Source organism: Chelonoidis abingdonii, chromosome 2 (assembly GCF_003597395.2).
Source record: "Chelonoidis abingdonii isolate Lonesome George chromosome 2, CheloAbing_2.0, whole genome shotgun sequence".
In the NCBI taxonomy this organism is placed as follows: Eukaryota; Metazoa; Chordata; order Testudines; family Testudinidae; genus Chelonoidis; species Chelonoidis abingdonii.
The window spans coordinates 156,509,970-156,570,917 of NC_133770.1; the positions used below are offsets into that span (position 1 = coordinate 156,509,970).

Sequence of the window (60,948 nt, forward strand, 5' to 3'; positions counted from 1 at the left end):
GTTACTCAATTCGTGTTGACTTCAACCCTTTCCCAGTTCAATGTGATTAAACAGGTGATGTCCCTGCTCCCTGGCTTGTCTACATGGAGCAGTAATGTGGACTATGGAGGGTGCACTGACTGGTGTAAGGCCACTATTCCATGGAGTTGCTCCTGACTTACACTGGCATAACAGGCCAGGAGTTCTATTAGAAAGTTGTTTTTTGTGCTGTAGAAGTGGTTTCAGACAAGCTATCCTGACAACGGCAGGCATTTGTAGTTTAGCAACTCAAAAGCTATTCTGTGCAGTAAATTTCAATACAGTTCTGTGAATACTAAATAACAACAGAGAGGCAATGTTGTCAAGTGCATAGAGCACAAGACCTGGGTTCTAGCTGGTGATCTGCCAGTAAGTAACCTTTGGCGCTCTGTGCCTCAGTTTCCCCATCTATAAAATGGGCTTAGGGATACTGACCTACTTCATAAAGCACTTTGAGAGCCACAGATGAAAAATGCTATATAAGAACTAGGTGTTATTATGGCTAAGTGAAAGGCACCCTGTGTCTTTTCTTTGTCCAGTAAATGCAGTGCTTAAAGAATGTGATGGGGTGAGGGCCCTGGAAGCCACAGATCGCTGGCCAGGATCATGGGCAGCTGCAGAGCAAACTTTTCCTGTGCTGTATGTCACAGCAATAAACCCCCATCACTCCTGCTATGGAAAGAACACCTCTAAGGGTGTGAAAATACTTCAGTTTCCATAGGACATTCAACCCTTCGCTTCTCCGCTACGCCTGCCAACAGGGGTGTTAGATCTTGTGTTCTGGAAAACTGTCTACTAGGTACTTGACTGAAGTCCCCAACTAACACCATTAAAAACCGCCACACAGATTCTCGTCTTCCAGGCAAAGTTAACTATGAGGCAATGTAATGATAGAGCAAATTTAGGGTCCAATCCTGCCGTCATCACTCAGGCAAATAATCCTCAGCGCCCAAAAATGGGGACAGGTTTTCAGCAGACCTCAGCACACTGGGCATGTATATTGGGTGCTGAGAATTTTAGAAAATCTGACTGCAAAGGTGGCTGTTGGCATCTGGTCTTGGAAGTCAAGGGGATTTACTCACATGAGTAATGGCTGCAGGACAAGAGTGTCACCGAAAAGAATGATAGAATTAAATCTTAGTGTGTAGATATTGACTAGGGGCCTCAGGCAAAGCCCACTGAAGTCCGTGGAAGTCTTTCATATTGGATCAGAACCTGTGCCAATTATTATCACAGAGGTGAGAACAGAAGGGAAGCAAGGAAACATTGACTGGGGAAAGGAAGAATTAGCCACTTGTGCTCAAGAAGCAAAGGGCATACACTCTTATATCTGTGCTAATTTCTTTAATAAGAGACTAACACTCCTCCCCATTCCCCTCCTCCCCACTCCAGCTGTTTTACCCATAGTTAAATGCACTGGTTTGAAAATAGCTCTTTGGATGCAGCAACAGCAACTCAGCCAGCTGAAGAGATTAAAGGAACATTCCCCTGTTCCCAGTTCCTGTTATCGGAACATTGTGTTAAGAGGGTCTAAATATCACATCATGTTTTTACGCGTGATAAGGCAAATTTGCACAAGCCGCACCAGCGGCTGCAGATGATATTACTGTACGTAAGAGTGTGCTCCATCGCTTCTAATAGAGGGTCAGGAAGATATGCTGGGTGAGGACAAAATAGTGCCACCATTTCTGAGAGGGCTGTATATAAAAAGTGAACAGCTCTGCTTGTGATGGATGGGAGTACTCCAGTACTGAAAAATTCCCTGCAAAGCATTTCCTGTACACTAGGCCAATCCTGTACTCATGGGGTGAATTACTTGCAGAGTACGCTACCTACAATCTAAACTCTTTCAAGTTTAAACTATCTGAAGTGTAAACTATTCATGGTCCAAATTACCCATGCTGTGTAGACCGTCAGCAACATTGATTGTTAGTGTAGACTATCCCTAATGGAAGCGATCTGTGGTGTGACATCACAGCATAGTTCCTCAGGGTATAAAATAACTACAGTGTAAACTATGCACACTGTCATTACCCAGGGTTTAAGCAGTGTATATTATTCACACTGCAAATCACCTCTGCTGTAGCAGTTACTTACACACAATCCTATTGGGAGTGCTTGTGTGAGTAGCTAAGGGATTCACAGTCTGGCTCCTCATGCTTTTTATGACTCAGCTGTAAAAGGGGTGAAGGGCGTAATGCTACTTCCCTGCCTGTCAGGATAAATTCATTAACAATTGTGCACAGTTCAAATTTAAAAATTTTATTAAAGCTAATGTTTAAAAATCAAATCTACACAAGTTGAGAAGGAAGGTACTGTACATCTGGGGTCAGGTTGAGTTCTGAGAGATTATAAATATTTGTTACAAGGTTCACAAGATACATGCACAGTACATAACCAGCATAGATCCAGATTGAGGTGCAGGAGTTTTTAAAGCCAGTTAATAAGTGATCTCGAGTACGCCACACATAGAGTGTATTTAGAGTCCAAGTCAGTATTGATGTAGCGAATAGGTACATGGGTGGGATGCATTCCTTGGTTCTTCAGGGAAGGAAGTGGGTTATTTCCCTGACCAGCAGTCATGGAAGAACCTAGGTAGAATTCTATATTGGTACAGGCAGTACTGTTGTGTTACTGCAGAGGGCCACGTTGTATCAGCCTTTACTATCACTGAATAGTATCTTGAAAACAGACGACTACTCAGAGAGTAAGGAATTACTCACAGTAAGGATGGAGGAGATTTTCAAAGGCACAGATGGGGGATAGATCCCCAGCTCCCACTGGGTTTCAATGGCAGCTGGTCACTTAATCAAGGGCTAGTTTGTCAATTCTTTACTCAAGTTGCTGAGAAGTTATTTGCATGAGTAGCCCAATTTTTTTTTCTAACTTAAAATGAGCCCTCTTTGGAGCCACGGGTTTTAGTTATTAAGTAAATCTAGTGGTGAAAAACATGTTCACCGTCTTACTCTCCTCTCTTACGGACAAACCCTGGTTAATGTCTAGATAGCTTTCCCACATGTCCGTCTAACCTTTCTTGCACAAAAAAAGAAAAACTTTCTATTTTATGCAGCAGCCAAGCTAAAAAAAGAACCGTTACAATCATGCCAAAAATGCAACATTGATAAAACTTGCAGGGAAAAGGCAGCCTAAAATGTGACTGCTTTCAGATCCAAACAGAATCATGTGAGAAAGAGGATTTTATATCCTCACTCCGTGTGCCGAATAGGAACACCTCCTTGGATCCAAGGAGGCAAATATACAGGAGCTTTGAGAAATGGATTGTTTCCGTTAATCTGACAATGTCAGTAGAGAAAGCTGACTTATACTCCAAATCTTTGGCCTGGTAGATGTGATGTCCTTTTGTTCATTCATGCATAGTTAAAAGAGTACAGAGCTATTCAAGTATATGAGTGAAGTTATAATTGCTCCAAGCGTAGAAAATTCCTACGGAGTCTAACAGAGGATGAGAATCTATGTTTTTCAAAATATTCTATAGAACTGAAGAGAGAATTCTGTTCCTGCTATACAGTTCCCTAGGGTGAAAACATCTTTAAAAAGAGACAGATCTTTGGTAAACTCAATGGGCCTGGCTCTCCATGACTCTGAACCTTGCACAATCGGTTATACCTGTGCAACAGAAGGGCCAAATGGCAGCTTTGTACAGGTTTAAATAATAATAATACCTGGTTGTTATCCAACACTTTTCATCAATAGATCGCAAATCACTTTGCAAAGAAGGTCAGGATCATTATCCCCATTTTACAGATGGGGAAACTGAGGCACAGACAGATTTTTTTTTTTGCTTGTTTGTTTTGTTTTGTTTGTTTTTTTGGGGGGGTGACCTGTCCAGGCAAAGAATACATCCCCCCCTCCCCCTTCCCCAAACTAACTTCCACAGGAGAGAGAAAACATGTGGCTCTAAGCACAGAGGGAGCGACTAATACTCAGCACTCCTGGGGGGTGGGACGGGGAATGTCCAGCGGGGCAGAAAGCATGGCTGTGGCTTCCTCTCTTGAGCCCCACATATCCCGGCAGTGAATTTTCAAGAACGAGAGAATTCTGAGACCCTGCACCAGTTTTCTAGGGCCTGTTTCCTGTCTTATACCTGCAACAATCACCTGAGACTGTGCTACCCTCTCACCTGACAGGTCAGGGTGAAAGTATGTTGACAGCACAGTATGGCAAGCGTGCACTGCCTCGGTCTATGCCATAATTCTCCCATGGAGACCAAATTCTCTACTGGATCAGTCCACTAAAGTCACTGCAGTGACACGAGCAGAAGATCTGGCCCACTGCAACTTCACTGATAGTACCTGGCTTTTACCCATATTAGAGAAGCACCATTAAGCTGAGTTTAGCCATGGTTCCAACTGAAAGCACTGGGCCAATGACTGTGGACAATGTCAAAGGGTGTGAAATGCATCTGTTCCAGGGTGGGATCTGATTTTGGGATTACCAACAGCTGTCTTGTGTGGGCTGTAGGCACAGAGTTCAGATTCAGATCTGCCTTTGGTTCAGACCCTGATGTGAACCTTCCCCGGGTTCTGGTGTCCTCAGAGCCAGAGTGTGGGTTTGGGCCCGTGTCTAATACAAAGTGAAGCCAGATCCCTAATACAGAGTGAAGTCACATACACACACCACCACTAACGCTCATTTGATGGCATGCCTATATTACCCGCCAGAGCTGTTTGCTCCCCGCCCCTTCCTGGCCCCACGCACTAGGAGTTTCCAGCTTGCCCGACCTCCAGGTTAGAATGTGTGCATCTTTTAAATAGTATTGTTGCAAACACTGCAAATTTTAATGGTCAGAAAATCTTTGAGGAGGTTTTTCTGATCTTTGGAAACAGATGTGGTTGGACAGAGGTCCTTCTTCTGGCCTATCTGCAAAGGAAGTGGTGGAATTTGTAGTTTATACCAAATTAACTTGCACTTGTCCTGATCTCAGAGACCTTTGAGAACCAGCCAAGCTTTCTCACGTCACTAAGATCTGCTGTTGGTCTATTAAGGAATTAGCTGCCTCTTCATACGTTTGATCTCAGCAGAGAGGACCCTGTGACACTTCCAGCACAGATGTTAATATTTCCCATAGACCTATTTCATGTTTCCCATAGACCTATTTCTAGTTGTCCACCAAATGGTAACACAAGGTTCTGCCCAACTAACTAACGTGCTTTGACCCTAAACGAAGAAAAGCACCACTAAGAAAAAGTCATAATGAGATCCAATGGTTGGAAGCTGAAGCTAGATAAATTCAGACTAGAAATAAGATGCAAATTTTTAATTGCAAAGGTAATTAACCATTGGGACAACTTGCCTAGGGACATGGTTGGATTCTCCATCACTTGCAGTTTTTAAGTCAAAACTGGATGTCTTTTTAAAAACTATGCCATAACTCAGCCAGAAGTTAGGGGTCTGATGCAGGAATTACTGGGTGAGGTTCTTTGGCCTGTGTTATGCAGGAGGTGATCAAGATGGTCTCTTCTGGTCTTCAAATGTACAACAAAGAGTGAGTTCAGTCTCCAGGCCCCATTCAGCTCTTGGCCTCTCTGATTAGCGTTACCAGATAGCAACTGTGAAAAAAAGGGACGGGGATGGGGGGTAATAGGAGCTTATATGAGAAAAAGTCCCCAAAACTGGGACTGTCCCTTTAAAAATGGGACATCTGATCACCCTATCTCTGATGAAACTGCCAAAAATGGGGGAAGGGGCATGTGGGAGGAGGGGGGGATTAGTGTCAATTATGAGGCTGAATTTTGTGATGTGGACACCTGGCACTAGATGGCACTCACTTTTCAGAGGGTGATATATGCCACTGTTGCCTAATACTTTGGAAGAAGGAGGACAGCAGAAAGGGTCTTTTAGTGGTCATTTTTAATACATTATTTTAAAGGGGATCAAGTTTTTATAGCAAATGCTAGAACAAAGAACTGAACATTGGAGCTAGGAGGAGGAAGAAGAGCCAGAAAACACCTGGTAGGTGGTAATAACTTTCTGTCATTTCTACTGAGTGGTGAAGCAGCTGAGTCCAGAGTTTCAGGGGTCCCATTTACAGTGAGGCAAACTATGTTTTTCAGTATCAGCAGAACACTTCAAGTATTAAGAACTCAGAAAGCCATTCCCATTGTGTATCAACAACAGTGGACCTACTAACTTATGACCAACACTACCTATTTTTGTATGCCAGTCCCTGGCTCTTTTGAAATTAGCTAGCTACATGTGCACATATCTACAACTATGTACCTACCTTGGATACAGAACTCTTGTAATTGTGAGGCCTGGTCTAGGGAAAGCAAGTTAGCACCTTTTTGAACATGTGGGAGAAGTACATTTAAAATAGTTCTGGTTAACACAACTTCTCTCTAATGTAGACTGGGCCATTGTCTGGCATGGAGAAAATCTGCATGAGGAAGAGAGGCAGGGCTGCTGATCTGAAAATTTTCACCAGTAGCGAGTTCACTTTAAAACCTTGGTTTGATTGACTGGTTGATTGATTGAAGTGGAAACACTTATTGGAAATCAGACATGAGAGAAAAATGAATGTGTGTAAATTGGGCCCTGAAAAATTCTCAAACAGCGTAAAAATCAATGAGCACATATGGAAGTGTTTGGCCTAGGCATGTATAAGGTGACTACCTTGAGGACTACTATGGTCTTCTATGAGTGGGGATAATATTACAATGCTAGATGGAGACCTGTAGGTGGCAGCATGCGTGCACTCAAAGAATTGGCATCGCCGTGTGTACTATTTCTGTTGTACAGAGCACTCTGACAGGCCTTGCAGTCCTGTGCATGGGGCTTGGAATGCAGATCTTGGATGTGGTCAGAATCATTTCTCTTAGATGCTCTGGAGTAGAGCGTTAAACTCTCCTGGGTCCAGACTGGAAACCCAAAGCGAGTCCTACTGTGATTCTGATATAGGCACTTTGGAGATTTCTCCTCCCGGAGAGAGGAACAATGCAAACTCCAGCTGCTTTCTCTCATGCCTTCCCTTTAGCTGCTGTTCATGTTACGCAGCCAATCAGCATGTAAATCACACCCAGGTTCTGAAACCTGTACTTATAGTAATGCTAACACTAATAGTGCATTGCAAAAAGTAATTTTCCCTCTGTTGCTATTCACCCCTTCTTGTCAACTGCTGGAAACTGGCCACATCCACCCTAATTGAATTGGCCTTGTTAGCACTGACTAGGGTGGCCAGATAGAAAGTGTGAAAAATCAGGACAGGGGGTAATAGGAACTTATATAAGAAAAATGTTCAAATATCAGGACTGTCCCTATAAAATTGGGACATCTGGTCACCCTAGCACTGCCCCCCGCACTTGGTAAGGCAACTCCCAGTTTTTCATGTGCTGTGTATTTATTCCTGCCTACTGTATTTTCCATTCCATGCATCTGATGAAGTGGGTTATACCCAGGAAAGCTTATGCCCAAATAAATTTGTTAGTCTCTAAGGTGCCACAAGGACTCCTCATTGTTTTTGCTGATACAGACTAACACAGCTACCCCTCTGAAACCTGTACTAAAAAAAGCATGACTATAACAGGGTTTAAAACAGGGTTTAAAAGAGAACTAGATAAATTCATGGAGGTTAAGTCCATTAATGGCTATTAGCCAGGATGGGTAAGGAATGGTGTCCCTAGCCTCTGTTTGTCGGAGGGTGGAGATGGATGGCAGGAGAGCGAGATCACTTATGGTCTTATGTAAATTGGTGCAAAGTGACAGTACCTTCTGACTTCCACTTCCTACCCAATTAAACACTGGGGAAGGAGTCTTGCCCCTGGGGTTATAAACACTCCTTAGCTGGCTGGAAAAGACTTTGCAAGCATGGGGGAGGCTGGGTGTGGGAGTGAGCGGGATTGCCACACACAACACTGGGATGGTTTTGAGTAGCTCAGTTCACATCACTTCCTTAGCATCTGTCTGCACCGTAATCAGAGGTGAGACTGCAGCATGTCTAGATGGAGCCAAGCTAGCTTTGATCTAGTTTGCTCGAGTAACAATAGTTTGCATGGGCTAGCCACTCAAGTACAAACCCGGGACCCTGGTGTGCTCGTACAGCCCCTCTGGCTGCAGCTTCACTGTTATAATTAATGGAGCTAAATCAGCTCGCTCAGCTCAGGTATGTGTATAGGTTCTGCAACCACACCTCTGATTGCAGTGTAAACATGGTTATGCTAAGAACTGCTTCAGGCCCTAGGTCTGGGAGTTTTGTGCTCTGTCCCTCAGGGTGGATGTTGCCTACAGCTTACGACTTAAAGTGCTGAGCGCAGGAGCTAGATCTAGGTCCTGCTCTGTTACAGACTTCCTGAGTGACCCTGGGCAAGTCACTTATCCTCCGTGCCTCAGTTTCCCATCTATACAATGAGGATAATAGCATTGCCCTGCCTCACAGAGGTGTTCTGAGGATACACACATTAGAGATTGTGAGGTGCTGAGATACTGCAGTACTATAGCTTGCTACGCACCTGCCCTGTTGTTTAGGTCATTGCTGAAATTAGCCCATGAAAGCTTCATCTAATTACTTTTGGTTCAGGCTCTGGCCTCCTGGAGGTGACTTTCAGACCAAGTAATTGTGTATTCTGGGAAAACTATTGTTTCTCATAACTAAGGTTGCAACAAGAATGCCATTGTAGGGAACAATCCTCCAACCCACAGGAGACAGAGAAAATAACTTAGTAGGTCTTTTTCCATGATTAATTTCTATTATGGGAGCAGGATGGAGGCGGGGACATTTACCTTGGTACGGAACCTCATTTAGCAATGCTTTTACTTTTATTATTTAAGGCCAAAGGTGTCAATAGTGCTTTAAAAATACTTAGAAAGACAAGATCCCCTCCCCTGAAAATCTGCAGTCTTGCTCTGGATCTTATAATCTATTTTTAAGTTGGTTAGTGTTCCAGCTACTAAACCACAGTTCAAATGATATCAATCTTGCTATCTTATTCTGGGTGTGGCTGACTTTACGTACATGCTACCTTGGCTAGAGAGTGTTGACTAACCTTTCTTTAGCTGGGAAATCACAAGAAATCACAAACACGAACACTGCCAAGTTATTTTTCAGGGCTGTCTGCTGTTTCTGTTTTCTCAGATGGAGTATCAGCTTTGTAGGCGCTAATCTCCACAGTTCTTAGAATACAAAGAAAGTGATGGAAGGTTTTGAAACAGCTTCTCCTGCGCAGTGGGGACAAACTATCTACATAGTTCTAAGATGAAGAATCTTGATAAATTTATGAAGGGGATTACAGGAAGGGATTGCCTGCAGTAGCAGGGGACTGGACTCAGTGACCCAAGAGGTTCTGTTCCCTCCTATATCCCAATGAAAGGCCATCCTATCATCTATTGGCCAGATCCTCAGCGTGTACCTCTGGATAGCACCGCAGAAGTCAATGAACTTTCGCTGATTTACACAAGGGGTTCTCAACCTTTTTTTTTCTGAGTCATCTCCCAGCCCCAACATGCTATAAAAACTCCATGGCCCAGCTGTGCCACAACTGTTTTTCTGCGTATAAAAGCCAGGGTCGGCATTAGGGGGTGGCAAAGAGGGCAGTTGCCTGGGGCCCCACACCACAGGGGGAACTGTGAAGCTAAGTTGTTCAGGCTTCAGCTTCAGTCCCAGTGGGACTCAGGGCCCTAGGCTGCAGTCCCGTGTAGCGGGACTTCGGCTTTCAACTCTGGGACCTAGCAAGTCTAACACCAGCCATGCTTGGCAGACCCCCTGAAACCTGCTCGCATCCCCCCAGGGGGCCCCGAACCTTGGTTGAGAACCACTGATTTACACTGCTGGAGAATCTGGCCCTGTTCATCTAAGTCAAAGCACTACTGTGATGGGATCCAAGCTAAGATCCTAAATTCCCAGGCTGATGGGGTAGAGGGCATTATAAGACACAACTCATGATTATCCCCTCTGCTGGATGAGCTGACTGGCTGTGGATTGTCTTGCATCTGACTCTCCTCCCTCAGAAAGCAGGTGACTGTTATATTTGCAGTAACAGCATTCAAGACTCCAGAGGCCCAATTAGAAAAAATAATGACTGCTTTTAATTGAGAAGCTTAATTCAACTGTGCTCAATTCAAACGACACAAGCAAGAACATTCTGGCTTATCCACAGCACCCTCTCACAGGCTACTGAGTGACAACACACTGGGCCAATAATCATTACATCATCGGAACAAGCTTTTTCTGGCAATGATACAGACTAATGCTATTTCCATCATGTAGGTTTGAGGAGCGCTGCAGATTTTGAAAGATTCCAGGAGCATTGGCGATGGGTGAACCAGATGAAGTCGGAGGTTTTTTGAAACCCAATGAACAACTTTTTTGGGAGGGTTCCCAAAAATAGTTCAACTTCCTCAAACCTTTCTGTTCCCTTTACTTGAAACTCAGATTTATCACAAGGCTGTTTCAGTTTAAAGAAATGCCAGCCTGATTTCTAGCTTAAAGAGCTTGGGCTGAGTATTAGGGACAGAAGAACCCTACTACAGCTAGGATGGCACAAGTGGGTACTTTAAATATAGAGAAGACATTTGTCATTTGCTTTAGCACTGTCTCCACTCCTCATTCCCTTTCACACTGTCTGCATTCGGTTGTTTTTTCTCTGCTTTTTTTTTTTTCTCATAGTCTTTCCCAAGCAGAACTTGAGCAAACTTTTGAGCCAATGAGGTCAGATGAACGGACCACCATTGACTATACAGTACATGGGGCACCCAGCTCACTGCAATGGAGCTACAACTTGCGACACCACACCTCATCCCTTTTCATGTCCATTAAGGCACTAGACCAGGGATCAGCAACCTTTGGCACGTGGCCCATCAGGGAAATCCGTTGGCGGGCCGGCACAGTTTTTGTTTACCTGCAGCGTCCTCAGGTTTGGCCGATTGCAGCTCCCACTGGCCACGGTTCGCCGTCCCACGCCAATGGGGGTTGCAGGAAGTGGTACAGGCAGAGGGATGTGCTGGCCACCACTTCCCCCAGCCCCCATTGGCCTGGAACGGTGAACCGCAGCCAGTGGGAGCTGAGATCAGCCGAACCTGCGGATGCTGCAGGTAAACAAACTGGCCTGGCCCTCCAGAGGATCTCCCTGATGGGCCACGTGCCAAAGGTTGCCGATCCCTGCACTAGTCTGAGGTACATTTTTGTACTGTGGGTAAGTTCTATGGAACATGTTATGCAAGAGGTCAGACTAGAGGACCACAGTGGTCCTTTCTGACTTTTTAATCTATAGGTCTATGTATGAATCATTCCCATGTCTGAATGTCCAGTGAAAGAACGGGTTTTCTTGCAGATGTATTGACTTGATTCCTAATCTGAAGCTTACAGCAGCGACAGAGCCCTATGAGCTCCTAGCCAGAGGAACTGGGCTGCCTGTGAAGGACCACTGGTGGAAAGCAGAAAAAGAAGCAGCCAAAGCAACAAGCAGCCGAGCTAATACCACAAGGCCTTAGGGCTGAATCGTTCAGTCCTTAAACTGAGTCTGTGAACGCATTGTCTGCAGAAAACAGCCCTGAAGTTCTAATTCTGATCTGAACTGCACAGTACTGTAAATCAGGAGTTGCACCAGTGTAAATGAAAGATGAACCCAGCCTTTACGCTGCATTTTCCACACCCTAGCCTGTCTCCATGGTAAAAAATTAAGTGAAACCATATATAAGTTCAGAACTGTTAAACTACAGAGAAGTCTCTCAGGGGAAATGGTGCAGGCCCCACTGCCTGTGCTAGTTAAGGTTGTGGATCACCCTTTGTATTAAAGTTCCAGTCATATATGTAAAAGGTTGTTATAGAGAGGAGGGTGATACATTGTTCTCCTTATCCACTGTGGACAGGACAAGAATTAATGGATTTAAATTGCAGCAAGGACAGTTTAGGTTGGACATTAGGAAAAGCTTCCTAACTGTGAAGGTAGTTACATACTGGAACAAATTACCTAGGGGGGTTGTGGAATATCCATCATTGGAGGTTTTTAAGAACAGGTTAGACCAACGTTTCCCAAACTTGGGACGCCGCTTGTTTAGGGAAAGCCAGTGGTGGGCTGGGCCGGTTTGTTTACCTGCCGCGTCTGCAGGTTCGGCCGATCGCGGCTCCCACTGACTGCGGTTTGCTGCTCCAGGCCAATGAGAGCTGCTGGAAGCAGCAGCCAGTACATCCTTGGGCCTGTGCCACTTCCAGCAGCTCCCATTGGCCTGGAGCAGCTAACCGCGGCCAGTGGGAGCCACGATCGGACGAAGCTGCGAACACGGCAGGTAAACAAAGCGGCCCGGCCCGCCAGGGCTTTCCCTAAACAACCGGTGTCCCAAGTTTGGGAAACACTGGGTTAGACAAACACCTGTCAGGGATGGTCTAGATCAGGAGCAGTCAATAGGTGGACTGCAAGCCAAATCCAGACTACCAGACATTTTTAAATGGATTCCGAAATCTATATATTTACTTATTATTATTATTATTATTTTCTCTGGAATCTGGACACGGACTATACCACGACCAAGAAATTTGCACCTTGACAAAAAATAATTGACTACTCCTGGTCTAGATAATACTTAGTCCTGCCTCAGTGCAGGGGACTGGACTAAGATCATATCAAGATCTCTTCCAGTCCTCAGTTTCTTTGATTCTGTGAGTTATAAATGGTTTGTGAAGAGTTAATAAATGACATGATAAGCAGGTTACATGTGTTATAGATGGTAATAAGCACATTATTAGCATGTTATGTTTATAAGCAATCTATTGGCCTATTGGAGTCCACAGCAACCTAAAATGATTGACTAACCATTTATTAAAACAGTTATGATTTATTAACCTGTTATAAACTATTAATAAATGGAACCTTAATATAAAGTGTGACAGGTAAAATATACTCTGGGGAACAATTCTGCACTGGACTTCTGAGGAGGAGGGGTGCATAAGGTGATTTGGTTGGTTTTATCCATCTTTCTGACAGCAATACTAAAATGTAGACTTCATTCTGAAAACTGTAATTTCACTCAGCCTCGGAGCAGAGGATGGAGAAAAGGGGTTTAACCGTAGAGTGCAGTACAATGTCCAATCTAACTCAAAGCAGTCACCTATACAATGATAAGGACACAGGCTCTTGTAAGTTCCTGGGTCCAGTTTTTCAAGGTTATTTTTTTCCCCTCTGAGAAACTTAAAAACCATCAATCCTTTCTCCCAGGACGAGTGTTATCACCCTTCAGGCCAGGGAACTGGTGTGTGACAGAGAGATTCCTTCAGGGCCACTGTGAATGGGCATCCTGTACAATCAGCACGTGGAACTCCCTGCCACATGGTATCATTCATGCCACGTACATGGATAACATGGACAGAGTAGGATTAAAAAAGCAAAAGAGAGTTTTGAAAAAGATATAAACCCTCCTACCTCAAGGCATAAACCAACCTCTCACTACTAGAGGTCAGGAAGGAACTTTCCCTAGAGGAAGATTAACCTGTAGGGCTCCTTACACCATCCTCTGAAGCAGCTGGTGCTACCCATTCACAGCAACAGAATTCTGGACAAGAGAGACCCCTGGTTCAATCCAGTCTGGTAATTCCTATCTGAAGGGGGAGGATAATCCACCATGCAGCTGTACTCCACGTATGTGCACATCCAAGCCCATTTTTTTATTTTCCTTTGTCCCTGGGATTACTCATGGATTTGACGAAGTCCTGGATCTCCTGCTCCAGCACCTTGTTCCTCTTCTCAACGTCTTCCCGTGAGCGCTCCACATTCTGAAGCTTCAATTCCAGCACCGCAAACTTCTTCTTCTCTTTCTCAATCTCTTCATTCAGTCGCACCACTTTGGCCCAGACTTCGTAGTTCTCCTTCTGGAGGCTGCAATGGGAAGGACAGGGGACAGCCCTGGAAGGTCATCATGTGGCTCCTGGTAGCTCATAGCTCCATGTCATTCAGCAATACAATACTCGGCAGTGCTACCCTGAATGATGCACAGCCTCGTTACCCAATCCCATAACACTTTGTCATGCCCAATGAATCCATAGCAACTAAAAAGCTCTGGGGATAATTATGAACCAAATTGTGTCTATTGGCTACAGACCTGTACTGGAGGTGGGACATAGCTCCAGTGACCTAGAAGGAGCTTTGACGCACTACAGAAGGATCTACCATAGTGGTTTTTGACCTTTTTTCATTTGTGGGCTCCTTTGGAAATTTTGAGTGGAGGTGTGGACCCCTTTGGAAATCTGTTGTCTATATATAGCTGACATTTGTTCAGTCAGTTTTCAGTCTAAGTCTTTTGCGGACCCTTTAGACATAGTGGTATCTGCAGATCACAGAGTGAGAACCATTGGCCTAGCATGTGCTCCCCTTCACTGGCAGCGGCAGGGATGAATGGAGCTGTGAGTTCAGGGTGTCTATGAGTCACTAGAAAGGGATGCAGTTATGTCTGGTCCTTACAAAGGGGACAAAAAGGATGAGAGGGGCAAAGATGCATGCACCCTTCTCTGCTCTTGCAAGCTCACAAAGGGGCCTGCGGCACTGGGGCCCTATAGATGGGACCCAACTGGAGCTGGTCTGGTATTTTTCAATTAAACTTTTTTTGCTGGAAAATGCCAGTTCGGCAAAAACTGAAACTTTTCATGGGAAAAGGCAAGTTTCAACAATTTCTTGACTCAAAACATTTTTGAAGCAAAGTTTAGAAGGTGTTGACACATCCCATTTCGGTCAAAATTAAAACAAAACCTTTTGAAATTATCAAAAAAAAACCTCATTTTGATTGGCCTGATCTAAAAAAAAAAAAAAAAAAATCAGATTATTGGTTCATGAAAATTTTCACAGTTTTGACTTTCATCCCAATTTCGGCTCTCAATTTGAGACAAGAAACATTTCCAAAAATCTCATAATTTTTTTGTGAAATGGGAAACGGATTCTCTCCTAGCTTTAGTCCAAACCAAAATTTCAGATAAGCCTCCCTTAAATCTGTAGAAATTTGGATCCAAATCCAAGTTTCATGGCTGGCCTCTAGCTCTATAATGGCCAAGTCTATAGTCATTAATATTGCCTAATATTAATATGGTAATAATATGATACTAAAGAAACATTAGCAATTACAGCTATATGATAGTGCAGTAACACTAGTAATTAGCAGTGTTAATTGAACGATATGATACTGTTGTAATGTAAGTAATCACTACTTCATTATACTATAGTAATACTAGTAATTACTCATATATAATATCGATACTATAATAGTATATTATAGTAACCTTAGAAATTACAGAATACTATAGTAATACCAGAAATTAATCCTATAACATTAATACTATCATATATTACAATAAAATCAGTAGTTACTACTATATGATGCTATAGTAATACTAGTAATTAACCCTTTATAATATAATACTATAAGAGTATGAGTTGAGGTTTTCATACTCTCCTGAATGCAGCACTGAAAATTATTTACCTTAGAGAGGAGAGGTGGGTGAGGTCATATTTTTTATTGGACCAACTTCCAAAAATCATAATAAAAGCTATTACCCCACCCAACTTGTCATTTTACTATCCTGGGACCAACATGTCGACAACAACACTGCAAACCATCATTTACCTTTTTATTTGCTCTTCATAGTCCTTTTTCTGCATTTCCATTTCTTTTTTCAGCCCCAGGATCACCTTTCGAAGGGACTCCTGGTTCTCCTGACCAGAGCCACAGTTCTCAGCACCGATGTTTGGACCCAATAGCTCCTTTGGCACAAGGCTAGGGCTTTGGTTTTCTAACAAATCTTTCTTGGAGCTGCTGCTTGCTGGGCTGAGAGGGCTAGTGCAAGTGCTCTCCCCACTCTCTGCCTGGCAAGTAGGGACATTGTCGTAGGTTGAAGTCCGGTGAAGGTCGAGCAGCTTAAAAAGATCCTGAGACAATGTTCTTTTGTGTTCCTTCGGGGAAGTCGGAGAGAACTGACTTCCTGAAGATGTCCAAAAGTCATTGCTGAATATGTCATTTTTATCGCTGCTGGCTTTCTCCCCCTGAGAGGAAGCAGTTAGGAAGGATTTCCTGTTAGGAAGGGTCTGAGTTCTTTTCCTGGACTGTATTTTCCACATTTCCAACATATCTTTGGATTGGTTTACATCATTATCTTCGAGGGATGCGCCCAGCCTGACCGCAGCTTCAGAGGAAGTGGGACTGCTGGTATCTAGGTCATCTCTCTGAAAACATAGCCAAGAACATTAGAGAGTAATTTCATTTTCATTCACACACCGTACAGATGCATAGTGTGGTGACAAAAATAAAGCCACACTTTATATTCAAGTTAATTTATAACTCGTTAAGAAATGATGAGTGGACATTGTGAGGAGGGCTGGTAAAAAAAATTTCCATCAAAGGATTTTCTCTGGAAAAATGGATTTTCCACTGAATTAAAATTTCTGTGGAAAGTATCTGCTTCCAAGGGACAATTCTGACTTATTGACAAAAAAAGAAAACTTTTTTTTTTAGTTTTTCAGCCAAAAACCAAAACATTTTCATCTGAAAATTTAACTTTTTATTTTTGCTGAAAACATTTGGTTTTCAGTTTTTCAGTGAGAAGTCTAAATTTTTCATCTAAAAGAAACCCATTTTCCAACCAAGTGTAGTTATAGTCATATTGCAGGGATGAGTAGTATTTGCTGTAAGCATATCAGGATGATGGGATTATAGATGGTTATTAGTAAACTCTTAACCTATTTGATCCTATAACAAACTGTAGCAACAGATTAACCATTTATTAAAATGTCCACTAATCATTTACTTACCATTATTAACTAGTTATCATTTGTATCTTAATATAAAGAGTAATCAAAATATCACATGTAGAAAAAATATCCTCACTTGCGTTATTAACAACACATATGTTTCATGAAATAATCCTGGTAGGACACTTGAGTTGCTTGAACTTTTTTAAGTTGTCAAAAATTCATATTTTGATTACAAAGAAAACCTGAAAAAAAATCAAGAATAACTCTTCCCCTACCCCCTTTTTTTAAAACACACAGCTCTATACTGGTAAAATATTTTGAATTTTTGAAACGTATAGAATATTTGTCATCAAAATGGGAAAAATGCAAAAAATTTCTTGATTTTTTTCTTTCCTCCCTCCTTTTTTTTGACCAGCACTAAGAAAATCTTTCCCATCCATAGAGGCAGTATTGCCTAGTGGAGAGAACACTGGACTGTGCCTCAGAAACCTGGATCTTTTCATGGTTCTGCCACTGTCCTACTGGGTGACCACTGGCAGGTCACTTCACCTCTCTGTGCCCCAATTTCCACAACCATGCAATGGCGATAATAATACTGACCTCCTCTGTGAAGCATTTTGAGATCCCATGGTTGAAGAAGTGGGTTTTTTACCCACGAAAGCTTATGCCCAAATAAATCTGTTAGTCTTTAAGGTGCCACCGGACTCCTCATTGCTTTCATGGTTTAAATGTGCTCTAAAAGAGCTGGGAATTATTATTATCTCACAGGCTCGAGTCTTACCATTTGGCCATGGGTTACAGTGTTTGCCTTGGATGCTGGTGGATCTTCTGCAGCATCCCAGCCCACGGAACTGCGCGGCACTTGGATCTTCTTGGAATCGTTCCTTTGGGCAGGTGGAGAAGGGGGCTCATCTTTTGACACAGGGAAGAGCTTGGCATGGTCACTTATCATCACAGTCATCACTCTCTGGATTTGGGGGGTGCCTGCAATAGAAAAGAGATACATTTTACAGCACCTAGGGAGAACTCATTCATACTATTATTTTAAATCAGTGACTCAACTCTAAATCCTTTCCTCCCTAGCATTCACTGCACATTATTAAAAAGAGAATGGAATTTGGGTTTTGTGTGAAATTCTTCCCTGTAGAAAGCGTGAGACTTAAGCTTCACTTTCAGTGGTCACCGTTTCTTAGCTCTATGGAGTGAGCAAATCTTATACACCCGAAGCATTTCTCTGTGAGTTCTGGTGCATTTCTCCCCATGGCCACAAAGTTCAGTGGAGAGGTCGAAATGTCTGGATCATCTTAAATGACTATTTTCCAGAGTTCCCTGTGTGGTTGCAAAGGTACGAAAGAATTCCACACCTTTCTGAGGCCCAGAACATTGCTTATCCACCCTTGTATGGATGGAATGCACAATACAAGGGCTAGGTGTTATTATTGTAGGGCCATTTGTTGCCTGATTGATCTACCGTTGTGCTGAGATACCAGGCAGAATGTTTTCTATCCAGGCAAGATGGTGTTTTGGCTTCTATACTGCATCTGATTTAGGAAGTTCATTGTTTTAATCCTTTGGATACAGTGATCACTTGAATACTGCAAGGGCTGCCTAAGTTAATGGTGTTACAGGATTCCATTGTACCTCTCATAATAACTGAAGGGTCCTCTATCTTTGGCCTGATGAGATTCACTCCAATCACTGTTGCCAGGTTATCCACACTCATCTTGTTGACGCTGGAGTTCAGCTGTATTTCATGTAGGAACCTGCCGGAATCCAAGGGGAAAAATTCCACGTTGGAAAACAAACAGTCTGAAGATAAATCTGCTTAAGGTGTTATAAAATCCTAATGATCCACCCAGCACTTGCTCCAGGCCCCCAGGGACAGAAACATAGATACAGGCCCCTTGTTATTTCAGAGCACACTGAGGCTTTGTCTTTTAGGCATCTCTACAGAAGCCAAATCTGTCAAGTGGTAAAAGAGTTGTGTCCCACAAAAAAGAAACAAAGATTGGTTTGATCCTTAATGATGTTGCCAAAAAAAAAATGAGACAGCAAGCAGGCTGGGGTGGGGCGAAACTCAGCAGTTTCACTATGCAAGAGTTCAGCTAAATATTGTCCTTGATGCTGATTCTTCTGGATTCAATGTGCTACACATGGGAGTGTACATACAAGGCCAAATTGAGCTCACCGCAGTCAGTGAATTCATAGGTTTTAAAGTGAGAAGGGGGCATTTCGATCACCTGTCTGTGGATCATCTATTCTGACTTCCTCTGTAACAGTGCCCAGAGAATTTCACCCACAAATTACCAGCATAAAGTTATGTCTTCATTCACCAGGGCTATATTTAACTCACATAGTTTCCCTCTCAGTTTTGGGCCAAGCAAAATTTGTGACAACCCCTGAATTTTTAACAGGTTTCTCATTAAAACTAATTGAAACCATGTATCAGGTAGTTTTTTATGAGAATCCATAAACTGGCTCATGCTTACTCAAAGCACAAAAAGGTTTGTGAATTTCTGCTCAAGCCAGAAAATCCAGACCCAGGTAAGAAACCACCCAAAGTTTGGGAGTGTCCAGATCTGAGATTTTGGTTCAGGCCTTTGCAATGTTTTGATTCAAATTCATGTTCAGATTTCAGACTCTCCCAGTGTCCTGGGGCATGTGGATCCAGGAGGTTGGTGAGAGCCCATCTTTTTGCCCCTGAGTTGAATTTCAAGTCTGTGAAAGAAAAAAAGAAAAGAAAAAAGAAAAGAAAAAACCTAAAGCAGGTGAGTTTTACATGGTTTGGGATTTACTGGTAGACAATTTTGTTCAAATCTCTTCAGCTCATCTGTTCAGTTACAGAGAAATTCAACCTTGTGCAGGGGGCTCACAAAAGAGGTTAGTCACCTGAAGTTTTAAAGGGCACCTGAGTGGAGCCTAAGGCAGTCTAGTGTTTGCTCTCTGCACAAATGTCACTTTCACCTTTAGAGACTAAGGCCAAGATCCACAGATCTGGGCCTAACTTCTCACGCACCATGATGGAAGTTGGGCTGTCTGTACATTATGAAAGAGTACATACCTGCAGATATAACTGAGGAGGTTGTAATTGACTCGAGGAAGCAGAGACAGCTGCTTCACTAGCTCCTGATGACCCTAAACACAATTTTAAAATTGCTTTATAAAGGCTCATAAACTTATCTGATTTCCAAACCATCTGTGAATTTTCCCAGTCTCTCCAATGACATCCAGGTGTGGTATCTCCTCTCAGTGCTTGCTCACCTTTGGAACTGAATCCACACACATTATCATAGTCCCGTTAGTGTGATGGACAATACTGATTAGTCTGATCCAGAATGGCAATTTCTGTGTTTCTATCTGAGTGACTGGAATGTTAAAAGAAACCCACAGGTTCTCAGCTTCTACATATACAGAACTCCCCTCAGACCCCCACAGGTAGCGACACACAATGGCTGGTTGGTTGGATATGAGAAAGCAAAGCTGAAGTCATCTGTTGGACATGTCACCCACAGTCCTTCTGCTCTGTTCCTGGAATAAGCTTCTTGTCGCAGGGCCAGCTGCTAAGGAAATTCTGACCCCACTCACTCATATTTCCCCAAACCATTGTTCCCATCAGTCCTTTGCTTCTCTCAACCCCTTCATTTGCCCCATCTCCTTTCTTGCTCACCCCAACAGCTCTCCTGCGGACCATCCTCTAGACTCAGAGTGATATGAGGCATGCAGGATGTTGCATTTCCTTTCTCTGATAATTGCTTACACTTTTCATTTACTGCAGCGACTCAGCTAAAACAGGAAATATGAGAGACGGGGCAGCTTTCAGGATTCACACACCCTGACAGCTAAACCTTAAGATAGGTAAGCCCATGCTGCCAGATTGGGGAGCTAAGTTTACTTATTTTAATGGCAGTTCAGACAGGAAGACATTCTGGATTTAAAACCCAGTTAGTCACATACAACTCCCTCTAGCGTGCAACTGAGCATACCCACAGACACTCTTCTGCTGGAAGTGACAACAAGGTGGGGCCTGCAGGGTGGCTGAGTCAAGGGGTGAAGGGAAGAAAGCAAATCGTCTCTTTCCCTAGGGCACCAATACTGGCCAGGATGCTAGTGTATCTTCTCAGCTACTTTTTTGAGACTGTAAAGCACCAAATTTGTCCCTCGTGTAACTCCATGACAGTCAGTGAACCCCAAACTTGGTAGAATTACACCAGAGGGGTAGTTATTAATTATATTTACTATAGTAATGCTCTAAGGGCCAACCAAAAATATGGCCCCATTATGCTAGGTGCTGCACAGAGTAGCAGACAGTCCCTGCCCCAAACTGTGTCCCTTCTTTTCTATCTAGTTCCATACCTATCCCTTTAGCTAATCTATATAGCACATCCAACTCCATTGTATTTAAGCACTGAATTGTAGATGCTTTTGATTCATAAAGCACTTCCATTTCCAACAAGTGTTTTTTAAGGGGGGATGGAATAAATGCATGGTCATTGGTACCTTCATTTCATCAGCATTCAGAAGCATTCCACACAGGAGGAAGTCCTCATACTGCAACCACGGTACAACCGGCTCTGGGAGTTCCCTCAGGTAGAGTTTGAACAAAGAGGCCACCGTATGTACATCTGTATAGCTGTAGAACAAATGGTGAGATTGGAATAAAAGGATCCACTCAAGTGAGATTCAGACGCTGTTGGCTAGGGAACCATATATCTGTTTTACTCATGTTGGTTGTGTGAATTGAGCATTCAGGAAAGGTGCCTATTTTGAGCAACAATAACCCCCCCTCAGGAGAGGAGAGAGGCCACAAAGGAACAGAGGACAACTAAAGAGTGGGGACAAATCACAATTGTAGGAGCAGGCCACCAGTGGGAGACACCAGGCAGAGAACCTCAGGCAGCACCCATTGCTTTGAGACTGGACTAAAGGAGACAGTGGAAGAAAAGTGAATGATTGGCAGATCTTTCTGCTCTACAATAGTGTTGGTGGTTTCCCAGCAGTCATAATCAGGGTAGTGTTTTCCTAGCCTACATTTGAATCATGGGTGTTTTTATGCATTTACTTAACAGGCAAATATTATCTAGCACTCACATATCTGGCAGGCCTCTTCCATTCAGAGTTGGCAAAGCTTGTCTGGGTTTTTAAGGTTAACGGAAATTACTGAACATGTTCTGCTAGGACAGATGTTTGCAGCTTTGCGTACCATATAGTTTATATTCTGTCAAAAAGAACACTGTCAAGATAGGTCTCTGTTTTGACCTACCTTGAAGTTGTTAAACTGTTATAATCTGCTAGCAGGAATCTACCAGGTCATTTATTTTTTAGGTTGTTGCATTTTTTCTATAAAGCCTACCACTCACTCACTAAGAAATGCTGTAAAAGCCACCTTTTTTGTAGACTCTACCAAAACAAAATATCATGAGCTTCATCTGCCTGCTCGGCATCAACACTTCGCTAACAAGCACCATGCCACAGTGCTGTGCTGGCAAAGATGACCATACAAAATATATAGAGAGAGAGAGAGAGGGAGATGGGGACTTGGAAAGGAGATTGAAGTTATCAAATTGTTGCTGTCGTTGACATATCAAAAGAGCAGTGACTGGTCTTCCCCAATCCGTCCCAGGGATTAAAGTAAGAGGAGGCAGAGGGGAGCACAGCTCTGCTAAAAACAGAGGAAAGTGGTGTATGAAGAATCTAGTCCTTTTGCTTTGATCAGTGATCTAGGTGGCCTTACTGTGACATCTACTCACCGCCAAGACCTGAGATTTTGACAACGCACATTTGCAGAGTCTAGATCGAAACTGAGAAATGGTAACACCTGTTTTCTCTTGAATCCTGACCCACATACAGGCCGAGGGATTTCTTTCCTATTGCTGCAGACAGCACAGTCCTATAAACATGGCACTGAATATGCATGTGTGCTATTGCACCCAGGCTGACAATATGCTTTATACTGAGCTTTCTGGATGTTCTTTTCAAATCTACTAGTGATGAAGGTCATCCTGCTCAAATAACATCTAGACCAGGGGTTTAAAGTAGATTCCATTCCTGGCACTGCCATGACTTACTGTGGGTGTGTCTACTCAGCAAGCAGCAGCCCCCAGCCATGCATCTCAGAGCCTGGGGCACCACACTTGGGCTTTCACTATGGTGTTAAAAATAACTGAGTACATGGTCAGGCTCTTAAGCCTAGAGAGCAGGGTGGGCGGCTTCAAGCCTTCAGAGCCTGAGTGCCAGCTCAAGCCACAAAGTCTACTATGGCTGGTTTTGAGTTAGCCCCACGAGCCTGAGTCTGTTGATCTGGACCCTGAGACATGCTTAACCACTCTGTATCTTGCCTCTGTACCTCCCTGATCCTGCCAACACTTAGGCCTTGTACCAGCAAACCCTCCGAGTGCAAACACAGCTTATGCCAGCTAAAGTGTGCTTTTGAGCTTATACCAGTTCCCCAAAGAAAATAAGCAAAAGGGCTTTTTTGCTGGTGTAACTGTGGCTACACTAGGGCTATTGCTGGCATAACTCTGTTGGTCAGGGGTGTGATATTTTTTAACTAGCATGGCCCTCTGCTTTACTATGAGTCAGTGAATGGCTCACAGCTTAAAAGTTAAGCATCTACATAAGTATTTGCAGGACTGGGGCTCTTCTCAGGACTGCTGTGAGTTGGTCTAGACACAGATTTTGTACTATAGAACTAGTAGTGTATGTTGTTGCTTTTTTTAACCATTAATGTTATACTGGTGAAATCCCTAGGGTGGATTCAGTTACACTAGTACAAAGGTGCCTTCTGCCAGTATTGCTAATTCCCTTGCCTATACAGGAGTAGTTATCCTGGTATAAGCACCTTTATACAGATATAACTTAGTCCATACTGTGCAGGTTATACCATTCTAATTACACCAGTATAGCTAAAGCAGTATGACTTCTGTGTGTAGACAAGCCCAAGACCTGTGCCACTCAAGTCAATCGGCATTTTCCCATTGGTTCAGTGAGAGCCAAATCATTCCTGATGTTTGTAAAGAGCTTAAAGATTCTTAATTTAAGTGCAAAGTATTATTGCCATCCAGTGATTCCTAGGAACTCACACACTGTTGGTCCCAAATCCTGTGATACAAAACCAACATTACAGGGCACTGAGAAAACAACAGCTAATCCAAGTTTTTCTTCTGTGTCCCATTGCAAAGCAAAAAGGCTTTACCTTCCTGCGAACCCAGCACAGGTTGTAACAAGAGGATTTGCCATGGACGTGCCAGGTTGTGATTCAGAATCGCAGAAAGCCAGAGCTGTTCAGCTCCAATAAGCTTCAAACAGGTTTCAAACACAACAGGCACAGCAACTTTCAGAGATCAGCTTGGCACAGGGATTATTCTAAGTGTAAGGGATGTGGTTCACCTAACTGCCTTTATGTGAACTTTCCTTTCTATATAAGGAACAATAACAAAAAGGAAGGGTGGTCTTGTGGTTAATGTGTTGAGCTAAGATGCTCAAAACAGTGGTTTACTTCCCAGTACTGCACCTGGAAGAAATTAATCAAAACTTTCCATAGTCTCTAATTTGGGGGCACTGCTCTCTTTTCAGGTGCTCAGTTTAAGATACCTCATGCTAGATTTTCAGAAGGCCTAAGCCCTTGCAACGCTGTTTGATGTCATCAGGAGCAGCCCCTTCAAAATCAGGTTCAAGGGGTCTCAAAGCTGAGCTTCCCCAAAATCAGCAGTCAGTTTTGAAAGGATTGGCCTATACCTTGCTCCTAGTGGGAATGTTGCCATTGATGTGAGCAGGACTCAAAGGAGGTGCCAATGCTGCAGAGGTCAGGTAAATAACCCCGGGTCTGGCCGGTGCCAGTAGATCAAATGGCACTAGCATGACTGTGGTGGAGACAGGTTCATCTATGCCCTGCACCTCCTTATTTCCAGTATTGTGAGTGGGCTGGTTGCTGACCAAGACCAGAATCCCTGAGCCAGGCTGATCTTCCAGTACCCTGCACTTCATGGGAGTGCTAACACCTGTGGCACATGTTCTGAATCAACAGCATTTTGCACTGCCATAGATAACTGCACCAGGCTCAGGGCCTGGAGAATCAGGCCCTTATTTATATGGCACCGAGCACCCCAATCCTTCATCAAAAGCAATCACAAAGGGTTTAAACCCCATCTCCAAGCAGGTGAGAAGGGTTAGAGATAACGAGAGAGGACAGCTCACTGAGGGGAAGGGATTCAATTAGGAACTAATGAGTCAAATCAGGAAACTTTATAAAGAGAAGCCCAGAAACCTTACTCCCCTCCTTTCTTTTTGCAAAACCTGTATTATAGAGTGCCGGGAGGGAAGGTAGCAGTTTATGCTATTACAAGAACTTCTACAATAGCACATACGTGGAGGGAGGGGAGCTGAGGTATAGAATGAAGCCCTTTATTGGTGATTGCATTAGTTGGCAGAATGTCCTGAATCTGAACTTTGTGTTAGCCTTGTGTTAGGAAACAGCATGGTTTGGAAGCTAGGGGGGAGGGATATAGAGTGGTATGAAAAGGATTTACCCCATTTTGGAAAAAAAATAAATCCTAGGACTGGAAGGGACCTCAAGAGGTGATTTAGTCTAGCCCCTCATACTGAGCCAGGACCAAATGTTACACCTTGTCATTCATTATTATTATCTGGATTGCTGTAGTGTAATGCCTCAGACCCTTTGTTATAGACCAGGACCACGTTGTCCTAGGTACTGTACCCACACAAAATGAAAGGACAGTCTGTGCCTCCAGGAGTTGACAGTCTGAATATAAGACAAGAGACAACAGATGGGGGAATACAAGGAAACAGTGAGACAATATAGATCAGCATGGCAGGCAGTGGTCTCTGCACATCAACAGCCTAGCTGTTAAGTTTTTTTTTTTATAGGCATCCAGGGCAAAGGAGAGTTTTAAGAAGGGATTTGAAGGCAGATAATGAGGTAGTTAAATGGATGTGTACAGGGAGTAACTCCCAGGCATGTGGGGCAGCATCAGAGAAAGCACCATGGTGCTTGTTAGAAAATTTAACAAGTTGCCAATGGACGGTAACATTCTGGGCAGATCAGAGGCAAGGGCTGACAGGTCAACCATGAACAAAAGATGCTACAAAGGGAAAGGGCTGACTCTGAAGGGCCTTGAAAGTGAGGACTAGCAGCCTATGTTCAATGCAATAGAAAAGGGAAAGCCAGAGTGGGATATACTTGTAAGTAGGAAAGAATCAGTGGGAAAAGCAACGGGGGTGGGGAAGAAAGGAATAGGATCCTTAAAGATTTAGAATGAATGAAAGAAGACCCACCCAAAATCATAGAATATCAGGGTTGGAAGAGACCTCAGGAAGTTATCTAGTCCAACCCCCTGCTCAAAGCAGGACCAACACCAATCTTCTCCACTGAGCCTGACAATCCCCAGTTCACTTCCACCTCACCCAAGCGTATCCCTTTAATGGCTGACTGCAAAGGCAGATGAGAGAAAATGGCATTAATGCTGAAGAAGTTGATAGCATATCATGTTCAACTCCCAGCACTGGCAGCTTCCCTGTATCCCTCACTTTGAGGATTTCTTTCCTATCTGTGTCTTGGCAGGTGGGAGAATGAATGGTTAAAATGGCTCCTCCTCATAAACATTCCATTCCTCAGCTCTGCATTTACCCAATTTGATTAATCCCAATTTGAAAAACTACAATCATAGAGATTAACACCAGAAGGGACCATCCTATCTAGTCTGACTTCCTGCATATCAGAGGCCACTACACACCATCCAGCCCCTGCCACAAAAAGCTCTACAACCAAAATTTGATCAAGCATTACATGATGGTCTCCTTTTGAAAGCAAAGTGTGATTGCTGATAGGTAACACTTCCTTGGAATCCTTCGATAACCTGCCCTTCCACATTTAAAAGGAAAGATGAGCATGCCTGAAAGTTCCTATCATCTTCAGCCTATTTGGGGACATTTGTGGAGTGAGTTTGTGGGTCTCAGCCAAACCCCTCATTAGTGGCCATTTGTCCGCATCATCCAAGTCGCCCATTACAGTCAGCGGTAACTGGTGGTTTCAGCAGATGGGCCAAGGCCTGAATGGGTCATGAGGACTAAACTACACCCTAGACATGGTTCCTCTGGGCAGGATTGGGGCACTTTGTCAAGGCAGAGTTTGTGGGAAAGATCTGCACTGTGGCTATTTGCTGACCATGTTCTGTAGGTAAAGAAGGGACCTGGATTTCGGTCAGTCCAGCGCCTTTCTCCACAGGGGCCCCGGTAACTTCCTGCGATTCTTTTCCTAAACAATGAGCACTGTTGTCTGCCCAGTGTGCCCAGTTATCCCTCAAACCCTGCTCTCGCAGCCCAGGCATTGACTTTCAGTTGACCCCCATCTTTTTTTGAACCCTCTTTTCTATGTGGGGGAATGATCTTTCATGCACAATGGGCAGGGTCTTGTCTACTTCTCCACAGCGATCAACCAGGCCAGTGACTTCCACAAGCCTGCAGTTAACAAAAGCAGTAGATAGACAGACTGAACCCCAAAGGGCTTAGCTGGATAGGATCAGGAAATATAAACATTACCGGTCAAAAGATGGCCTTTCCCCAGCATCAAATGCGTCCCTCAGCTGTTTCACCAGGTTGTCCTGGCCAGGCAGTCGGAAGATGCCCTCCTCATTCATGCCGTGCTCACGTATGAACGCTGCACACTTCTCCATCAAGAGGGGGACCAGGTGCTGCCCAAATTTCTGTTCATACGCCACAGTCTCAGCCAAGCGCTGGCCAAATACCACTAGATAGAAGAAGGGTATTGTTAATAAAGGATAGAGGTAGGCCCAGAGGCAGCGGTGGGATTTATCCCTGGTCCCTTGTAATACTGTCGTTGTATGGAGCTTCTTTCAAAGCTGAACAGAGGTTTGCTTGCTAGATGAAAATAAAGGGCCAGATCCTCAGCTCAAACACCACTGACTTTCATGGAGCTATGCTGATTTACATCAGCTGAGAATCTGGCCCACTGTGTCATCAAAACTTAGAAACTGCCAGACCAGACCAGAACTATGGTCCATCTAGCCTAGAATCAGAAGCCACTGCAAGAGGCTTCAGGCGATATACCAAAGGGTGCAATGGAGATGTCATCTTGATGCTTATGCTCTGTCTGCCTGCTTGTTGCAAGCTTCTACTGAAACTCCCTTAAAGGAAATCCCTGCCCTCAGATAAGCAGAAAAATTCAGCTCTGACCTTCCCCAAAGTTCAGGGTTTGAGACCATGGTTTCAATTCATTTATTCATGTTTCAGTGGTTGTCAAACTTTTGTACTGGTGACCCCTTTCACATAGCAAGTCTCTGAGTGCAACCCCGTCCTTATAAATTAAAACACTTTTTTATCTGTTTAACACCATTATAAATGCTGGAGGCAAAGCCGTGTTTGGGGTGGAGCCTGAGAGCTCATGAACCCCCCCTCCCCATGTAATAACCTTGTGACTCCCTCAGGGGTCCCGCCCCCCAGTTTGAGAATCCCTGGTTTATAAGATCCTTCAGCACTGCACAGCAACCAGCTGGTAATGTTAATATGCCATGGGATATGGAGATTGGGGTTGTCATAAACAGATAGTAAAGGGTTAACAAGTCCAGTAAACCTGGCTAACACCTGACCAGAGGACCAATCAGGAGACAAGATACTTTCAAATCTTAGTGGAGGGAAGTCTTTGTTTTGTGCTGCTTTTTTTGTTCTCTGTTCTCTCAGGGATCTAAGAGGGACCAGACAGGTATACAGACTCTCCAATCTTCTAGTCAATTTAGTAAGTACCAGTTAGATAGATGGTTTAGTCTTTTTTTGTTGTTTTCTTTATTTGCAAATGTGTATTTTGCTGGAAGGATTGTATCTCTGTTGCAACTTGTGTTTGTGCTGGGAGGAGGATTCTCCCTGGTATCTATGAGCTGAAAGATCCTGTAACATTTTCCATCTTGATTTTACAGAGACAATTTTTACTTTTTCTTTCTTTTATTAAAAGCTTTTCTTTTAAAAAAACCTGATTGATTTTTTTCCCCTTGTAAAGGCTCAAGGGAATTGAGTCTAAACTCACCAGGGAGTGGTGGGGGGAAAGGAGGCAGGGGAGGTGAATTTCCCTTTGTTTTAGATTCAGGGAGCTTGAATATCTCTATCTCTCTGCCATAGCCCAGGGAGGGAAAGCCTGGGAGAGGACACGGTGTGGGAAGGTTTATTTTCCTTGTTTAAGATTCAAGGAATTTGGATTTTGTTTCACCAGTGAGTTGGTGAAGCTTCTCCAGATGACCAGGGAGGGAAAGTCTAAGAGGGGTAACGGGGGGGGAATAGTCAGTTCCTCCTTGTTTTAAGATCCAGGGGTCTGGGTTTGGGGTCCCTGGAAGGTTGGGGGACCAGAGTGTACCATAGGCACGCAAGTCCTGGTGTGGCAGCGCTACAAGATCTAAGCTGGTAATTAAGCTTAGAGGAATTCATGCTGGTACCCCATCTTTTGGATGCTAAGGTTCAGAGTGGGGGTGCATACCATGACAGGGGTACCCTAGGCAGAAGTTTACTTTATCTTTGTCTTAAAATATCCAGTGGAGAACACTTTGTTACAAACATTCCTCCTGAGTGTTTGATGGCAGATACATCAGGAGAAAATCTAAGCGAAATCACTGAAGATTTTCTTCAGTGAACTAAATTAACCTGTGTTAAACTCTTTCCTGCAAAGAGTGTTAATACTTTACATCTTCAAAGTGCCAAACAAATGTTAAGGAATCCTCCCCACAAAACCCTTGGATTGAGTAGTATTGTCAATGCTTTATAAATGAGGAGCCTGAAATACAGCCAAGAAGGAGAAATAAAGAAAATGCTGGGGGGAGACTAAGTGAATATGAAAAATGTCAATAGGATAGCAAAAATGCGGAGGGCTGAGGATATGTCACTTCATTAGCCATGCCACTGACAAACACACAGAGTGAAAGTACCTGTGAATTAAGAGCCAGATTATATGGATTACTTTGGGGATCTGTCTCTTCAATCCCCCTGCCACTGTCACACATCATGGAGATGCCTATGAGTTAACTCCAGGTGAAGTCAACGGCTCAGCAGTTCTAAAAACTGGGCCCTTCTATGTTAAGCAAGCTGCTAACATCGAGTCAAATGTCAGAACCAGGCTAGAACTCAGAGATTCTTGGTTTCCAGTCCCCTGCTGGACCTCACTGACTCATTTCTTTGGAGACGAGAGATCACTAGTAAAACAGAGGTCTTAAAACTAAATTGGCAAAAGAAAAACAGCCTCGTAATGCAGCTCCAGCTGAGTTTGGGCTGGGAACCTTTCCCTAGCATAATCCCTAATGCGTCCTCTGCCAGTCAGCTATATTTTTAAAAAGGGGGTAGTACCTTTCCTCTGGAGCAAAGGCTTTTTCCTCCTGAACTCCCAGCAGAAAACCATCCCTAAGGCTGGAATGCAGCAGCCCTCATCCCAGCTCTTCATCCTCAAGGCTTTAGGCATGACGACAGCAGAGATGTCCCAGATGCAAGTGGCTCCAGAATATTAATGGCAAAGGGTCCTGCGGCCTCCTATTAGATTTTTCCCCGTAATGTGTTCACCTCCTGTTCCGAAGGCTGAAATAATCCCCGAGTATCTCTTGCAGATCAGCATTATGCTCATAAATACTCCCTTCTGGAACCACAAGACTTGTCAGCACCTGCCTTGTGGTGTTTTTTTTTTTTCATTGACATAAGACTCCCTTTTGCTTTTAAATAATGAACATAAACCTGTCATTGTACTCAGTAAAAGTATAAATGGCTCCTTTTTTTTAGTAACTCATTATCTGCTATCACCCTGGAGGATCATAAAAATCAACCCTCTACCAACATGGCTCTATACATCAGTCATTCCGTCTGACACACTGTTAACATGTCAGCCAGCTCAGAGATGCTCCTTGGATGTCAGGCTGGTAAAGGGGCTCAGAGGCCTTTTGAAAGGTTTCATTTCACTCGGCACAGCGTCTCCGCTTTTTAACGTGGACCAAATTAACGAACAGCTGCCTTATCTACATGAGTCACCGGGGGCATTTTTCAAGGGCGATGCACCCCAAGCCTAAGGCATGCAGATGTACAAAAAGGTCTATGTCCTATTCTCAAGCCTGCTGTTTGGGAATCCATTAACCTCCAAGTTAATTTATACCATGGTATGGGTCAACATCACTGAAAAGAGGCTTGGATCCTCATTTACAGTGAGGCCCCTTTACACTTGCTTTAAGGCTGCTTTACCCTGCCAGCGCAATTTCTGAGTGTAAATGAGCATCAGGCCTGGAGTCTTTATTTGCGATCATGTGACTTTTCGGGGGGCTCATCTTGGAAATCCCTTGCTCAAATGACCCTAGTTTTGAACCACTGATGGTACTGCAACTTTCCAAATGATCAGAGGGAGGTTTAGAGCACTTAGAAAAACTGGCTTTTAAACATTAACCTGAACTACAGCAGAGTGACCGGCTTGGCTAGAATAAAGATGCTTTAATCAATGCCAACCACTAACATCAGGTCTTCATCTGGGTATAGTTATTATTTGAATCACAGTAGCACTGAAAGGCCGCAACTGAGTTCAGGGCTCTGTTGTGCTAGGAGCTGTATAGTCACATAGTGAAAGGCAGTCCCTGCCCAAAGAGCTTAGGGCTTAAACAGACAAGATGGACAAAAAGAGGAATGGGGAAACAGAGGAGGAGAGAATTGTCCAGGTCAGTCAGAAACACAACCCATGTTGAATCCAGTGCTCTGTCCATTGGACCATGGCCCATGCTGTGTGTGTGTGTGTGTGTCTCTGTCTCTCTCTCTCTCCCCTCTATATTTTTATATAAAATACTCAGTTCACTCCTATATGAAATACGACTAATTCTGAAGATGAATCATTCTTGATTGCAAAGCCCGTCAATTTGAGCCCACCACAGAAGGTTCCTCTGTTGTAGGCTTTACCTACAACACTGGCAAATTTACAAAACGCTCCCCCTCCTCCCCCTTTGCACAGGCATAAATAGCTGCACAGAGTGCTGGGCTGTGAGGAACCACATGCTATAGCTCTCTCCTGCACCCAGCAGGGGGAGGGGAGATGACCAGGATGCCCATGTTACAAAGACACACTTTGTGACTCTGCTGAGAATGGGCCAGATGGCTATGGGACAAAGGGACGCAGTGTGGTCTAGAAGTTAGAGCAAGGGAATCCATATCTGGATTTCCTGAGTTCTATTCTTGGCTCTTCCACTGACTCACTGATAGCTCTGGCTAGAAGTTGTTCTAGGGCTGGATGCCTACTGATGGCAATGGGAGTCTCTTTCCAAGGGATCAGGTCCATAGCACCCCACTTACTTTTGGGCTGCTTTTTACTTAAAATGCAAGTTCTTTGGGGCAGGGACCACCTTTTTCCTCTGTTTGTACAGCGCCTGGTGCAATGGGGTCCTGATCCATGAGTAGGGATCCTCAGCACTTGCACAATACAAATAAATAATAATATATAAATAAATAACACATAACCCTTCCATGTTCCGATTACAACAACTTACCTACATGGCAGCTATGTTGAAAGGTTTAATTAGCATATGTAAAGTGCTTTGATTTCCTTGGGTGAAAGTTAAGAACATAAGAATATCCATACTGGGTCAGACCAAAGGTCCGTCTAGCCCAGTATCCCATCTTCTGACAGTGGCCAATCCCAGGTGCCCCAAAAGGAATGCACAGAACTAGTAATCATCAAGTGATTCATTCCCAGCTTCTGGCAAACAGAGACTAGGGACACCATCCCTGCCCATCCTGGCTAATAGCCATTGATGGATCTATCCTCCATGAAGTTGACTGTGTGAAAAAACACTTCCTTTTGTTCGTTTTAAACCTGCTGCCTATTAATTTTCATTTGGTGATCCCTAGTTCTTGTATTTATGAGACAGAGTAAATAACACTCGCTCATTTACTTTCTCCACACCAATCATGATTTTATAGACTCTATCATGTCCCCTCTTAGTCATCTCTTTTCCAAGCTGAAAAGACCCAGTCTTACTAATCTCTCCTCATATGACAGCCGTTCCATACCCCTAATCTATGCTATAGAAGCATAAGATGTTATTGAAAAGCCACCTCCGGGGCCATTTCAGCTCCCCTTTACCTCCTGATGGAGATCCCACCACTCTTCTGATCGACTTAACCCACTCATCCATCTCGGATTGGGAGTTGGCCATCAGTACATAGGAGTCTTGTCCTGTTCGATTCTGGTCTCCTGAGACCCCTGCAAAAATAATTACTCGTAAAGGGAGTTTGGAGTGGAACAAAGACATGTGCCCTTATTGATTTCTTAGCTAAGTGCTATGGACCCAAAAAACCCATTATTCCATTCATCTCGATCTGGCTATAAAATGAGGTGGTGTCTCAGGGAGACATGTTGTTTTCACTATCTCTCCATCTTTAAAGCTTTCCACCAAGGAAATAAACTAACAGAAAATGAACATCGCAGTGGAGTGAATAGTTATCCTGTTTTCTCTCAACGCTCTGCTCGGTGCATTTACCTGATACTTCTCCCAAAGTATTTTCCAGAGTGACTTACAAATTTGGGGCCTGATTCTCTTCCCCCCCACAACAATGTCTCTCCAGCGACTGTAGAGGAGATACTCCTGGTTTACCCTGGTATAAATAAGAGGACAATCAGGCCCCATATATACTTACACAAATCCTTTACCCACCAGTGAAATGCAGCCAACTCTGGAGTGGAATGTGGCAGTTCTTTATCAGTTTAAGACTGAGTGAAGAACACATGGCAAGTTGAAATTAGTCATTTTTATTTAGATCCAAATTGGGCACTTGTCAGGACACTGGAGTTCTACTCCCAGTGAGTAGAGCTGGCTGGAAAATGGAATTTCTGTCATTTCCTGACATTTCAAATTTTGTTTTTGTTATGAATCAGAAACAAATTGAAAATTATGAAATTTCTCACAAAATGGAAATTCTGAAAAATTTAAATTTGGAAGCATTTTGTTTTGATAATGTTGAACCATAATGTAATATAAAATATTAGACTGCTAGCAGCTGAAAGCCTATGCTATTGCATGGGTGTAGTTTGTAATATCAAATGGCTGAGAACTTAAAACTGGAGGGTAACAAACTGCGAATCCCAGTGATGGTTGAACTGTCAATATTCTGAACAGAAAGACCTCTTGACCATGTTTGTAGCAGTTTCCATTATTTCACACTGAGTCAGACATTCTAGGCTTCAGAGTAATGCACACAGAGTGACAATCCTGGAATCTTATTATACAGACAATTTAAAATTCAACAGGAAGTCAAATGAAATGAGAACATTGAAATAAAACTTTTTACCTTATGACATGTTTTGAGATTGAAATTAGATGAGAGAGCAAAACCATTCATTTTGACACTTTTTCCATGAAAATTTTTGCCACAATCGATTGTTTCCAGAAAACATCTAGATGTCAACAAAACTGCATTTTCTCACAGAAAACCATTCCATCAAAAAATTTTCAAGCAGCTCTCCCAGTGAGTCTCCCCCATGCTTGGTGGATCTACAGGTGGGGCACCATATTAAGCCATAAGCATGGGATACCTAGCCTTGTGAGACAAGGAGGAGACGGGAGATCTCTGTGTTGTGTCATCGTGCTCACCTGGGATGATTTCAAAGATAAACTTCCCTGCTTCCTCTGGGTTGCTGATTGCCTCCTTAACAGTGCTTCCCTGCAGAAACAGGCAGCCCTAGAAACAAAGACAGCAATAGCCTTGAATCAGCCATTTAAAAATAAAACTCTCCTCTTTGGATCGTGTTGGTAATGATGGATCGAACCATAGCAATTTCGGGCTGGAAGGGACCTCCAGAAGTCATCAGGTCCAGCTGCCTGCACCGTAGCAGGACTGAGTAAACCTAGACCATCCCTGACAGGTGTTTGTCAAACATGTTCTTAAAAAATCTCCAGTGATGGGGATTCCACAACCTCCCTCAGAAGCCTGTTCCAGAGCTTAACTACCCTCATAGTTAGAAAGTTTTCCCTAGTTTCTAACCTAAGCCTCCCTTTCTTCAGATGAAGCCCATTACTACTTGCCGTACCTGTGGTGGACATGGAAAAGAATTGATCACCACCCTCTTTGTAACAGCTCTAAACATATTTGAAGACTGTTAACAGGTCTTCTCCTCAGTCTTATTGCTCAAGACTGAACAGGCACCGTTGTTTTTTTTTAACTTTTCCTCATAGGTCACATTTAAACCTTCATCATTTTTGTTGCTGTTCTCTGGACTCTCCTCGATTTGTCCACATCTTCTTTAAAGCATGGTGCCTAGAAATGGACACATTACTCCAGCTGAGGTCTTGCCAGTGCCTAGGAGAGCGTGCCAATTACCTTCTGTGTCTTACATACAACACTCCTGTTAATATATCCCAGATTAACATTAGCCTTTTTTTTTTTTTTTTTTTGCAACTGCACCACATTGTTGACTCTCATTCAGTTTGTGATCCACTGTAATCCCTCAGATCCTTCTCAGCAGTACCACCATCTAGCCAGTTATTTAAGAAGAATATCCCTTTGGCTGGCCACAAGGTGAGAAGGTTCGAGGAACATCTCCTTTAGCCTGGATTCTCTCACTGTGGATTAGGGCAGCACCAATTTCAAACTGGCTGAGTAGATTACATTCCATTACAATAAAGGCCACAGCAGTTATCACCAAGATCATCAGGCTTATGACTCTTGCTTCCACGTCATCAGATCACATGTCCAACCTAAAAAGAGATGTGGACCCAGGCTGGCAGACATAACTGCATGAGTCAGCACAAGCAATGTCTCAGAATAGGGCAGCAGAGGGGAGTAAGAAGTGGTGCCATGGGTGGAAACAGAGAGGGCTTTAGCTAATTACGTGTTTATGTAGCCCACTTTGCTCAGGTCACATGTGCGGATTACACCCAGCATCTTGGCAGTGTTAAAAGAATGAACCAAGCCGTTATAGTAATACCAATAGTAATATTAATTAATAGTGAACTTCTACCGCTGCAGGCTGAGGTTCTCAACAGAAATATGGATGCATAGTTCCCTTTGAAATTAATGGGAGTAGTATCTCCACATCCCCTGGATAGCTCTGCCAGTCTCCATGTTCTAGCTAGAAGCAGTAGCAGACTCATATCCAGAGTTGACAGGAATTTTGTCATCATCAAAGGAATTTCAACAAAAAAATGACTTTATATTTTCCACAATTTTTTGGTTTTGATGTAATTTTCACTGACATTTCCTACCAAAAAAAGCAGAGTGTTTTTTTGTTTTGATTGGGGGGGGACCCATGGAAAAAAAATAAGTTTGGGGTAAAAATGCTTAGTTTTTAGTTGAGTGAAATATGGTTTTCAGAAACAAAAAAAAGTCAGTTAAAAAAACAAGAAAAATTGCAGGACATGTTTTTTCCAAAATGGAAAAGAGAAAAAAAATTTTTTTAATTTCCTCCACAAAATATAAAATATGTATATCTTTTTTACCAGCTCTACTTGTATGTGGATCAGCCATTATCATGGGGATGTGTAACATATTAAACCAGGGATTATGCTTATGTTTTGGAGACAGCAGCTGAGTTAAAGGCAGTCTGGATGTTAAAAGCTGACTGACAAAAACACCTTGTGTAGCCATTGGGATGGAAGACAGGGTACTATGCAGAGAGGCTGGTCCTCTCCATCGGGGAGGCCACTCTACATACATGGCCCATCATAGCATTTCATAAGACCTGCTTCAACACACTATACTAATGGCCAATTCATTAGAGTTTTGTTATTATGTTTAACATCAGTTTAGTTTATGCAAGTGTGTAAATAGACAATACTGTACATAGAAACAACCTATCTAAATACGCACAAAACGAGCTGAACTTTAAATTATAAATCATTATAGGTGACTATTCATATTTTAATAAGATTTACAATCTGTTTGGTCCACTTGAGATTGTGCTTAGGCCCTCCTGTGTAATAAGCTTGGGCACCACTGCTCTACATTATTAATCTTCCTTCCCTCAAGGACACCTGGAGCTATAGAAGGAGGCAGGGTCATGTACCTGCATTACTACCCTGGGAGTTTGTGATGTTCCATTTTTGTGTCATTCAAAGGGGATTTAAGCAGGTTCAGAGACCCAACTTGGAAGAGTCAGGCAGCTCCTTTAAAAGAAAGATCCTGCAGCTGTGGGTGAAATTCCATCTAAGTCACTGGAGCTGTTCCCCTATATACCAGCAGCAGTAGCAGATGAAACCTTTGAAGTCAAGGGACCTGAGCATAAATGGACCAGCAGGAAATCTCCCCACCCCCACATGCGGCCGTGCCAGTGAATCATGAGCTGTCCAACCATGGCCATGGCTTTGTAAAGTTTGTTTGAAATGTTAGCTGTTGTTAACATCTCTTGTGCGTTCAGCTATGTTGCAAATGATGTGGCAGGGAGGCATGGGAGTGAGGAGGTGGAAAGGGATGCAAGATAAGTGGCAGGGCGTGAACAAAGGCCTTCTGAGCTTCCCTCCTATTTTGTGACTATGGCAATAAACCCTTAGGGAGCTGGGGCCCACAGAAATCAGTATAAATCAGATCTACTAAAGAATATATTTCTGAAGTGCAAATACCCTGGCCTTGGAATGCACCAGATTACATGGTGTTATCACAAAGGATCCCCTTCCCAAAGGGCAGGACCGGCGCCAGGCTTTCTGGCATCCTAGGCCCCGGGCCATTTCGCTGCCCCGCGCGCGGGTCTCGCGGCTCCGGTGGAGCTGCCACAGGCATGCCTGCGGCAGGTCCATCAGAGCCGCGGGACCAGCGGACCGTCTGCAGAAATGCCTGCGGCAGGTCCACTGGAGCCCCGGGACCAGCGGACCATCCACAGGTACGACTGCGGCAGCTCCACCGGAGCCGCCAGCCAACCCCCCCGGCAAAATGCCGCCCCCCTCATAATGCTGGCGCCCAAGGCGACTGCCTAAGTCGCCTAAATGAAAACGCTGGCCCTGCCAAAGGGTCGTCCCTGCTCTGCAAAATTCAGACTACATTTGCCCTGAGTTTTTTGAAAGCTCTATTTCTTGCCCTTTCCTTCTTCACCTTATTCCCTCCAGCCCTCTTGGGTGACCAGGCTCACAGCTGTGGTGGTGGCCACCCCAGGGTGCCAGTAGCTCTGGAAACTTTGTAAATGGGCCCCATACGTTCCCTACAAAGCTTCACAATTCATTCTGCCTCACTGCACATCTACTTAGGTCCTGCCCCCACTCTCCATTTCATAGCCAGAGAGAACAGAGTTCTACATCAAGGCTTGGCCTGAACTTAAACCCTGGAGCAGAACAACCCCAAGGCAGGACCTGGAACCCAACATTAGAGAGGCTTTCTCTTCCCGGATCTCTAGTTGTCAGCTCAAATGCAACATGGCTAAAACTATTCTTAATCTTCCCCATCTCCTTTCTCAATCACTGTGAACAACACTGCCATCCTACCAGTTACTCAGGACCATAACCTGGGCATCAGCTTCAACTCCAACCTCTCTCTAGAACCACACTGGCAGGCTATGTCTAAATCTTGCCAATTCTTCCCACATCACGTCTCTAAGACACGGCCTTTCCTATCCATCCACCCCAATAAGACGCTCTTTCAAGCTCTCATCATGCCACATCTCCATCACTGCACCATCCTTCTCACTGGCCTTGACAAATGCAAACTTGCTTCTCTCCTAGGGTGACCAGACAGCAAGTGTGAAAAATGAGGACTTGGGGAGGTGAGGGAGTAGGAGGCTGTATAAGAAAAAGACCCAAAAATCAGGACTGTCCCTATAAAATTGGGATGTCTGGCCACCCTACTCTCTCCTATCCATTCAGAATACTGCTGCAAAGATCATTCTCCTAGTCTCTTGCACGGACAACATCAGCCTCCATTGCTTCCCTCTTCTTTATCACCTCAAACACAAGCTGCTTGTCTTCACTTCCAGGCCCTTCATGGCTCACCACCCACCATCACCCTTCCTATCATCTCTCGGTCACTATCAAAAATGTCGACTCCCACCTCGGATCAGCCCACCGTGCCAGCCTCTATCATCTACTTCTCACATTTTCAAACAAGAAGCTTCGTGCTTTCTCGCATCCTGCCCCTTGCACCTGGGATAAGCTTCCCTTAAACAGCTGCAAAATGAACTCGTTCGCCTCTTTCCGAACCCTCCTTAAAGCTCTCCTTTGCCACAAGGCCTAGAAAACACTTGACAGCGGTTAGCACACCGGCGTGCTGAGACCACTGCCTGTTACGCTGACCAATATTGTCTCATTGTTACCATTGGTCTGTCTGTATCCACCACTTATACATATCCAAACTCTTATATGTAGCTTGTAAGCGGCTTGGGGCAGGGACCCCTTCTGTGTTTGCACAGTGCCTAATACAATGGAGTCTTGGTCCCTGAGTGGGACTCCTCAGTGCAATGGAAAGACAAGTAATAATAAATAGTAATATCAGTACGGCAGGGAGCAGGATATTCAGGGGCTTACCTCTGTGCTACATCATCCCTGCCAAAAAACATCTCCCCTATGCCTCCCTTCAGGACCCTTCCTAGACCTAGGATACAAAGTGCTGCCTCACTGTACCTGGGGCTTGGCATCTTCCTCGTCCTTGTAGTAACACAGCTGCTGGCCCCTCAGTACAAAGTACCGCTGCTGCCAGTTCTTGACGATGGAGCGTTGCTTCTTCAGCCAGCCGATCTTCAGGGGCCGCTCCAGCAGGTTGGGGGAGGCTGCCCAGTTGCAGGCCGCCATGGGATCACCAGTCATCACGCTCCTGGAACGAGCTGGAGAGAGGAAGACAGACACATACTGACAGAGGGACATGGGATTCAAAGGAGCTCCCAGGTAGAGATTTTCAAGGCTGTCCCATTAGCGGAAAGTCCACCGTTGCATGGAAAGTGGGTCTCTTCAGACAGAGTTAAGTAAAACCTAAAATGAATTGCTTTGAGGCAATCAGAAGCAGCTATCTGTCCCCTCTGCCTGTGTAGAGCCAATGGGCTAGAGGCTTTTAAAGGAAGTGGCTGCAGTATCTGTCAAAATATGCTTCCTTTTTCCTGCGTGGGAGTTACTGTCTCACAAATGAGAGAAGATAATAATTAGCTTCTATATGGGACTGTTTCATTTAGACTCGTCAAAAAAAAAAAAAGAAAAAAAAAGACACAGCAGTGATGGGGGAACTTTCAAAATGTGTTTTAAAGCAGTGGTTCTCAACCAGAGGTACACATACCCCTGGAGATATGCAGAGGTCTTCCCGGGGATACATCAACTCATCTAGATATTTGCCTAGTTTTACAACAGGCTACATAAAGGCACAAGTGAAGTCAGTACAAACTAAAATTTCATACAGACAATGACTTGTTTCTATCGTTCTATATACCATACACTCAAATGTAAGTATAATATTTATATTCCAATTGATTTATTTTATAATTATATGATAAAAATGAGAAAGTCAGACTTTTTTTTTTCAGTATTAGTGTGGCTGTGACACTTTTGTACTTTTAGGTCTGATTGTGTAAGCAAGTAGTTTTTAAGTGAAGTGAAACTTGGAGGGTACGCAAGACAAATCAGACTCTGGAACGGTTGAGAGCCACCTTTTTTAAAACTATTTACACTGGGTGATACTTCCAAAGGTGCCATCTGCCTTTTGAACAGCTCACACAACACATAACATATCTGAAAGGCCAATGAGATTGCGAACTCTTCAGGGCCAGTGCTGTCTTTTATTGTGTGGTAGCAAGGTTCCTGGCACAAAGGGGCCCTGATCCTGATGGGTCTGTCTAAGAGGTACAGCAATGTTGAATACCGATCCGGGGAGAACATTTCCTAAAGAGGAAAAGTATCACTGCTCCTTTTATTTTCATCTGTGGGACAGTCATCTGGGCACATAAATAGCTGTGCATCGCACTCTGAGCATCACGGGTCAGATTGTATTGTCATTATGTGCATGGCCGATACTGTAAAAATACAGTGCAACTCTGTTTTACTGGTCCCTGCTTGTGGTAGCCATTTGACTTTCTGGGTGTGATTGTCCTCTCTCCTCATCAGCATAAATGGGGAATAAGTGCACTGATGTCAACAAAGTAAAGCTGCTGTGAGTGAGCTAGGACTCAGGCCCTCTGAATCATCAATCACATTTCAAAAGTCATTTCCTGTTGGCATGAATGTTCTTGCCCCTTATGCAATAGTAATCATAAAATCTACATCTCATCTAGTGCTTTTTAGAAAGGAGGTCAGTATTATGAGCCCTATTTTACAAATGGGGAAACTGAGACACAGTGGGGTGAAGTGACTTACTCCAGGTCACTGAGGAGCAAAACCGGGGATAGAACCTAGATCTACTGAAGCCCAGTCCAGTACACTGGCCAAGGCCACAGCAGGCTGTTCCAAGAGGTTAATGTCTGCAAACTTAAAGACCTTCATACCTCTTCAGAGCTGCTCAGTTGCTCTGTCCACCTATCTACTTATATGGCCCCCACTACCATCTAAGTGGTTCCCATTTACAAGTAAAAATAACAATGACTCTCTCTCTTCCTACCCAGCTTGATTTGTTTTCTGTTTGTCTGCTTGCTTCCATCTGTGCACATGGTGAGCAGGCACATCCCATGTCTATATGTGCAGACGTGTGTCTGTTGGGCGTGTGCGTTGTGCACATGCAAGTGTGTGTTGTGGGCTTGTGACCATGCACCTTTGGTGGAGAAATTATTGAGGGAAGTCTAAGCCAAAGAAATGAGTTGTGTGCAGACATCTGAAAGTGCTTCATGGTTACTTCTGTGGTCAGGGAGTGTTAGGGGCACTGGAACAGTTTGTACAGTGGGGCTGCTGAGAGCCATCTAACCAAACTGTAAATCCTGTATATGATGGAAACCACTTCAAGCCAGGAGGTGCTGCAGCACCCCACACATCTCTAAGTCTAGCACCTATAGGGAGCATTGCAGTTTAGGAGACTGCCAGTGAGGGTTGAATACAGCCCAACTCCTCCACTTTGCCATTAAAACACTTCCAGAAGAAGAGCCCACTCTGTCGTTGCAAGAGAGAAACCTGCCTCTTTCGACTCATCTAGTCATATGCACCTGGGCGGAGTGGCTACACAAAGCTGCTGGTTCAATTATGTTTCACACTTACTTTGCACAAGTGCAAAGAACTCCTCCAGGTGTGAGGCAGTAGAGAATCAGGGTTTTTGTTCCTGGGCGTATGTTGATATGGGAAGTTCCCCAATATATGGATCTGGATTTAGAGTAGGCTTTTCAGAAGGGACCTGAGTTAGTCTTTCAATGGGATTTGAATGCCAAGATCCTTTACAGTATATCTACGATGCAAAAATAAACCTGCGGTGCTGAGTCTTAGAGCCCGGGTCAATTGACTAGAGTTTGCAGGATGGGGCTAAAAATAGCAGTGTAGATGTTCAGGTGTGGGCTGGAGCCCAGGTTCTGAAACCCAGTTTGTGGAGAGGGTCTCAGAGCCCTGGCTCCAGCCTGAGCCCAAATGTCTACACCTTCGCTTTTAGCCCTGCAGTCCAAGCCCCGTGAGCCTGAGCCAACTGACCCAGGCTCTGAGATGCAGTGCCGTGGGTGGTACTTTGCAGTGTAGATGCACCCGGAGACTACAGCCCTAACAAGCATGATCAAAACGGGGGTTTCCTGATCAGAACCTCAGCAGTTAGAACTATTCAAAACACTATTGCTAACACATCTGTTATTCAAACCCCACGAGAGAGGCTCAGAACATGCTAACAAAACACCTGCTAATTTACAGGAGCATTCCTATTCCCTGATCACATCCCTTCATGCCACACAGGGGATGTTAACTACTCAGCAGGTTAGGATTTTTAGAGGATGATGCACAGCATGAGGGCTGGACAGAGTGAAAATCTGACTTCATTAAACTGAATGTTACTGTCTGGAGAGCGCAGCCCTACTAATGCAGAGGCCGTTCTGCAAATGTTTGTTTTGCAAAACCACAACCCGCTTCTAACGTGTTAAACCAGGACTGGGCAAACTTGAAACCATTCCATCTCTGTTGTACTACAAGCCACGGTCCCGCGCACAGCAATCAGACAGTGCGCTCTCTTGGTTGACAGCTCCATTCTGATGAAAAGTGTCATCCAGGAGACTACCATAACAAGTCAAATGAGCAGGATGAAAGGTGTTGTCTATGAAAAAGTATTCACTGCAGAGTTAGCCTGGGGTAGTTTAGCATGAGTGGAGGGTCCCTGCTACAAACATCTACCCGAGCCAGACCTGTGTGGCTGCATCCACAATGGTTCTGTGCTAGCCCATGTGCTGGGTCGGATTTCTAGCAAGACATCCTGTGGTTTTTGGTGGTGCATTGAAGTGGGCCACTCTATGAGCTCGTTTGCAGAGTATTGTCTCATCTGTCCTTCCTACAGCAATGCTCGTGGGGGTCTTACTGACAGCACACCACACCAGAAGGCAGGTATATCAGCTTCTGGCCAACTGCAGCACAGGAAATGGATTTCTTGGATGGCAAGTCTCTGTTCCAATGCTGTACAAGTGTAGCTGAAATGAAGCAGGGATAGGCTTGGCAGACTAAGCACCTGGGCTGGATCAGCCTGAGTTCTCATTGTAAAGTAAGGAGGTTGCCAGCCTGGGTTGAAGTAAAACCCAAGATGTAGCCTATAATCTCAGCCATGCCTGCTAGCCTGATGTTAAAGCACCCTCAAGCCCGAGTGAGATGTTCTGTGTAGATTGAAGGGGTTGGGGGAACACCCAGGCTAACTCTTGGGTCATCCTGTGTGCAGAGTGATACTGCATGAGAACGCTCCAGTCTCTCAGGCGGTAGAATGGAATTGAAGGGGACGGTCTTATGGTTAAGGCACTGGACTGGGACTCAGGAGATTCCTGGCTCTGCCACAGTTTCCCTATATGACATGGGGCAAGTCACTTTAACCTTGCTATTCCTCAGCTCCCCATCTATATAATGGGGATAATGATACTTGCTTTCTCTCACCCTTTGTTGGTCTTGTCCATTTGGAGTATAACTTAGGGACTGTCTCACACTACGTGTATAGACAGCACCTACCGCTCTGGAGTCCTGACCTCAGCTGGGGTCTCTAGACCCCACTGTACTGCAAATTTTAATAAACGCTATGCTCACTTTGCACAGGCACAAAGGACTACACAAGGCAGCAGGCACTGAAGAATCAGGCCCATCATTTTCATCATTATATCCCAAGCCCATGTGTGGTACTGTAGCTGTCATATCTCCAGTAATGGTGATTCCTCATACTTCCCTCAGCAGATTGGTCCATTCTCTAATAGTTAGGAAGCTCAGTGGTACCAGATAACAGAACAAGGAGCAATGGTCTCAAGTTGCAGTGGGGGAGGTCTAGGTTGGATATTAGGAAAAACTTTTTTACTAGGAGGGTGGTGAAGCACTGGAATGGGTTACCTAGGGAGGTGGAGGAATCTCCTTCCTTAGAGGTTTTTAAGGTCAGGCTTGACAAAGCCCTGGCTGGGATGATTTAGTTGGGGTTGGTCCTGCTTTGAGCAGGGGGTTGGACTAGATGACCTCCTGAGGTCCCTTCCAACCCTGATATTCTATGACTCCTCTTTAATATTAAACTGTAATTTTCCTTGTTGCAAAGTAAGCCTATTACTGGACCATGAGCATGGCCTCCTTGACTAATGACCTCTTTACAATCCTTCCCATTTCTCTAGATAGTCATTGTGTGCCTTATTTCAGAGGCAAAGGTAGCTAATCTACCATCTCCTAACAGGCATTGCCATGCTGGGATGGATCTAAATGAATGCATAGGTTTTTAGCCAGGAGTGCAAACCCCGTGTGTTCACACAATTTTCACAAGTGCAGTCTGACACCAGTACAGCTATACCAGTAACCTGGCAGGGACAAGGCCTTCAATTGCTCTTCCAGGTGCGATAACATCACTTGTCCAGATGTCCCGATTTTATAGGACAGTCCCGATTTTGGGGTCTCTTTCTTGTATAGGTTCCTATTACCCTTCCTACCTTCCTCCCGATTTTTCACATTTGCTGTCTGGTCACCCTACTTGGGTGTGAGCCGCTGAGATGTCCACTCTCATTGCAGAGCTTCCCACGCCACATGTTAATGCACTGAGAGCCTGGACTGCTGGCTTCTCTTCCCAGCCCTGCTTTTCACTGGGACAAGTTACTTAACCTCTGTGTACCTCACATTCCCCATTTGTAAAATGGGGATTTTAGATTTACCCTGCCATGCAAGGTGGTTGTGAGCAGTAGTTAACTAATGGAACACTCCACTGAAGGCCTGTCCACATGGGGGTAATGCGCTCCCTGAGGTCTGATTTCTGAAGTGCACTGACATGTTGCACACTGGGCCAGTGTAGTGGTGCAGGTGGCCCACAACAGCAGGGGATGGGGCAGAAGCAGCCAGGGAGGCTGTGGAAACCTGCAGCTAATTAGGGCCAGGCTTGTTAGGAGCCAAACAGGAGGCAGCTGCTGGGGCAGCCCAGATATAAGGCACTGCCCAATAGAGCAGAGGGGAGTCTCTCCCTGCCAAGCCAGGGAGGAGGACTGGCTCCCAGGGATAGTACCTGAGAGAGAGCAGTGCTGGACAGGCTCAGGGGAATGGAGGGTGAGCTCTGGCCTGTTACCTGCTAGGCTGCAGGTCCCTGCCAGAAAGAGCCAAGAAGGTGCAAGGACCAAGGGGAAGTGGCCCAGGAATGATAGGCAGACAAAGGGAGAGGAGGGCAGAGAGAGGCTGCTGCTAGAGGGTCCTTGGGTCGGAACCCAGAGTAGCGAGTGGGCCTGGATCCCCCACCTTGCACCGCATCTGGCTGTGGAGGCGCATGGCCAATACAGACTGCAACTTGCCCTGGAAATGAGGGGCTAGACTTTGGGTTGTGGTTGGCCCCTGTGGCTGGTGCAAGCCAAAAGACTGCCGTGACCCCCCCCACAAGGGGGGTGAGAAAAAAGTAGTGGGCACTGCTGGAGGGCAATGTCCTGAAGAGGGCACTGCCAAGCGGGGGAGCAATGCAAGTCCAAAACAGTGGAGTAGAGCAGACAGCGGGCAAGACACCAGCCGCAGAGGATGCTTCAGAGCTGGACTGAGCTCATTACTGGAGCAACCAGCAGGAGGCACCGCAGTGGTGAGTCCTAACAGTGTTATAGCCAGGTAGACTCTGCTGGTGTGCTTTAACATAGTGCTTTCTGAAAAGCACACTAAGGCACCTTTAGTGTGCACCAGCAGGATCTACACTGACCAATTAACGGCCAACACTGCACAACATTAGTGCACTTCAAAATGTGCACCCCCATACAGCACATTACTCCATCATGTAGACAAGTCTCTAGTTATGCTAGTCCAGCATTTAGGATTTAGTCCACTATTTGTTAAATGTTTGGAGAGCCTCAGGCGAAAAGTGCTATAAAACAGCAAAGCATCATTATCACTAGAGCAGTGAGAATGGCTGCCTGAATTTTCAGTTCACTGATGGAACCAAATAATCAGAAGGAAAAAAATTGTTTTGGATGGACCTAAGATGTTTCTAAGCCAAAAGTCATTTAGATTTGAAAAAGCCAAATTTTCATGTGGAAAATGTCAAAAATGAACCATTTCCATTTTTTTTCTGAGTTTCTTTTTTTTGTGTGTTTCTTTTTCTGATTGATGCAATTTGACACAAATTCCCAAAATGTGTCCGTTCAAAATGTTCCAGGTTATTCATGGATTTTACACTCTGCAGTTCAGTTCAGATTCAGCCCTGAATCTGCATTTTACAGTGGGGGGAAAAAGTTTGGTATGAAAATTTTTGTCCAGGTCTAATTATTACAGTAAAGCCTTCAATGATAGTCAGTAGGTAACTTCCTGGGCTGATATAAAGGATAGTCAGCGTTGCCAGGACAATGTTGTCTCACTGTTAAAGATCTGTCCCTAGTAGGCTACCAACTTTTGTTGACTCTGCGGGGATGGAGCTTGGTCCCATTTAGGCAGCTGAGTAAGGCCCAGATTTTCAAACATGCTCAGCAGTGCCCAGTATGTTAAGCGTTTTTGAATATCTGGCCCTTAGGCCCAGGTTGCTGTATTGCTATTGTTGGTGGTATTAACCGCTCTAGGTTCTCCCATACCCAACTATACTCACTGTAGGTTTTCAGAGTCACCTGACTCACCAAGGCCAGGCTGTTTGTACAAAGTTCAACACAGGGGCAGAGCTGCCTTTATTTTGGGCATGGAGGAAGCAGTCAGATGGACTTTATGCATGGCTCTTGCAAGCTAAACCCTGCCGCAGTCTGCAGCAGGGTGAGGTTAGACTGTAGGGGTAAGTCTACACCACAAGGGTCCCAGCTCATGTCCAGGCTCGTAGGGGCGGTGAGTTATATGGGCCCCTGGTGCCGGGCTCCAGCAATATTCAGAGCACAGAGGCCAGGTTCCCTCAATGTTCGGGGGCTGGGTCTCTTCCCCAGCCCCTCCTGCTGCCCCCATGTGCCTCCCACAGAGCATCCCCGCCTGCCATGCTCCCGCGGCCACTGCTGGCTACGAAAGGGAAGGGCACCAGCAGCAGGCTGAGGGAGGAGGCGCACATGTGATGGCAGCCCCCCTCGCCCCGTCACCCACCACAGGGGAGGTGAGGGGGCCCTAGGAGCACATTCAGTGACAGTGGTGCGGGGGTAGGGTGCTGAGGGAGTGAGGAGGGCCTGTCCCCTGAAGCTCGCTGCTGCTGGTGGGGAGATGGCTGGGGCAAGTCCTCCTCCTCTGGCCCCAGCCTTGGGGTAGCCTGCCTGCACTCCAAACTCCTCATTCCTAGCCCCACAGCAGAGCCTGCCCCCCCCAGCCAGATCCCTCCCCTCCCCCACATCCCAACCCTCTGCCCTAGCCCATAGTCCCTCTCACACCCAAAATCCCTCATCCCCAGGCACAGTCCTCACCCCCCTCATGGGGAGGGTGGAACTTGGACCCATTCTGGGCACCACCAAAAATTATACAAACCTGCTACTCCTGCAGACTTGTGTTAGCTGGAAGTGAGCTAGCATGCTAAAAATAGTAACATGGCCATTGCAACTCCAGCTGCAGCTCAGGGGGAGTCGTGTGGGTCTAAGACCCCAGCTCCACCCCGAGCCACAGCATCCACACTGCTATTGTTAGCATGCTGACTTGAACCCTGCCAGGGTGAATCTGGCTGCCCGGGCCCTACGCATCTTGCTTTTGTGTTTTTGTTTGGTTTCAGAATAGCAGCCATATTAGTCTGTATGTGCAAAAAGAACGAGGAGTACTTGGGGCACCTTAGAGACTAACAAATTTACTTGAGTATAAGCTTTGGTGGCCTACAGCCCACTTCATCTGAAGCAACACTGCATTGGATGCAAATAACACTGTCGCTAGAGCACTTCACTGAGGAATCTTCATTAATCCCCATGTTTAATTTGGTAAATCCCAAACTGAGGTTTCGTCCTTAGCCAGAACAGGCTCTTGCTGCCCTGTGGTGCGTTCCAGGTGACCAGGCACTCATTCCGTGAAAGCACTGAGACTTAGTCCTGAGGTGTACAGCAAGGAGCTTTATTGCACCTCATGGGTATCCCTCTTGCACTCCCCAAATCCTGTCCCAGCATCGATGGTCCTCAGTGTGAAATTTGGGCTGGATTCTCTGAGTGGAGTGGCAGGATAAGCCTATTCTTTGGTTGATTCAAAGCCCTGGTCAGGGACTCTTTGTGGGGAGGTTACACCCTGCAGTCAGGAAGATACAAATGCAAATTTTTCTGGAGGTCAGATTGAGGAATTTGGTTTAGCCCTTACAGAGAGAGAGGCCAGCTGTGATCTAAACTTCCCAAAGTATAGTGTGTATGGAGCCAGGTTTTGCTTTGGGTCCACCTGTAATGAAGACCCAGACAGAATGCCTCTTCTTCTGGTTGTGGGCAGCATAAGATTGAAGTGGCAATGGGTCAGATTATATACTCCCCAGAGGACCTGGAAGTCTCAGCGTAGGAAAATCTCTGTGCTTTTTACATTTCCTAGGAATATGGCACTAAAACCTATCCCATTCCAATGCCTTCCCCAGTGTTTACATACTTGCAAATAAGTTCAGGGCCTGGGGAACAGCTGTTTTCCTCCATCAACTCTATCATAAAGTCAGTGAGTAACTTGCCTTAGAACCATTCTCTCTGAAACAGGATAGATACTGTCAGCAGGCTGTCAAAGTGAAGGCCAGTGCTGTGTTCAGCTGTAAGACGCCACCCCCTCCAGGGAGGGATGTGTTAGCCACAGTGGAATATATATTCTAGTATGCATAGAAAGGAAGCTGCATCAGTCTGTTTTCTCAGCATATTTACAAGCCTCTCCAACTTTGCTAAGCTAACAAAGCCTAGGGAAATAGGCCATGCTTGGAGCTAGAGTTTTGCTTTGATCCCATCTCTAATCTACTATTCTTTGTTAAGGTTTTAAGGAGTAGTTTAGGTACCGTGATTACTGCTAGGCCAATGAAGATAAATATGATACTAGCGCATTTGGAGGAGAAAGTGGTTGGAATCCTGAAGTTAGGCCCTGGTTTTGTAGCTGCTCCCTTGCTGTAGCATGCACCAAGCTCCAAACTTGTTTGGCTTTTAGAGCTGCTGAAAATCCAGACTGGTTTCTGAATTTTGCAGTATAAGCCCCTATGCACTTCTGATGTCTGATGCAGAATGGAATGCGGTAGCTGAGGTAACCATGCGGAGCTGTAGTAAGGATAAATCAATCAAGACTCACACCATGGGAGACAGTGTTGTCTAGTGACTTGAGTACTGGACTGGGAGCACAGCAGAAGTGGGTTCTAATCCTGGAGCTACCACTGACTTGCTGTGATGTTGTGTCAATCATTTTCCTCTTGTCCATTTAGACTGTATGCCCTTTATGGTAGGGAGTGTCTCTCACTATGTGTATGTGCTGCCTCTAGCCTGCTGGGGTCTTTATCTTGGCTGGAGCTACTGTAGTATGCAAAAGCTTATGCCCAAATAAATGTGTTAGTCTCTAAGGTGCCACAAGGACTCCTCATTTTTGTGTGTGTTTTTGCTTGTTTTGTTTTTGGTCTCTTTTTTTTTTTTTTTTTTTTTTTTAACACATAAACCAAGGAAGCTTTAGGCCCTGTCTATGCTACAAATTCTCTGAACTGGTAGCCAGTCAGCAGCATTGACTGGCTGCAAACCGGCTTCACACCCACTTACAACATGCTGAGTACCTGGTTAGTAACTACTGTGCCTTGGTCTCTACACAGCACTAAGATGATGAAACCACACGGCTAATGTGGGTCCCAAATAACTGTTTACTGGCTCCCTATAAACATACAAGGCATACAGATACACACAGCCACTGCAGCTCTGTTAGGTTCTGGTGGCTTCTGTAATAGAAGACACTGAGATAAGGTAACCAGATAGAAAGTGTGAAAAATCTGGACAGGAGGTGGGTGGTAATTGGCACCTATATGAGAAAAAGCCCCAAATAACAGGACTGTCCCTATAAAATCAGGACATCTGGTCACCCTAGAGACAGGCCCCAAAGTAGAGGGCTCCCAAACTATTTAAAGAGATACCACCCAATTCCTCTACCCTATTGTAACTATAACAGGACATGTGTCCATACCAGTGGCCTGGGCTGTGACATAGTTGTTTGCCTGTGGGAGTGGATTGTCTGGTCCTGCTGCTGCCGCCCAAATAGCTGTGCTGTCAGGGAAAGCAGTGCTCTGTGTGCTACAGGCACGGCTCTCTGTGTTTACCCTGCAAGCCTTCTGTCCCCTGCTGAGGCACTGTGGACTAGGTTTCCTAGCTTGCAGTGATTACAAACAGTCTGGGTAGCAGGTGGGATAGAGTATGGGTTGCATGTGGCTGTGCTGTGGGGAAAGCAGCAAGGTGGACACAGCACTGCAGGCAGCTCAGAAGAATGTGTCTCAACCCGGCTGTGAAAACACTTCTGCACTTCTAAATGAGGCAGGGCCAATCATCCCTGACCCCAAAGCTCTGTCCAGGGCCTGACGCTGATGCTCAGTTGGACTGTCCCTGCTCTCAGGTCAAGGATTTAAGTTGTGTGTTCCTGTATTCTGGGGCAGTTTGGGGCCTGCGTTAGGGCTACTCTCACTTACACTCCAGTTCCCCTAGTGAGCTGTAGGAAGCAAAGAGTATCTGGAATGCAGCTTACTCCGACCACAGCCCAGCCTGATCACCCCACACCATCCGCCAACCCGTGACATGACCCCAACCCTGGGATCTGGGAGCACAGCTGGTGTCGGGAGCTCTCTGGCTGGGAGTATTTCTTGGGACTGTTTTCGCCCCCTTTAAGGCCCCTCTATGCCAGTAGGGGACTTAACATAATGGAGTCTTCTGTAATTCACTCTATAGGCAGAGGCATGCATAGGACTGACTCCCTTATCAGGTTTCAGGCCAGAAACCACAGCTCTGTGGGTTCCCGCTTTCACAAGCTCAGAGCCCAGCCTCCGTGTGCAGAAAGGCCCTCTCAGGTTTGCGAACAAAGCCTGTTTAAAGCTTTCACCTTCAACCTATTTCCTTTCCTGTGCTTTGAATTGCCAGTGCCCGGCTACCTTTGCCTCTGCTTCTCTGGATGGTCCCAGTGGGTGGGCTGGTAACGGTTCAGCTCAGCCCTCTTTTGGCCGCTGTTGCGGAACAGGAAGCTGATAACTGTGAGCTTGGCACATTTTGAGCAGCGTCCTTTTGTTAAATGCTTCTGATTTTGATTGTTTCCCTCTAAACACCCTGGCTGCACCTCCAGCTAGGAAACGATAGGCCGTGTCCACATGCACTGTGCCTGTTCAGTGCTGCCTCTTCACTCAGCCCTCCACCCTCTTACACACGCCTGGGAGATGTGCTGCAAGCCATGGTGACGCTCTTGGTCCTGACTGAGGATGAAGCCTATTGGCCCAGCAGAGTGATTGCAGGGTTAGTCTGCAGGTGACTGAGCTGCCTTGGTTCCAGTAAAAAGTAAAGGAAGCTCTGCACAAAGCGGGATGTTAAACCCACTGCCCTGATCCTATTCAATTTGGGGGTGTTGCCTCTTGGCTCACTGTGGTTTTACTGAGCCAGGCTTCTCCTTTGCATTCAGCACCAACTTCCTGGCCAGAGTTGCTGCTGCGCATTCATAAGCAACGGCTGCATGTCGTTCCCCCTAAATAACTTGCCTTCCGTGACAAACCCACAAGCTGGCCATACAGCTCCTTATTACATGTGCCCATTTAAAGTCCTGCTCTGTACAGAACAGAGAGGCTGCCACAATGCCTCCCGCCCTATGAAAGTGGAAACACAACTACAGAGCGCCCTCTGCTGGCTATTGAAGAAGCTGACAGGGAAGTGGCCAGGTTTTTGTACCGTTGCAAATTTGATATATGCTTGGTATCAATATGGTAGGGTTGCCAACAGCCCCTTATTACAAGGCATGTCCCTTATTTTTTCATCTCTGTACAACAAGTTGCAGAGTGCTGCAAAAAGCAGCAAGAAATACCCCTGGGGAATGTAGGTGAGTACCACTGATGATGATGATTTATTATTTATTGATAATTTTAAGAGGTAGGGAGACCAGACAGCAAATGTGAAAAATCAGGACAGGGGTGGGGGTAATCGAAGCCTGTATAAGAAAAAGACCCAAAAATTGGGACTGTCCTTATAAAATTGGGACATCTGGTCACCCTATTGGGAGGAGGGGTGTGGCGGGGCTGCTAAGAAAACAGTCCCTTATTTTTGAAATATAGTGTTGGCAACCCTAAAATATGGTGATTATGGGTGTGAGTTTTTACCACTACAGTGTAGATGCTGTTATGCCAGCATTCAGCTGCCGCGTAGTGGTAGTACAGATTGTTCCCCTTCCTGTACAAGATAAGCTATACTGTGTAAAGCTCATTTATACTGTTTTAAGTTGCACTACTGAACAACTTAAAAAGTAATGTTGCTGAGTCAGTAGGTGGCACTTTTCCACCCAAGTCAGGGCTACACCCATCCCCAGCATGGGTTTTAGGGGTTCCTTGGGAGGTGCATAAAATGAAAAGCTGCCATCCTTCCCATAAAAAGCACTCTAACACCATGGTTATTGCAGTTCAACTTTTCTGTGTAGACAAGACCTTAGAATGCAACAATGCCCAATCAGTTTTGGGCTGGTTTAGTAAGAATATCTATCATCTATCAATCAACAAAAGTTCCTGGTACTACTTCTGCTGAAAATATCCATTTTCCTTGACATTGAAAAAAATAAAAACCTGAAAACCCCAAATGTTTCAGATTTAGGATTTTCAACAAAAACTCAAGCCATTTCAATAAAAACAAACAAAGCTTTAATTAAAATGATGAGGAGTCTGGTGTTAGATACTTAGTCTTTAAGGTGCCACCAGACTCCTCATTGTTTTTGTGGATACTGACTAACATGGCTACCCCCTGATACTTGGTACCATGCAAAGCTTTAATTGAAATTCTTGGCAAAAACAATTTGGGGTTTTTTGTGTGTTTGGGGGGGGGGGGGTTTCAACCAGTTCTAGTTATAATTCTGTTCATTTGTTAATGCCTAGCCTAAAATAGCGTTGGGGTCAAAACCATCAGGAGACCTGAATTTCATACAGTTTGATAGAATAATAGGAATGTAGATATCATCTAAGCCATTCCCCTATACCGAGGCAGGACCAAGTGAACTCAAACCATCCCTGCAGGTGTTTGTCTAACCTATTCTTAAAAACTTCTATTGACGGGGATGCCACAACTTTCCTTGATAAGCTATTCCAGTGTTTAACTATCCTTGTGATTAGAAAGTTTTTCCTAATATCTAACCTAACTCTCCCATGCTGCAAAATAAGGTGATGACTCCTTTGGTGGAAATGGAGAACAACTGATCATTGTTCTCTTTTTATAATAACTTTTTATATATTTGTAACCCAATGCAAAGGGCTGAGTATAGGCTAAATGAAACCTGCTGGGGTTTCAGACTGTGGTTCCTGGAGTCTAGGTGTTTCCCTCCTAAGGCTTAGAAGAAAAAATCCATCTCTCTCTCCATTAGCTATAGAAAGTGACCACAATCACATACCTGCTTGAAGCTAAGAGATACGTGAGCTGAAATTAGGATGTAGGCAGGACCCATAGGGCAGTCGAGGGTAATGTGGGTAAGTGGAGTTTACCCACGTCTCATTGGGGAAATATGGAGTTCAGTTCTGGGTAGTTTAACCACTTCTTTTTGCTACCAGTACATCCCTGGGCAGGTAAATCACTGGGCAAGTCATCCATAATATTTTTTTTAAACCAGACAGTCCTGCTTTTCTTAGGTTTGTCCCCTATCCGGTATAAAGACAAAACTGGAACATGGTGTAATCCGGTATTGGACAACACCATTTTGAAACATGCCCCTGCTGCACCCGGCCGGTATGCCCTCACATGCATAGTCACAAGGTCACATGGACAGGGAGGTGGAGTCTCACAGGCAGAGGCAGCTGGGGCAGGGAGCTGCACTCTCCAAGAGGGTGTCGCCTGTGGGGTGTGACTTTGCACTCTGGTATCATAGGAGCTTCTCCCACATTTCTTGCCCCTCTGCTTTTGTTTTTTCGTGACTAATGCTTTATATTTTGGAGGTATGTAGCAACCAGATATAGAGCCAAATCCTGACCCCACTGAAGTCAACAGGCTTTTGTCCTGACTAAGGAAGTGCAGGATTTGAGCCCAGTCTCTGAGCTTTGCAAAGGCCCTGCTGTAAATATCGGGCCCCAGTTTCCACCAGAGAAGAAGCAATTTGGCTCCTGAAGGCGAGTACAGCCATCGGCTGAGATGGGAAGTGCAGGGTGCGGAGAGAATAACACTGGAGAACAGGAGTGGAGTGGCACTAGCAGCAGCTAAGTGCTGGAAGCCAGTTTCACAAGGCCTTCTGCACCCATCCCTCTCTCTGCTCGTATTGTGGGCAGAGTAACGTCTGCAAGTTATGAAGTCATTTCCTGTTGCTCCAAATGCACACAGCAAGTATGTTACACACCTCTCAAGCAAGGAGAGTAGGCCTGCACTCAGGGCCAGTGCAACCATTTAGGCGAACTAGGCGGTTGCCTAGGGCGCCAAGATTTGGGGGTGCCAAAAAGTGGCACCCCCCAAAAAATTTTTAAATGGTTGCAGCCGCTGCTGCTGGAGGGGCTGAGCTGCCGGTGGCAGCAGTTGCCTGCTGCCAGCAGCCCAAGGAGTCCCCCAGGTCAGGGCGCCGCCGGTCAGCGCGCCGCTGAGGTCAGGGAGCCACCGCAGCAGCCCGGCAGCCCAGGGTGCCCCCCCCCCGGGTCAGGGAGCCGCCTGCAACCTGGCAGCCCAGGGCGCCCCCTCCCGCCCCGGGTCAGCGAGCCGCCGCCGCAGCCCGGCAGCCAGGGCCCCCCCACCCCCGGGGTCAGCGAGCCGCCGTCGCGACCCGGCAGCCCAGGGCGCCGCCCCGCCCGGGAGTCAGCGAGCCACCACCGCAGCCGGCAGCCCAGGCGCCCGCCCCCCCACGGGGTCAGGGAGCCGCGGCTCACGGTGGACCTGCTGCAGGCATGCCTGCGGCAGCTCCGCCAGAGCCGCGAGACCCGCACGCGGGGCGGTGAAATGTCCCGGCGCCTAGGGCGCCAGAAACCCTAGCGCCAGTCCTGCCTGCACTGCAGCATTAACCCAGATGACTGGCCTCAGGTTAGCCTAGTCCAGCTGCACTGCAAAGCCCTGGCTGACTCATGGCATCTTTCCCGCTGTTGTGCTCCTCCATGAGTCTCGCTAAGGACTTTGGGAGCCGTCTCCCAGGGGTCTTTGGGCTGCAGTGAGCTGAGCCACATGGTGGTTCTTTCCCAGTGAATTGTGGGAGAACTTGTCTGTCCTTCTGGGCACTGGAGGGAAATTGTGGGAAGGCACTAGGAGACTGAGCACTTCGCTGGATTAGCCTGCGTCCTCATCACAAAGTGGTAGGTTCCAGCCCAAATGAATAAGGCCCCCAGGATCTAGGCTATACCCCCAGTCAGACCAGCTAGCGCTGCTAAACTCAGGTGAGTTTTTTTTGTGTGAAAGGAGGGGCTCAGAGGCTACATACAGGTAAGAGCCAGAGTTAACTGTACAGCGAAGACAGACCACCTAATGTGCAAGAGACCCAGGTGGGGCAGGATGGAGCAGCCTTCAGATTCAAGCCCAGCCCAGTAGAGACCAGATCATCCTTCAGCTCAGGGGAAATCAAGGGTCTGATGTAACAATTGTTGTGTGGAATTCACCCCTTTGCGGGGAGCCTGTACCACACTTGTGCACTTACCAAGTGGTCTTCTGCACACCCATTGCCCTTGACGTTTGACTGTTCAAAGCACCCTACGCAACATCTCCCCTCACTCCATCTCAGGAAACAAAAGTTTATCACTTGCCCCATTTTGTAGATGAGGAAACTGAGGCCCTGAAAGGCAAAGTGACTGAACCCAGGCTCACAAATGGAGTCAGTGTCAGAGCTGTGAATGGCCCTCAGGAGTAAGAGGCATCCGAGTCTTATGCTCCGACCACTAGATCATGTGGGCTAAACGCCATAGTGACTCAGCCAGAGCTGCTGTGTAATAATGAGCAGAGCAGGTAAACAGAAACATAAGGAGCGATCATAGAGAAACTAAACGGGGACTGTCAACATGCTAGATCAGCAGGGTCTCCAAAAACCTGTTCCATCATGCAAGGTCCTCAAACTGCTGCCTCTCTTTGGGACTGCCAGGTTAGGGCAAAACAGACTTGAAGCAGACTTTTATCCCTGGCAAATTCCGACAGCAATTCATTTCTTTTGCTCTGGGTTTGTACAGCACCTAGCGCAGTGGGTTCTAGGGCCACACCTGAGGAGCCAAGGTGCTGGGAGACAAACAATAGCTAATAACTCTCTCTTTCAGAAGACCCAGGCTCCACACCTTCGAACAGGAGCAGTGGGGGCAAGCAGCTAGTTTTAGCATGATAAGTTTGTGAGCTGAATTATAGGATGCAGGTGTCTACCATAGCAGGAAAGTGGACTCAGTGACTCAGAAGGTCCCTTCCAGTCCTATGTCCTATATTCTGAAGCCCCTAGTGTGGCTGGGGCACTCATTTTAGCCAGCAGAGCCATGTGAATTCATTCACAGCACTAGCTGCATCCCTGGTGACCCCCATAAAGAGCCACTGCCCCTTTTAAATGTCTCAGCCTTGTGCCAGCCCTGACCCATCATCTTCAGAGCCAATGACAGGTGAGTCCCTTAGCACAAACTCTCAATGGGACCGGAAAAAACTGGTTCCTTAATGGAGGTGGCCTTCTAATAAAGGTGGAGCCAAACTGTGCTTACCAGATGTCAGATTTGGGGAGGTCCCTTAAAACAGGAGATTACCTAATAAGGGTGGTGCATTGCATAGGCCTCTCTGTATGAAGGAACTCTTTGATCACTCATCAGAGGTGGCTGGTAACACAGGCAAGTGGGTCAACAAACCCAACGCACAGTCACTGTTTCCTCTGGGCATGGGACCCTTTTTCTTCTCTTACTTTCATTCTGACTCTGGTTTGTACAGGCAGCTGAGGGGATACAGTTCTGTATGCATCCTCAACCCACCTTCCACAATGCAGAGCATCCCCGAAGGAGACAATGCTATTTGGTCCCTGCCAGCCAGGTCTGTTTTCCAATAGATCTTTCAGATTTGTAATCAGTGAGAAGAACATCTAGTGTGTCACTCTAATTTCTTTTCAATTCTAGGTTTATAAAGGATGTCTACAATATCATGACATCAAACTCAATGATCAATCGGTCTTCCTGCAAATCAAGGAGAAATGATCTATCCAGCAATATAGGGAAGGGTCTGAACCAAACCCCTGAATCCAAACAACCCAGTCTTTAACCAGAAGAGATGGAATGTATCTAGCTACCTGTCTGTCTGGGTATTTATACTGTGTCCATCAGTGTGGTATCTGAGCAGCTGTTTCCAAATCAGAATCTGATACTGAGTTTGTAGCGACCTCTGTGCTTTAATAGGCCGAACTTATCTGAACATGTAACCCACACACCTTTTGGGTGTGGTGTTCCATCCCATCTAATGGCCCTGAGACCACTGAGAGAGAGAGAGAGTTTGCTCTACAGCCTTAGCTAACAGCCAGTTGGCTCTTTAGCTCATGCACTAAGCTCTAGAGGTCTCAGGTTCAATCCCGGCCACTGACAACTGGGGTCTGTCGGTGTTACAAGTGGGGGCTCGTCTGGACTTTCAACTGGGAAGTCTCTGAAGCTTGGGATGTGGTTCATCAGTTAGGAAAAGTATGTAACCCACACACCTAGAACAGAGTAAAACATACCTGCTAAATGGCCCACTTGCTAAAATGGTTGATTCCCTTCTCTTGGGATAACCAAGGATTCTGATATTGTTAACCCCATTTTACAGATGAGGAACCAAGCCACTGAGAAATACAGAGCTAGATTTTCAAAAGAGCTCAGAGACAGATTTTTGAGTGCTTAGGATTGAATGTGGATGCTGAGCCCATCTGAAAATTCTGGCCTAAGTGACTTGCCCAAGGTCACGCATCAATTGAGTCAGTGTCAGAGGTCAGGTTTCCTCATTCTCAGTCCTGTAATAACCAGATCACACTAGTGGGCCATCATCATTAGCCTTCATTTGGTCAGCAGTCTAGAAAACACCAGACTTCAGAGAATGAAAGCACAACACTGTTGCCAACCCCTCTGAATCCAAGCAAAGACGACTTTGAGAAACACGCTCAAAAGTCTCAGATCTCATGCTACCACGTTGCTTTGCCCTAAAGCCCTCCAGATCCCCAGCTGATGTAAAGTAGCATGAATTAACACCCACAGAGCTACACTGATATACTCCGGCTGAGGACTTGGCCCACTGGGGGCACAGAGGCTGAAGTCACTTCATCAGATCCATTGGCCAGACAGGTCCCTGATTCAGGCAGGAATTTAAGGGTGTAAAAAAATAACGTTACCTATTTTTGCAGCATCCAGTTTCAGGTTGAAATCCCAATTCCGTGGCAGCTTGAGGGACATTTTGAACCAAGGTTTTATTTTGCTTTTTAAACGTGGCTATTTTTCCAAGTGTCTCTGTACTGTGACACTTCTAATCCCGGGCCCTGTTTTAATTCTCTCCAGAGCTCGCTTGAAAAATGAAGCCTCGCTTGAAGTTGATTTGCCAATGCACTTCCTCCTGGGCTCGGCTGTAAGCAACCCCATAAAAGTACTTTTCTATCTTCTTTTTTGCAAAGCTTTCTCTTTTGCTTTCCAGATGCACCATAAGCCTCTTGGTTGGCACTTTTGCTGGTCCCCCTTTGGTAATACCTCAGTCACACTTTAATTCACAGAAGCTGAAGTTACGACTGCATTTCATCCAGCAGCACCTGGCTTCACTGAAAAGCACTGATAAATAGCACAGCTTCTGGGTTTGTTTTCTTTGCATTTGAGGAAGTGGGTGTCCTTTCTGTTCAGTTGATGCGCTCAGAAAGACTGAGCTTTGCCTTGTGGTGGAGGGGTATAGCCCAGCATTCAGTTTCGGGAAACGTTAGACTCAAGAGCAGACTGGCTGCTCTGGTGACCTGCTGCAGTTTTACCAACTAGCTCATAGGCAGGTCAGCTTGGCTGGGCAAGTATGTAGGTAATAGCTGTGCCTGGCCTGGAAACCTGCATTTTTTCCAAAGACACAAGGGTCGGTTTACAGTTGCTTGGCACCTTGAATCATCCTAGACATACATGCAAAATGGGATTAAGATGGTGCCAGATCAGAACAGCTTTGCACTAGCGCAGACAAATGCACTAGATGCAGGGCACTGGTGAAGCTGGCCTTACTCACCCAGACCTCGTGCACTCTGCAGCACATTAAGGCCTGTTCCCAGCGCTTAATGTTTGCCAGGGCTGAGCACCAGCACCCCTAGGCTTGGCAATTCATAGCCCTGGCACCTCTGGCTTGCTGCATCAGGTATGAATGTAAAAAAATTGCTTGACCTCTGGCACCTCCTTCGTTACAATTAAAGCCTTAGAAGTGCGGGGGGGGAGTTTTGGGGAGTGAGGGAACAGGAGACATACAGCAGTGAAAGCCAAAACACTGTCCTGGAGGGTGCGAGGTGGATGGCCGATGGAACTCCTACTCCTGAGCAGACTTTGGAGCAATACGCTCTGCTGCAGGGGAATGTGAATTACTCTGAGGGCGGGCTGGTTATGATTACAAGTGAGCAGCATTAGCCAATGTTTAGAGCAGGGGCCTAGAGATGAAATCCTGTCCCCATTTAAATCAATAACAAAAACTCCCATTGATTTTGGCAGGGCCAGGATTCCACCACTGGGTTCTCTACCTGATTCAGCCCCTGACTCAACATGTGGCCTGGGGAAAGTCACTTCACCTTTCAGTGCCTCACTCCTTCCTTCTGCAAAATGGGGTCAATATCAACTATTAGCGGGAGCGTCAGATGGACAGCACCACGTGGAAAAGGAATCGGTCGCCATTTAGGATTTCACAGCTGTCTCGATCCTGCTCACTCATTCATGGAATGCTCCTGAGTCAGACCCTAGGGCCTCCAGCTCCAAGATCCTCCACAGGAGCTAAATAGGCATTTAGCTGTGAGCAGTGCGGGGTCTCTCACACACATCCTTACAGTTCTGATTCCATCCAGCAGAGGTCAGTGATGTGCATTAACCAATTCATACCAATACTTCAGTGCAAAGCATCATTATTTGCAGGGGGACTAGGAGACTTTGTTCACTTTGAAAGGCTCACCTAGCACTCCTGAAGCACTGTGCTTCTCTTCTGTGTAAAGAGATCCATTGCAGTATAAAAAAGGAAAAGCAAATTCACCACCTCTCAGTCCTATCAGTTACGAAACAGCTTGTCAAACACATGGTAATGTAGAGCAATCATTTCATGGCCAAACATCAGTGCACATAGTGGGAGCCCCCTGAGGCAGGGGCAGAGAGAAGTTGCCTTGACTAGGAGGAACAGCCAGGCCATGAGCACAATGCAATGAAAGCAAGCATGGTCTGTGTTTCCTGTTACAACTCACTGTTCAAGGGCAATGCATTTCAGAAGCGTGTATCTGGGGTGCAGTGAGCAGGCAGTAGGTAAAGTGCAGCATATTACCATAACATCAGGCACCACACCACGGAAATGTCTGTATCCACATACAAGGCGTGGTTCTGCTCCTACCACCCTGTGCTGTGCAGGCTGATAAGAGACTGTCTCATTGAGCTCCATACATATCCCCAGTTCTGACTCAGTGTTGCCCAAACAGCTGCTGCAGTTGGGCTCAGAACACAGATATTCAGGCTATCAAATGAAATATACAAAAAGTACTGTGACAGACCCAAACCAGTGGGGTACAGGAGTCTGGTCCTATTGGTATCCAGGAGG

The 60,948-nt window shown here is 45.4% G+C and overlaps 1 protein-coding gene across 1 annotated transcript; it reads right to left on the reverse strand.

Annotated features, from left to right (window-relative positions):
* Window positions 1-12,781: 12,781 nt before the first annotated feature.
* On the reverse strand, window positions 12,782-59,055 carry ARHGAP25 (Rho GTPase activating protein 25). Its single transcript, XM_032786670.2, has 11 exons — window positions 58,541-59,055; window positions 39,263-39,462; window positions 34,316-34,403; window positions 32,809-32,928; window positions 27,252-27,459; window positions 21,195-21,327; window positions 19,759-19,832; window positions 18,339-18,460; window positions 17,479-17,681; window positions 15,574-16,169; window positions 12,782-13,838 (listed from the first exon to the last, which is right to left on the reverse strand). The coding sequence occupies exons 1-11, from the start codon at window positions 58,599-58,601 to the stop codon at window positions 13,628-13,630; spliced, it is 2,016 nt and encodes a 671-aa protein (XP_032642561.1). The 5' UTR covers window positions 58,602-59,055; the 3' UTR covers window positions 12,782-13,627.
* Between the last annotated feature and the right edge of the window lie 1,893 nt (window positions 59,056-60,948).

What these genes read in the sequence shown, in the direction of transcription:
- ARHGAP25 (XM_032786670.2), bottom strand. Translation starts at nt 58,601, where the DNA reads ATGTCCCTCAAGCTGCCACGGAATTGGGATTTCAACCTGAAACTGGAT. An exon ending in AGGAAGATGCCAAGCCCCAG is followed by an intron (nt 34,404 to 39,262) that starts GTACAGTGAGGC and finishes CTTTGTTTCTAG; the next exon opens with GGCTGCCTGTTTCTGCAGGG. An exon ending in CTGTAACCCATGGCCAAATG is followed by an intron (nt 16,170 to 17,478) that starts GTAAGACTCGAG and finishes CTATGTTTTCAG; the next exon opens with AGAGATGACCTAGATACCAG.